Genomic DNA, 70,527 nt, shown 5'->3' on the forward strand with positions numbered 1-70,527 from the left:
TGTCTTCTCCGAAGATGACAGAGGAACCAAGGGACTGGGGTTGACGAGGGGGAGGGAGTGGTGGCGGCGGTCAGCAGAGTCTATGCTGAGGCTGCTCTTTACCTGAGTGAGCAGGGCTGAGTCCCCCGACCTCTCTGAGCCTTTGGAAGTGATAACTATTATCAGTAGTGATAGTAACATTCAGGAGGAATAATAAACCCTGAGGATAGCAAATCCCTCCCCTTGGACCTGGTTGGGGATGCAGTTGGGGCTCTTTTAACTCAGCTGCTACCCTTCTCAACCACCAAAGAATGTCTGGGGATTGGCTACAAAATGGCGGCTGTGTTGCCATGGGGCAGTGGGGCAGGTGCGTAGGCTTTGTTGCAAGCTGGATTCACGGCGAGGGGCCCCGAATAGCCAAAGCAATCTCGGAAGAGAAAACCGAAGCTGGAGGCATCACAATCCTGGACTTCAAGCTGTATTACAAAGCTGTAATCATCAAAACCGTATGGTACTGGCCCCAAAACAGACACTCAGATCAATGGAACAAAATAGAGAACCCAGAAATGGACCCGCAAACGTACGGCCAACTAACCTTTGACAAAGCAGGAAAGAATAGCCAATGGAATAAAGACAGTCTCTTCAGCAAGTGGCGCTGGGAAAACTGGACAGCGCCGTGCAGAACAATGAACCTGGACCTGGACCACTTTCTTACACCAGACACAAAAGGTGAGGGAAATGACAGACAGCTGTTTCTTAGGGCCTGGCCATACACAAGCGAAGTCCAAGTGGATCTTGTGTGTGCCTGTTTGCGAAACACGGCCTGATCCCCTCCCAGGTGCCAGGAGCGCGCCAGGCTCTCAAGGTAGAAGACAAATGACCCCCAGCGGCAGCATTTCGCAGAAAGAGCAGGCCAGCCCTGCGCTTACCTACAGGAGCCCGTGGCTATGATGGGAGTGAGAGCATTCCTCTCCAGCTGGCCTCATGGGGCTGGTGTAGGAAGTAGGGCACGGAGGCCTCTTGAGAACACGGTCACCTTTGGGGACAGACTACATCTCTCCTCCCGGAGGTCATACCCGGTGCCCCCACCCAAAGTGAGAGGTACAGAGGAGCCAGGCAAAGCTCCCCAAGGATTACAGACTGTGGCTCATCACCCACCTGCCCCCTTTGGCCACGGAGGCCTGATCGGTGGGCTGCGGGTACACGATGAACCCATCCCAACCCATCCCTCCCTCCAGCCTCCCTGCATCCGTCTTGGGTTCCCATCATCCGCGACCTCCATTCATGTCAGGAGAACATACAATTCATAGACCAACAAACGCAGGGCCACCCCGCACCTTTGTTACTCCATCCGTCTTAGCCTTTGGCAGCTTCAAAGGGCGGGGAGCATCTGGAGCCGGGGGCTGGACCGGCACCTCCACGGCGACCCCCGTCTTCCCTTGGCCGGACAGCCGTAGGGCTGAGAGAAGAGGTTAATAGGCTGGCATCTTAGCACAGTCTATGCAGGTTGGCCCAGAATACAGAAGCGACAGGCCCGAGGCCACACAGTGAAAGTGGGAGGGGACCAGGGCTCAGACCTCCCAGTGGCCTGAGAAAATGGCTGCCCAAGACCACGTTCATATTGAGGCTGACCCGCGTGGAGAACCTGACCCAGACTCCGCGGCCTCTGGCTCTCTGCTGGGTCTGGACAGGGGGAAGCAGGGGTGGGAGACCAGAGGCAGAAGAAAGGGGGTGCTGTTCACCGCTCATGCTCACTCCCTGCTGGGTGGCCTCTGGCCAACGCCACGGGCAGCCCTCTCTTGAGTTGCTCCCCACCCTGTGCCCTCAGACCTGGCAGTCCTCACAGCTCCCCTCCTTTGCTAGCCCCGCCCACCCCTCGGAGCCCCATCCTTCATTCTGCTGTCTTCACTGAAACCCCCTGCATATGCCATCCAGTTCCACATAGCCCTCGATCTCTGCCAAAGTGTAGTCCACCTCCACCTCCGGCCTCGGGAGAAGGTTCTAGAATCTGATTGGGAAAGGAGTGCAGAGGAAGGTCACACACACACACACACAGACACACACACACACACACACACACACACACACACACACCGCCGGCCCATAGGGTCAGGGGAGCTTCCTGGGCAGGGGGCTTCTTGAGCTGAGCCTCACAGGCACGAGAGCTGGGAAGGAAAACAGATATTACACCAGGCAGAGGGTGGACAGTGTAGACTCCTGGAGTCTGGGAGAGCTGGGCCTGAGGGGGTGACCAAGAATGGTGACGGGGGGTGAGAAGGGGTCCCAAGGATGACTTCATTAGACTTCCCAGACCTGTGTAGGGCACGTTCTAGCAGCCCTGTAGGTAGGAAGGGTGTGCCTGCAAGTGGAAAATGATGCTGAACTTGGCCTTTTGAGGAACCAGAAGATGCACGGCCGCGCTGCCTGGCGCGAGCCTCCGCTCCCTCTCCCTTAACAGTCCCGCCTGACGATCCCGTGGGTGATAATCCCGCCCGACCCCGTCTTGGACACATTGTGAGTGGGAAAGCGCTTTGCAAACGATAAAGTGCTGGACCCAAGGGAACAATGATGGCCATTATTTAGGCAAAAGTAACAAATGAGTTTGTCGGCCTGACCGGAAATGAAGGCCCCCTCAGCACCCCGAGCTTCCTCCATGCTGCGGACTCCCCTGATCGAATAACCAAATCTCCAGCTGCTCCCCAGACAGACGGACGCCTGCTGATGTCTCCAACAGCCCCGGTGTCCCCGGGCAGCTGCACCGTTGTTGCAGAGCAGAGGCGCAAGGTGCCGAAAATCTATTTTCAGGCTCTCTGATTAGGTGATGACAGCTCTGGTTTTAGCCGATTAAATACCATTTTCACTCACATAGATCAGGCCCAGAAATGGGGGTATTTGCTTCAGGAGGACTTCCCCTTGGGCTTCTTCTCCATCACCGTTATGTTCTAACCACGGCCTGTGCACGCGCTCGGTCTCCGTATGCGCTGGACGCTGGGGTCCAGGGTCAAGCCCTGACCCCGGACAGTCACAGTCCAGCGGGGGAGACAGAGACCTGTGACGGTCCCTCTGCGGATCCTGAGCTCATCCTCATCAGCGACGGAGACTCGACACTCGACTCCCAGGTTCCTGACCTCAGGGAGCTCCCGTGCTCGTGTGTGAAAACCAACAAGCAAAACCCGATCGTTAACACAAGGCGCCAAGAGCCCAGAAGCGGAGTTGGACAAACCCACTCAAGCCGTGTGCACACACGCTCCGGCCAATCGCCCGTGCCCCTCAGGGGCGCTCGAGGAAAAACAGGGCCCTTGAGATCATGACCCTCCCCAAGCAGGCCTCGACTTTCCCATCTGTAAAATAGGCTAATGATAACAGTCGTTGCTTTATAGAGCTGTGACAAGAAGAAATGAGCTAATGCACGGATATGCTTTGCACGGGGCTCGGCACACGGGAGCTGCTTGGTAAAAGTTCCTTGTTAGTGCTGTTGTTAATTCCTTCGCCAAAGCTGCTGCCCTGGGCAAGGTCTCCGGAAGAAGCTGGCTTGATGAGAGAGAGAGAGAGGGCCAAAGAGGAGTGCTGAATGGCTCCCCGTGTCTGACAGCCCAGCACTGAGGTCAAGAGCACAGGCCGGGAGCAATTTAGGTTCCTTTCCAATTCCACTTCGTCCTGGCCTCTGAGCCTTAGTTTTCTCTCCTGTAAAATGGGACAAGGGTCCCTGTCTCTAATCTCCGTCTCCATCTACACACGGCTTCTCCTCTTCTCTCTCCTCCTCTTCTGTCTCTTGAAAGGGCACTTGCCTCTGGGTTTAGGGCTCCCCCGGATAAGCCAGGATAACCCCGTCTCGAGGCTCTTAACGTAATTATATCTACAAAGAACCTTTTTCCAGAGATCTGTCCGAAGGACTCGGACACATCTTTTGGGGGTCCACCATTCAACCCACTCAGCGGAGAGGGCAGACTCAGAATCACCTGTCCACAGGCCTCACACGGAGCCTGGTGACCTTGAGAGGTCACAAGCACTTACGGGGTGAAGTTGGCAGCATTGTGTATGGAAAAGAGGAAGAAGCTGATGCTTCGCTCTGACCTGGTGGATGACCTTGGGGGGGTAGGGCACTGTCTGTGTGGGCCTCAGGCTTCCCTTTATAAAACTGGGAAGTTTTATAAAACTGGGAAACTTGGGTACTATTACCTCTGGGTGACATCCTAAAATCTAGGCCTGGATGTGCTTCCCCTGGATGTGGCTTCCTCCAGGCGTCAGTGGCCAGGCACTCAGGGAGCCCTGCTCTTCTCCTAGCCAGACCCCAGATTTCTTCGGGAAATAGCAGGAAAGATGGCCCCGGACTAGAACGTGGAGAGAGACAGAAGAATGAGTGTAGAACCTCAGGAAAGCTGCTGAGCATTTATCTCATGTTCCCAAAGCATGAGTCCCATTTTACAGCTGTACAAACGGAGGCCCAGAGGGACCAGTCCCTAACCAGAAGCCACCCAGCTAGTGTCCGCCTGCCTCTCAGCCAGTGCTTTGGGAGGAAAAAAACAAAACAAAACAAAAAAAATCTGGCTCTGTCTCCGGGACGCTGGTGTAAAGCAGGCATCTGGGGGTTTCTGATGCGTGTCTTCAGTGCCGGGCACCGGGCTAGTGTTTTATTTTGCTGGATCGCCTTTTAACCTCACGGAGCCCTGAGAAGTCTGCCTATTGTGCTGGGCCACATTTTACCAATGAGCGACGGCAGCTTGCAGCTTCTGGGACTTGTAGAAGCCACAGGGCAGCTGCCGTACCAAGAAGCCATTCCCGAAGCCATTCCTGAAACACGGGGGCCCAATGGATGAGGAAGGAGAAGGTACAGGGGTAGGAGGATGCATCAGAGGGGAGGCACCAGGGGGCAGGTGGGTGCCATTAAAGCAGACCCCTGTGCCAGGCTAGTGCGGGCCAGGGATGCACGGGGCTGGGGGGTGGTGGGGGCGGGGGGGGGTGCAGGTGATACACCATCCCAGCCAGCAAAGTCGAAGAGTAGAGTGAACGATGCTCTGATGTCTACCCCACGTGCTTTGATGCAACACCATGGAAACTGACCAGCAGTGACCTTCTGAATACGGTTATAATCGTGACAGAATCATTCAGCTCTGCCATATAATATGATCCGCTTTATCTAAATTAGCCCGCCAGCTAATGCACACCCTCCCCCACCCAACCCGCTCTTGGGGGGTACCTTCCAAAAGGCGGGTCTCCAAGACGCTCTATCAGTAGGCCTCTGGCAATGGGCACATCACTGCACACCGTGGTAGCCTGCACTGGGCACTGGGCATTGGACACCGGACACGGGCATCGGGTCTCCTGGGTGGGCTCTGAAGGCAGTGTGGCCAGACGGGGCTGCTAGCATAATTAAACGATCCCAGGACACTGCGGTGGCCCTAACGCCTGGGTAGTTACGGAAGCAAACCAAAACTTAAGCCACGGTCAGGGCACTTGAATCCAAGAAAATGGAACGTAGGGGGCGCCTGGGTGGCTCAGTCGGTTGAGCGTCCGACTTCAGCTCAGGTCATGATCTCACGGTTTGTGGGTTCGAGCCCCGCGTCAGGCTCTGTGCCGACAGCTCAGAGCCTGGAGCCCGCTTCGGATTCTGTGTCTCCCTCTCTGTCTGCTCCTCCCCTGCACATGCTCTGTCTGTCTGTCTGTCTGTCTCTCAAAAATAAATAAACATTAAAAAAAAAAAAAAGACAACGGACCTTAGAAACAATCAATCACAAACAGTGGAGGCTTTCCCACACAAGGCAACTGCTTATGCTGTGACCCAGCACATAATTGCTTTGCTTTGCTTTGCTTCACCGTCTTCTCTATGGAAACCTTGCCCCAGCTCCAGTGCCATTTGAAACATCTTTCAGGGTACCTGCCCGGTTCAAATCGACGTATGCTCAAATAAAGTCTTGACGATGTTAACGTGCCTCAGTTTCCATGCAACAGCGCTCGGAATCAATATTCATGTAGGCCAGCGGCGCTCAGCTTGGACGCTATCACCATTTTGGCCTGAGTCATTCTTTGTGGCGGGGACGGTCCTGCGCATCGTGGGATGTTCAGCAGCCCCCCTGGCCCCTACCCACCGGGAGCACGCGGCACCCCATCCCCCAGTTGTGACAACCCAAAACGTCCCCGGATGTTGCGGTCCTGAGTGCAAAATCGCCCTTGATGGAGAACCACAGGTATATGCAAATGCTCTCTCCCTGTCCTCCAGAAAATCACTTTTATCTGGGGAGGATTTTAGGTGCATGCACCCCACGTAGAAGATTTTAGAGCTGGAGGCCTACAGTAGCTTCCTGGGGCTGCCTGCACAAAGCACCACGAATGATGGGACAGAAACGCGTTGTCTCACAGTTGCAGAAACCGGAAGTCTGAACTAAAGGTGTCAGCGGGGCCCGGCGTCCCCTGAGCCTCCAGCAGGGGGTCCTTCCTGGCCTCTCCCAGCTTCTGGTGGTGGCCGGCACTCTTTGGCTTCTGGACAGATCACTCCAATCTCCACGCGGCCTTCTCCCCTGTGCGTGTCTCTGGGTCTTGTCTTCTCTCGAGGACACCGGTCATACAGGATTGGGGCCCATCCACTCCAGTATGACCTCATCGGCACTCATTACCTCTATAGCAACCCCAGTTCCAAACAGAGTGGCATTCTGAGGTCCCAGGAGGGATAGGAACTGGGGGAGGTGGGGACACTATATAACTCACCACAAGGCCTTGAAGAGAGAGTGGAGTCCGCTCTTATCTTTGCAGTGGGGGAAACTGAGGCCAGAAAAATTTGGTTACTTCTTCTAGATCCCAGCATCAGACAGAGGGCAGACCTAGGATCAGTGACAGCCTTCCGGACACCACACACTGCATCCAAGGACATACGGGAACAGTGGGGACCAGAGATCTGTCCGCAGGAGACCGCAGCTAGCCCACTGCCCAGGCCCCTGGTCCCAGCCACACATCTGCACATCCCAACATGAGGGGAGTCTCCTAGGACGGCCCTTCAACCTCCTCTCCGGCTCTGCCCCCGCAAGGAATCCCTCACTTCTCCCCATTGCCAGTCAGACCCAGTCACCAAAGGAGACAAGCCTTGTTGGTTAATTTTTTCCCCCTTCAAAAAAATAAATAAATTCATAAATGGTCTTTGGCAAGCTGTTTACTACCCAGCTTTAATGGCCTGTTTATTACCTTGAGCCTGTGTCTGTTAACACCCCCCCCCTCGTCATTTTCCCTCATTAACTGTCAATTTGGAGGCCAGATTTGGCATAAACCATGCCTGGACCTAAATGGCTGTGGACAGTTGATTTTATGACCGTGCCTTGTCTTGGAAACGTGGGGCCTGTCATCAGAGGAGGGTTGACGTGGACAGGTCCAGCCGCAGACAGCCGGGATGTGGGGCTGCCGGCTGGGAGGTGAGGCAGGTGGGGATTTGGGGGCTCGATTCACAGGGGCGTGCGGGCCCTTCTCGTGGTGGCCGAGGGACGGAACCATATTTGGAAACGAGTTTCACTTCAGAGAGGGACCGCAAAGGATCTCTGACCTGGAAAAGCTGCGCTCCTACGAATGCAGGAAAGAAAAGACCTCTTTGGGAAACCCCCCTTGTCAACTTCCACCCTGTGCCCTCCTTGCTGGGAGCAGAAGATACGGAATGGAACGAGAGCTGCCTCTATCCCCAAAGAGCTCCTGTTCAAGGACAGAGACGGATGCATCCACAGGTCACGACAGGCCACGGGGATGCTCGGCCTGGGCGGCCTGGGGGGAGCCCCTCAAGGCTGGTCGGAACGGCTCTGCCCGAGGGCTGGCGTGAGCCCGGGAGGACCGGATGTTCATCACCGACAAAGAGACACAGAGGTTCAAGAGTGTCGGGATGGGTGAGGGGGGTGGGGTGGTCACAGCCCTTCGCCGGCTTTCCAGCACCTCCTGATGGCACTCCCTGGGTTCCAGCCACGCCATCGGTAGTGGGTTCAACGGGACCCCCAGAATTCAGGCCTACCTGGAATCTCAGGATGCGACCTTAGTCAGAAATAGTGTCTTTCCAGAGGTAATCAGGGAGGTTAAGTTCATATTCAGGTATACCCTGAATCCATTAACTGATGTCCTTAGAAGAGGAGAGGACACACAGACACAGGAGGAACGTCATGTGACCACGGAGGCAGAGGTAGGAGTGAGGGAGCTACAAGCCCAGAGCCCCAGAGCGGGCCCTGCTGGTACTTTGTTGTTTTTTTTTTTCTTAACGTTTTTTATTTATTTTTGAGACAGAGAGAGACAGAGCATGAACGGGGGAGGGTCAGAGAGAGAGAGGGAGACACAGAATCTGAAACAGGCTCCAGGCTCTGAACTGTCAGCACAGAGCCCGACACGGGGCTCGAACTCACGGACCGCGAGATCATGACCGGAGCCGAAGTCGGACGCTTAACCCACTGAGCCACCCAGGTGCCCCTCCTGCTGCTACTTTGAACTGAACTGAACTGAATGTGTGTCCGTTGGAAGCCACCAGTTTGTGGCCCTTGGTTACGGCAGCCCTGAGAGACCAACACCCCACCCCTCTCCTCTTAGAAAGCTCCAGCCCCATAGGACCCCGTCCCTCAGTGCCCTTCTAAACCTCTGTATTGTCCAGAGGCCTGGCCAAGGAGCTCTGGGTTAAGAGGGCAAGCTGAGCACACACTTCTGATTTCACTCCCTTAAAAAAGAAATCCCACTAACTTACCGTAAAGGGATTTTTAAAGAAAATACCGCCACAAGGTTAGGAGAGAAGGAGGAGAAAACCGTGGAAGTTTGGGTCTCACTGCTTCTGTCCCCATCCCGGGGCTTCCGGGGCGGTTTGTTGAGGGTGTCATCCCTTAAGATCCCCACGGTCGAGATCCTGGCGTGGGGAGCCTGACTTGCTTCATACTTGCTCTTGACCATGAACTTGCTTCCTGCTCTCCCAGGCAGGGTCTGGGGCCAGCAGAGACACCCATTTTACCCCTGGAAGGTTCTGCCTTGACCCGTTCCTGAGCTTGCGAGCCCAAAAGGGCAGCCACTTCCTGACCTGGCGACCTGGTCACGTGGTGGGGCCCCTCCAGATGCCCTGCGGGGGTGCCCTCACCTGACTTTCCTTCCAGGGAGCTCGCAGGGAAGCTGAACCAGCACCCAGCCTGCAGCTGGCCCTTCTCCATGCAGCCAGCTTCGCACGGCTTTTCTTTTTTTTTTTTTTTTTTAACGTTTATTTATTTTTGAGACAGAGAGAGGCAGAGCATGAACGGGGGAGGGGCAGAGAGACAGGGAGACACAGAATCCGAAACAGGCTCCAGGCTCTGAGCCATCAGCACAGAGCCCGTCGCGGGGCTCAAACTCACGAACCACGAGATCATGACCTGAGCCGAAGTCGGACACTTAACCGACTGAGCCACCCAGGCGCCAATCGCACGGCTTTTCTAAACAAACGACATTCTGGGGTGATACCTACACAGGTGATAAAAGTCAGCTACATATTGGATAGAGAATCTCCTGGTTGGGGGGGGGCACAAGGGAGAACCGCACATAGGACCTCAAGAGCGGCCTTCCTCGGCTCCCCGGGCCACACCAGCCACCGGGTTCCGTTTTCTGGGAGGGGCTGGTGCTGCCGGTAGGGGACCCCGCTGTCGACCAAGGCTCTGAGTTACCGGTAAATGCTCAATTTCTCGAACTGCGGGTGCATTTTCTTAACTGTTCTTTCAACTAGGTGTATACATCTTATGCTGAAGTTCGTATGCTAGGTCTCCTTTTTTTTTTTTTGAAAATCTGTTGAAATGTCACCTTCTCCTAGAAGCTCTCCTTACCCTTCTCAGACCACGCAAGTCACACCTTCTTCCATGTTCCACAGGCACGTCCCCCGGGGGTTACAAACTCCGACACCTACAGGCCAGTGACATTCCCCCAGTGAGGCTGTCAGGAAGGACCCACACACACCAGCTATAAAGAGGTGACAGTCACCTACGGGAATGTGTGTCCAGGGGTACCAGATCTAGCTTTTCAGGACAAGCTAGAATATTCAGCTTTTTGTGTCAAATCTGTTGCCCCTCCCCCCCAATACCCACGGGCTGTAAGGCGTCCGTGTGTTGCCGAAGCTCTAACCCACACCGTGGTTGATGTGAGCACCGTCACACGGTCTCCAGGCACCCGTGGGGTCCTCAACGAGGGGGCTCCTCTGTGATCTGGACAATCCTGATATCAGCCACTGTAAGAGCCAGACATGTAGCCACGTACTCTGAGCCGGGCTTTACTCAACAGTAACTCATGCGATCCTCACCAGCTGTGTGCCAGACATTGTACTAAGCTCTTCGGGTACTTTTATCTGAATCCTTGCAAAAAAGCTCGGCAGCCGGTGCTGACTCCATTCTACACATGAGAACAGCTGAGTCTCAGAGCAATCATTGCTTGAGCTTCCAAAGCTGGTAGGCTACGGTAAGGCTTGGGGCCGGGAGTGTTAGCCGAGGGACGTGTTCCCTGACCGCTGTACCCAGTGACACTCAAGCACTGGGCCAAGCTGACTCGCAGGTCTACAGGAAATACACAATCCCTGCTTCAACAAGCCTGTGACCTTGGGCGAGATACACAGCCTCTCTCTAGCTCTAGTTTTCATGTCCGTAAAACGGGCTTAATGACAGTGCCCGGGTCCTTGGGAGGGAGGGAAGATTGAACCAGAGAAAGTAGACAGTGTATTTAGCACAGTCCCTGGGCACAGTGCGGGTCAAACTGCAGTAAGTTTCATTATTATGACTATTTCTTTCATTGATGTTGATTTTTGTCACGATCCCCAAATGGTCCCTTCCGTCTGCAGCAGCTATCAGGGCTGGGTGTGTTGGGATGCATTCACTCGCGTGCCCACTTGAGGTTTGGAAATCAACACCCATAGGAAAGCTGTTGGTTACATGTTGATGGGGAGGAAAAAAAGGGGGAAACTGGGGAGACAGGGAGAAGCAAAGAGGGAGGAAGGAGGAAGGAACTGAAACCCCAGGAGGAGACGTGTCACTGCGCTCCCTGAGGCGGAAGGGACAGCCATGGAACATGGCTGGGTGCCCACCACGGTCCGAGTTTCAGGCTGCCCGCGGGACACCAGCCACATCTCGTCACAATCGGGGCGGGTGGGGGGTGGGGGGAGGTGTTGTCAACTACTTTTCCAGGAGAGGAACCTTACCCTTAGGAATCCCATCTTGTCCCAGGCATTAGCACCCTTGTGTCTGGCCATCTCTCTTGGCCCGCTGGGGCTGCGTGTAAAAGCTTCAGGCCCGGGCTCATCTGCCACTCACTGCTTCTCATCCTGTGTCCTTGAGGGTTTGCCTGTCACAGTAAGACCAGGCCACACCACCAAAAGGGACCCCACCCACCTTTGATAACATTGCCCTTTGTTTTTAAACTCCTTTGCCCCTATGCTAATCCCATTAATTTAAGTGTTCTAGAAGGCAAGAAGGAAAGGAGAATTTTTATTTTCTTATTTACCAAACAGCTTGCTTATCTCATGTAATCCACTCAGCAACAGGCTGTCTCCACCTGACTCTCCCCCTCAGCCCTATTAACCTGCAGCCTCTTGCGAATTTGAACTCTCTGCCTTCCCCCCACTCCAAAGCACCCCTCCAAACTTCAGGGACCCATTTCTTCAAGTAAGCGCACTCTTGGGTGAAGGGTATATACTTAGCTTTCTCCTAGCACACCACAAAGCCGAAGAAGTAGCCCTGTTTATATCTCCGGGGCATGGGAGGATCCTTTTTTAATATCACGATTGTTTATAGAAGGTTGTTTGTTTTTTTTTCTCATTGGATTTTAGGAATTGTTTATGTATCCTGGGTAGTAATCCTTTGTCCGTTCGAGAGTTACTGTGTCTTCTGCCCAATTGTGGTTTGTTGGTCGAAGAGGGGTTTGAACAGCAGTTCCTAAATCACTGAAATCCTATTTACCAATCTTGTCTACGACTAGGCTTTTTGAGTCTTGTTTAGAAAATACTTCCTTTCTTAGAGGCCATAGGAATATCCTCCTATGGTTTTTTTCCGAGACGTTTTAAAGCTATGCTTTTCTTATTTACCTATTCAATTTACCTGGATCTAGTTTTTGTACGTGAAGGCTCAGGAGAGGACCCGTGGGTTTTTCCCCTGTGGATACACACGGTTCTAGCATCTTCTATAGGCCAGTTCATCTCTCTGGTGGCCAGATGCCGCTGCAGTCATAGATCAGGTTCCCAAACGTGCTTGGGTTTGTTTGCGAGCTTTTTATTCTATGCTTCACTGGTCAGTTTCTCTGCCAATAACACTGCCATAATCGGCATAGCTGTACAATAAATCTCAACATCTTCTGGGCAACTCGCCCCACTTCATGCTTCTTTAGGAATGTCTTGGCTATTCTTGGGCCTTTGTTCTTCCATATAAATTTTAGAATCAGCTTGTTCGGGTCCTTGAAAAATCCATTTGGGGATTTTGATTGGCATCGTATAAAGTCTATGGCTCGATGTGGGGATATTTGAGACCTGCAACAATACTGTCTTCCTAGCCATGAACTGAAAATACCTCTCCATTTATTTATGGCCTTTTTAATGATTGTCTCTAACACTGTATACTTTTTCTCTAGAAAAGTCTTCCACATCTAAAAAAAATAATTAACCTTAGATGCTCTGTCCCTGTTCTGTTGCCGTTACTATTATAAAGGAGTCAGTTCTGAAATTATGTTTTCATTGTTTGTTGTTGCCTGTCGCTGGTGGATGGAAATGCAATTCATTTTTTCATTATTGACTTTATATCTAGCTATTTCGCTAAACTCTTACTAATCTTAATTTGTAGATTCTTTCGTATTTCCTATGTAAATAATCCTATCGTTTGTGAATAATGACAGGTTTGGTTTTTTTTCTTTTTTCCCAATCATTACATCTTTTTCTTGCCTTGTTGCACTGGCGAGGGCCTCTGATGTCATAGTGGTGACAGAATGCATTCCTGTCTTCTCTCTAATTTCTAGGGAAAAGATTCTAATTTACTACCAAATGATTCTGGTAGATACCTTCACTTTGTCAAGGAAGGTCTTTTCCATTTTTATGCTGGTAAATTTTTAACTGATTGATTACAAATGGGCAACAGGTTTTCTAAATTCTTATTTCTACGCACATTGGGACAGTTTGTTTATATCTGCTAAACTAGCGAACACTTACCAACTTTTTTCCAATATTAAATCACCTTTTCATCATTGGGATTAAACCCAACTTAGTTCTCATGCATTATCTTTTTGATACATTGCCAAATTCCGTTGGTAATATTTTAGATGAGACTTCTACATTCATATTAATAAATGAGATTGTCTTTCTCACACCGTCCTTGACTAGTAGGTTTTGATAACAAGGTTATATTACCATCATAGAATGAGTTAGGCACTTTTTATTAGTCTCTGGAAAATTTTCTGTATGATCAGGATGAGCTGGGAAGTTTAGTTGAACTCCTTTGTTTAAAAAAAAAAAAAAATCTAAGGGCACCTGGTGGTTTAGTCAGTTAAGTGTCCAACTTCGGCTCAGGTCATGATCTCACGGTTCATGGGTTCGAGCCCCGTGTGGGCTCTGTGCTGACAGCTCAGAGCCTGGAGCCTGCTTCAGATTCTGTGTCTCTCCCATGCTCATGCTCTGTCTTTCTCTGTCTCTCAATAATAAATAAATGTTAAAAATTAAAAAAAAAAAGGAAAAAAAATCTAGGACCTGTAATTATCTTTTCCTATAGGAAGATAATTAAGCTCTTACTCATTTTATAAGTGGTTTTAAGAAATTTTGGGCTTTTGGGGCGCCTGGGTGGCGCAGTCGGTTGGGCGTCCGACTTCAGCCAGGTCACGATCTCGCGGTCCGTGAGTTCGAGCCCCGCGTCAGGCTCTGGGCTGATGGCTCAGAGCCTGGAGCCTGTTTCCGATTCTGTGTCTCCCTCTCTCTCTATCCCTCCCCCGTTCATGCTCTGTCTCTCTCTGTCCCAAAAATAAATAAACGTTGAAAAAAAAAAAGAAAGAAAAAAAAAAAGAAGAAATTTTGGGCTTTTTCATTCTCTTCAAATCAATTTTGGAGTTATTTTTCTATGAACGTCACTATTTTGTTTGACTTCTAAGAATTTATTTGAATTCTAAGAATTCAAATTTTTGGCCTAAGGATGAAAAAAAAAATGTTTTTAGTGTCTATTTATTTTTGAAAGAGAGAGAGAGAGAGTGAGAGAGAGAGCAAGAGAGAGAGGCAAAAAGAGAGGGAGACGCAGAGTCCGAAGCAGGCCCCAGGCTCTGAGCTGTCAGCACAGAGCCCGACGCGGGGCTCAAACTCACGGACCGCGAGATCGTGACCGGAGCCAAGATCAAGAGTCAACGGCTTAACCAACTGAGTCACCCAGGCACGCCAGGCATAAAGATTTTTATAATATTCTACTAAATTTTTGTTGTGGCTATGGTTTTGATCCATTTACTTTCTTTATACTATTATATGCATAAATTTTGTTTTTTTTTTTCAATCAGTCTACCAGATGCAGGCTGCTTCATTAATCTTTTCAAAAAACCAGTAGTCTTGTTGATCTGCTCTATTGTATCTTTTTTGTATCTATTTCATTAATTTCTGTTTGTATCTTCACGGTCTCCTCCTTTCTGCTGTCTTTGGGGGTATTCTGTTTTCCTTTTTAATGCATACATTTTCAGCTTCTCTTGGTTCTAATATAATATTTAAGGTTATGGATCTCCACTTAAGACCGCTTTCCCTGCATACTGACATGTAATAGTTTGGGTATCAATCAAGTCTAATTATTTCAAATGCAAATTATTATTCTTTTATTCATGAGTTGTTGTGAAGCGGGCTTTTAAATTTCCAGACATGGAAAGATTACTAAAATTTCTCTTTGCACTATCTGTAGCTACTTCGTAAATTCCACTGTGATCAGAAACTGTCATATCTGTGTGACATTCATTGTCTTAAATAGATGACAAATGTTCCGTGGTTTAAGAGTCTACACATTTCAACCCTGTTTTCCGACCATGATGCAATTAAATTAGAAATTAAAACCAGTGCTAAGAAATCGTAAAACACAGATGAAAATTTCCATCTGTACTTGAGAAGAACGACCATTTTTTAATTGTTGGAGGAGTTATATGCCCACGAAGTCACGGCCGACGATCCGACAACTGTAATTCAAATCTTCCATCATCTCGGGGCGCCTGGGGGGCTCCGTTGGTTTAAGCTCAGGTCATGAGCTCGCGGTTTGTGGGTTCAAGCCCTGTACTGGGCTCTCTGCTGTCAGCACAGAGCCTGCTTTGGATCCTCTGTGCCCCTCCCTCTCTGCCCCCTCTCCACTGGCACTCTCTCTCAAAAATAAATAAACATTAAAAAAAAAAAAAACTTCTGTCTTTTCTAATATTTTTTTGTGTGTTTATCGGTAACTAGTAAAGATGCGTTGAAATCCTTGACAATTATGGTAGATGTGTCCATTTCTCCCCGTAATTGTTTTCAGATTTTGTTTCACATTTTTGAGGCTTTATAAAATGGATGAAGTTTACAATGTCACATCTTCCTGGTGAATTGAACTTCTTATCCTTATCTACTGACCCTCTTTAACATTGCTGCTTTTTTTTTTTTTTTCTTAACAATAATTTAGCTTCTCATGGGTAGTGCTGTTAAAGCTCTTTGAAATCAGGACAACACTGCCTTCCAATTATTACCCAATGTACTTGCTTACTATTTACCATTCCTTGCTTTGGCCTCTGCTCCCTGATATTTATTTATTTATTTGCTTGATTAGTTGCTTGTTTATGTATCTTTCGTGGCCCTTCAGAGTTCCCTTATTTCCAATAAGCTCATCAATACATCAAAATGTGTGTTTGCTATAATGTTGCCAGGCTCTAATTGACATAAGAGTCCCTCAGAATGCCTAGAGTGCCAGAATGCCAAATTGGCACACTTTTCAGTCTTTACTATATACATACTATATATATTTTATGTAAGCTTCATGCCCAGGTCGGAGCCCAACATAGGGCTTGAACACATGACCTTGAGATCAAGACCTGAGCTGAGATCAAGAGTCAGATGTTTAACCAACTGAGCCATCCAGTTGCCCCTACTATATTTCCAGAAAGTAGAAGTTATGGGCCTGGGGCGCCTGGGTGGCTCAGTCACACCCAACTCTTGACTTCGGCTCAGGTCGTGATCTCACCCTCCGTGAGTTGGAGCCCCGCGTCGGGAGCCAGCCTGCTTGGGATTCTCTCTCTCCCCTTCTCTCTACCTTTCCCCCACTCGTGCTCATCTCTCGCTCAAAAATAAATACATAAACATTTTTTAAAAAAGAAGAACTTATGGGCACAAAAAGAGAAGACAAGGGACGTGGGCACCAAGGAGTACCGACCAGGGGATTCTGTGTGCCCACGTACACATATGTCTATTTTCCAAATACCTGTGGGTAAACAATGTGTGAAGGAAGTATGTATATTCCTTCATCTGTGCTTCTGAAATCATAGGTTTTTCAAGTTATGTCTTATTTCTTTTCTTTAATTCTTTTTTCAGTGTTTATTTATTTTTGTGAGACAGAGACAGAGCATGACCAGGGGGAGGAGCAGAGAGAGAGGGAGACACAGAATCTGAAGCAGGCTCCAGGCTCTGAGCTGTCAGCACAGAGCCCGACGCCAGGCTCGAACTCATGAGCCGTGAGATCATGACCCGAGCAGAATTTGGAGGCTCCACCGACTGAGCCACCCAGGCGCCCCAATTAGATCTTACTTCAGTCAATGAATATTTACTATATATAAAACAACTAGGGTGTGAGGACCATAAAGATGTTAGAGATCCTCACATTCATTAACTGTAAATAGTGCTCACCTCTCCATGTTGGGCTTGTGGGTGGTGAGTATTGTCTTCTATTGATTTTCTGTTTCTTGAACTTCTGCTGTGAGCATGTACTAGTTCCCTGATTATAGGGAAACAGTTATTTTACAAAGGGGTTTTCATACTTCAAAGAGTTGGAAACCACTAGTTTGGGGATTGAGAGCTTATAGAGCAAGAAAAACAAATTCGAAGGTGAATGGATGGGGCCAGGCCTGTGAGGACAATGAGAAAGTGGCCGAGGGGGCAGGGCGAGGGGCTAGGTTTCCAGTGACCTGATGGCCAAGGCCAGATGAAATGGGAGTGAACGCCTGTCAGCTCCACCCCATTTTTTGCTCTGTAAAACTGCAGGCCTGATGTTGCCAGATCTTTTGGCTAAGTGAAAATAGATATCTACATTTTGTTATTTGAAATCTTTACAGAGTTTCCAATGCTGGCAAACTCACTTTTTAAAAAATGTTTAAACATGGTGCAGTTCAAATCAACCATCTGTGCAGATTAGATATGGCTCCTGGGTGGCCCCTTGATATCCTGTGTTAGGACCTGGGTTCCTTATCTATTTCACCTCCACATGCACACTCTACAATCACTAAGATCAGGTCCAGCCCTGAAATATTTCTGAAACAGGAGACACCACCAATTTCCTCCTTCAGTTCAGATTATGGGCAGCCTCTCCATCTGCCCTAGTTTTAATCACATTGAAACCGTCACCAAGTGGGTGTATCCATCTACCCGTCCGTCTGTCCATCCGTCCATCTTGTCTGTCCATCCACCTATCCGTCCGTCCATCCATCCATCCATCCATCCGTCCATCCATCTTGTCTGTCCATCTATCCATCCATCCATCCATCCATCCATCCATCCATCCGTCCATCCATCCGTCCATCTTATCTGTCCATCCATCCATCTGTCCATCCATCCGTCCATCCATCTGTCCATCTTGTCTGTCCATCCATCCATCTGTCCGTCCATCCGTCCATCTTATCTGTCCATCCATCCATCCATCCATCCGTCCATCCATCTTGTCTGTCCATCCACCTATCCATCCATCCATCCATCCATCCGTCCATCCATCCATCTGTCCGTCCATCTTGTCTGTCCATCTATTCATCCATCCATCCATCCATCCATCCATCCATCCATCCATCTGTCCATCCATCCGTCCATCTTATCTGTCCATCCATCCATCTATCTGTCCATCCATCCATCTGTCCATCCATCCGTCCATCTGTCCATCCATCTTGTCTGTCCATCCATCTATCCGTCCATCCATCCATCCATCCGTCCATCCATCCATCTGTCCGTCCATCTTGTCTGTCCATCTATTCATCCATCCATCCATCCATCCATCCATCCATCCATCCATCTGTCCATCCATCCATCCATCTTATCTGTCCATCCATCCATCTATCTGTCCATCCATCCATCTGTCCATCCATCCGTCCATCTGTCCATCCATCTTGTCTGTCCATCCACCTATCCATCCATCCATCCATCCATCCGTCCATCCATCCATCTGTCCGTCCATCTTGTCTGTCCATCTATTCATCCATCCATCCATCCATCCATCCATCCATCCATCCATCTGTCCATCCATCCGTCCATCTTATCTGTCCATCCATCCATCTATCTGTCCATCCATCCATCTGTCCATCCATCCGTCCATCTGTCCATCCATCTTGTCTGTCCATCCATCCATCCATCTGTCCATCCATCTTGTCTGCCCATCCATCTATCCGTCCATCTTGTCTGTCCATCCATCCATCCATCTGTCCATCCATCTTGTCTGTCCAGCCATCCATCCGTCCATCCATGTATTTATTCTGACAACAGCTATCTTTTGGACATCTCCTAGATGGCAAGTAGTGCCCCAAATGGTGGAGAGAGAACAGGGAATACGACCAAGCCCTACCCTTAAGGAGCATGTAACACTCTAGGGGAGGAAATAGACGATTACAAACAAATGATCTGATGTCAGATGGGGGAGGTGTGCTATCTAAAAGCTGTGTGGAAGGAAGAGGTGAGGGGACAGCATTGCTTGAAAGGGTGGCCAGGAAAGACCTTCACACATGGTGTCTGAATAAGATCTGCTTGCTAAGAAAGAGGCAGCTGTGCAAACACGGAGAGCGAACTTAGCTTCCAGGCAACAGATGGGATAACAGCAGGTGCAAAGGCCCAGAGACAAGAACGGGATGATCTAGATTTGTTGGGGGAAGTCTGCTAATCCTCTCCTGCGAACCCACATCTCGCAGACTTCCTCCCTGACTCCACTGTCAAGCACTTTGTTCTGTGTTCTCTCCTAACTCAGGCTGGGGGCCAAGGCCATTCTCCACGGGTCCATCCCACAGGGCTGGTTTCCAGGGAGAAGACATCTTTCACCCCCAGCAGAGATCCTGGGCAGGTTCCTGGTCTTGACCCTCCTCTCTGATCTTCAGTGGTTATCTTCCCCTGAGAGAGGCCCCTCCTCCACCAAAGGGCCTCCTTCCTGCTCCTACAGAGCAGACCCATTAACTCCTTTCTAAAGCCATTTGATAAAAACCCCAGATCCTGTCACCACCTCTACCCGCTGTTCACAATGCACTCACCTTCCAGCTCCATCCCCTCCCCACCCTCTCAACCCTACCCTTGCAGCCCAGGCCCCCAAACTTCCCAGGCCCTTCTCTTGATATCTGACCTTCATAGGCGTGGTCTGTCCTCTTAGCAACAGCATCTCCCCCTTTAATTCTTAGCACCTTCCTGGTCGCTTGGTCCATAGCATGGCCTCACCATGGGCCTTGTCCCATTTCTCTGCCCCTCCCCACCGTCTTATTGGTCTTCCGCCGGCCCCTTCCTGCCTCCCACAAACACGAACTCCTTGGCTGGCTCAGCTTCAAGCTTCTCTACCCTGGTCCTGCCGTCTTTTGTAACTGCTACAATTCCAGGCCGCTCAGTGCACTAACACGTGTAGGGTGAACACCATTGAATAATTAAGTCCTTGGGTTGATCTGGGCACTCAGAATGGTCTGTCTTTGAGCTCGGAGTCATCACAACAGACAGGCAATCTCTTCTTTCCAGCATCTTCTTTATGCATTTATCATAAGCACAGGAGTTGCCAGCGTTGCTCCTAATCTATACTTGCTTGGGGCGGGGCTGTTCAGTATAAATAGAACCCTTGTATGGGGTGGTCACTCCCTGCCAAGTGTCCCACCTGGCACACAGCCACACCTCCTTGTTGTATAGATAGAATGACCGAATTAGCACCACGAGTGAATGAGTGAATGACCCTCCATAGGGCACTTCACACAGACCATTACAACAACCCAAGAGATAGATTCCCTGGTCAAATCCCATCTTACCGTCTAGGAAACATGAAGACTGAAGGTGATTAAATGATCTGCCTGACAGTCACAAATCTAATAAGCGGAAGCATTGGGATTTCAACCCGCCCCTGTCTTTGTTTCACGGTCTAATCCCTGTGCTGTTCCACGGGGTGGCCACCAGCCACAGGTGGCTCCTGAGGACTCGTCCAAATGCGGCTGGTCCAAATCTAGATGTGCGGTGATGATAAAACACATTCCAGACTTCTAAGCTGTAGTGTGAAAAAGAGAATGAAAACTATCTCATTGATGCTTTTTACATTAAAGATAGGCTGACATGAAGGCATTTTGGATATATCGGGTTAAATAAAATATGTTATCAAAATTAATCACACCTGTTTCTTTTTACCTTTTTAATGCAGCTACTAGACAAGTGGAAATCGCACTGTGGCTCACGTTACGTTTTTGTTGGACAACGCAGGTGAAATCGCTCAGCGGGTGAAAGCGCTCAGCTGCCTTGTTCTACCAATTCAAATGCAAACGCCTTCATCTTCAACATCCTGAATAATGCGCACCCAGGACTGTTGGCCCAAGGCTCCGTTCTTTGTCCCCCTCGGTTCCTCTCTCTTCCACCCACTGGAATGATTTAGTCTCAGTGTATCCCAAACCCCAGGGCTGCTGCCTTGCTTTTAGCTGAATATCGTGGACAATATTCACCTTGGAGATGTCTCCGACCTGGGGAGTTGGTCCTGAAGTCGGAACGTGGAGCTAAAATCGCTCTAGGCAAAATTATCCACAGAAAGCCCTCCAAATTAGCATGCGGTAGTGTGTCCCTGGTTTTGTGCACGCGGATATGTATGTACACATGTATGACAGACTCAGTGATATACAGTAGGTAACAGTACAGAGCAGAACATTGGTTTGCAAAATCTTCCCACCTATTGTTATTATTTTGATTAACCGCTTGTGAGTAAGTTGCAGATATTGGGACTTATTACTTTTTTGTTTGTTTTTGAGACAGAGAGAGAGAACGCATGCGTGCACGTGAACATGAGCAGGGGAGGGGCGGAGAGAGAGGGAGACAGAGGATCTGAAGCAGGCCCTGTGCCGACAGCAGAGAGCCCGATGCAGGGCTCGAACGCACGAACCGCGAGATCATGACCTGAGCCGAAGTCGGACACTTAACTTACTGAGCCACCCAGGCGCCCCGGGACCTTTCATTTTTGAATGTTTCAGTACATATTTCTTTTCTTTTTCATTTGACTCACTTTATTGCAATATTCACTTTATTGTGGTCATCTGAAACAAAACTCGTAATATCTCTAAGGTATGCCTGTACAGAAATTCTAAAAATCTGGAACGTTTCATGAATTTGCATGTCAGCCTTGTGCAGGGACCATGCTAACCTTCTCTGTATCGTTCCAATTTTAGTCTCTATGCTGCCGAAGTGAGCAATCAGTATATATTTTTTAAGAACTAGGGGAACCTGGGTGACTCGGTTGAGCGTCTGACTCTTGATTTCAGCTCCGGTCATGATCTCACAATTCTTGGAATAGGGCTCTACACTGAGCAAAGAGCCTGCTTGGGATTCTCTGTCTCTGTCTCTCTGTCTCTCTCTCAAAATAAATAAATATACTTAAAAAAAAAAAAAAGCCTGTTCTCTTATGTAATAGTTACCATTATGAAATCCAGGAAAGTTAACATTTTTATAATATCTGATATGCATTCCATATTCAAATTTCCCCAATAATGTCTTTCCGAGCAACTTTCCCTGAATCCAGGATGCAAACCAGTATTTCATGCTGCATTTACTGGTCATGTGTCCTCGGTCTCCTCAGTCTGGAACAATTCCTTAACCTTCCTTTATCTCGCGTGGTATTGGCATTTTTGAAGATTACGGGATAGCTGTTATGTAGAGTCCTCCCCTATCTGGATATGTCTGAATGATTCTTCATTATCAGAATCAAGTTGAAAATGTTTTACACGTATGCAGCATAAATGACCCTGTATCCTTCCCACTATATCCCACAGGGGCTGGTGGTGTTTGTCCGTCGTCCCATCCTGCTGAGGGTAACTGTGATCACTGACTGAGGCAGTCCTAGATTTTCTCCCTTTTATTTTAAAGAGATTCTTTAACATGTTTATTTTGAAAGAGAGAGAGCATGGGCAGGGGGAGGAGCAGAGAGAGAGGAGCCCAGAACCAGCCCAGAGAGCAGGAGCCTCGCACAGGGCCTGATCCCACGAACCATGAGATAATAACCTGAGACTTGAGATCACGACCTGAGATTTCATGACCTGAAATTAAGAGTTGGACGCTTAACGGACTGAGCCACCCAGGCACCCCATCTCCCTTTCAATTATTAAGAAATCTCTGGTCTCCTTTTGTAATTGATAAGTAATCCGTAGCACAAGACTCTGATCGTGTGTAAGTATCACATTTCCTAACAATTTCACCCAGAGGTTTTAGCATCCATCCGTGATTTGTGCCCTGAACTGAGTTTTATTAGGATAGCTGCAAATTATTTTTAAAGCTGTAAAAGAGGGGGGGGGGAGTGGGGGGAACACAGGTGAGCGGTTGCATTTTCTTAACATAAAGGCCTGGAAAATGCTACTCCATTGTATGGAGAATTTTTAATCCGCAAAGCATGGTTTGGGAGGAAGGGACAAGATTAACCAAGATGTGGTCTCTGCCACCGGAGCAGCTCACGATCAGATGGGGGACACAAAGCAGACAGAGCACTGAGGACACACACACACACACACACACACACACACACACACATGAAAGGAGGGACAGGAAGCCGTTAAGTGAGAGCTTCAGAAGAAACCCAGCAGCCTGGAGCCGCCTGCTGGAGCCTAAGGTTTGCCCAGCACATAGGTACCGAGTAGGGAAAGCGTCCCCCCCATCCCCAGTGTCATGGATTGATGGGTCCCTCCCAAATTCATCTGTTGAAATCCTAACCCAATACCTCAGAACATGACCTGATTTTGAGATAAGGTCTTTACAGGGGAAATCAAGTTAAAATGAGGTCGTCAGGGTGGGCCTTAATCCAGTATGACCTTCGTCCTTCTAAAAGGGAAAAATCTGGACCCAGACATACACACAGAGGGAAGATGCTGCGAAGGGAGAAGGTCACCGACAATCCAAGGAACACCGAGGCTTCCAGAAGCCTGGAGGGAGGAGGCCCGGAACAGATTCCTTCTCAGCATCTGTTCTGCCAACACCTCGATCTCGGATTTCCAGCCTCCAAACTGTGGGACAATACGTTTCTGTTGTTTAGGTCATTCCATGGGTGGCACTTTGTTACAGCGACACCCACCGTCGGCAACATGACCCCACGTTCATGGGCTGCAAGATGTTGAGGGAAGAGCCCGGGCTCGAGTCAGAGCCTTGGGGTCATGGCCAGGTTGTACCACATCACAGCTGCTTAAACTCAGGACAGTCTCTTTGTCTCCAGTCTCGGTTTCCTCATTTGTCAGTAGAGGGGAGTCAGAACGGCTGCAGGAGGGGTGCCTTGCGCTCCACTGGGGCCATCGTGGCTGGCCGCCATGGCCTCATCCAGTCTTTGCTGACTACGGGACTCCACCACGGGAGCCCCTTCCCTGACTCTCACTCTGCTGGGTATGGTGGCATTTTTACTCCCTTTCACCCTCAAGGTCAAGCTCATATGGGGCAGAACTAACACAAGCCAGTTACCCAAAATGCCCTGGTGCCGTGTCAGTGAAGGAGGAAGTTGGCTTATCTTTCTGAGATTTAACATGATCTATGGTGCACCAGGCATGACAGGCCTTGCCTGTCACTGTCATGGCCTAGACTGTGTCCCCCTGAACCCAGAACATTACAGAAGCCTTCCCGGTCTCCCCAGCCCTCTGTGGAAGTGATCACTCAATTTCTTTGCTCTATAATTGCTTCTCTCCGGGGCCCTGGTTGCCTTCCATGGGCCACTGTTCTAAGCAAAGGGAGGTGGTTAAGGAGGGGAGTGTGGAGGGTCTCACCCCGGAGCCACCCTGCCTGAGTCTCATTCCTGACTTTGCCCTGAACTGGTTGCGTGACCTTGGGCAGCTTCTCCAGCCTCCCTGAGCCTCAGACTTCCCTTGTGTAATAATAACATGGTTCTTGGCTGGTTGTGAGTATTGGCTAGGGCCTGGCATATAATCATCATTCAATAAATGTCAGCTATTTTTAAGGCTTTTATTTATTTTTGAGAGAGAGAGAGAGAGAGAGAGAATGCAATCAGTGGAAGGGCAGAGAGAGAGAGAGAGAGAGAGAGAGAGAGAGAGAGAGAGGAGACACAGAATCTGAAGCAGGCTGCAGGCTCCGAGCTGTCAGCACAGCGCCCGACACGGGGCTCGAACTCACGGACCGTGAGATCATGACCTGAGCCAAAGTCAGAAGCTTAACCTGCTGAGGTACCTAGGCACCCCTCAGCTATTTTTGTTAGCGTTGGGAGCCAGGATTTTGGTGTAGGAAAAAAGATGGAGATCTGAGTTTAAAAAGGTTAAGTATAACCTGAGTTAAGATTAGAAGCATCAGAACAAACTCATGGTATATTTTATCCTTTAAAAAAATGATCTGGATTTTTTTCTTCACTCTGTTAACTCTAGATCTACTGAAAAGACCCGGAACAATATCTAAAACAGTATAAATGAGCATCCCCAGCATCAGACTATGGTCTCTAAATACTGTTTCTCACTCAAAGAAACCAGGAATGGTTGATTCCAGGTCTCGGGCAGGAAATGAATGCGATCATTCTGGAACATCCTGTCAAACAAGAAAGCAGGGCAGCCATGAAAGACGACTGAGCTGTGTCAGCTTAGGACCCAGAAGCAAATTTGGGAAGGTTCCCACTCGCCAGAGACAGGAAAATGTGAGCACCAATAGGAAAATGAATTTCAGTATACTGAAACACATAAAATTAAATTAAATCCAGGGGCGCCTGGGGGACTCAGTCGGTTAAGCCTCTGACTTCAGCTCAGGTCATGATCTTGTGGTTCGTGGGTTCGAGCCCCGCGTCAGGCTCCGCGCTGACAGCTCAGAGCCTGGAGCCTGCTTCAGATCCTGTGTCCCATGATGTCCCCAGCCCCAAGGCCAGCAGTTAGCAACCTTACCGGGAATGTGGGACCTGCTACTTGGCAGAGGGCTGCCCACATTCCAAGGCACTAGCAACTTTGCCCTGGTTTCTAGAACATTCTTTCATTGCTGGAGGCAGCCCGGCTGGGCCTGCTTCCCAGCTCTGTGCAGCTGGCCTGGTTGTCGGTCTGTCCGCGTCATCAGCCCTAGAGGCGCAGGTGGGCACCCCAGCCCTGCCACAGCCCTCTTGGGAGAGGAAGAGAGCTAAAGCGATCTGGCCACACCCCACACCTGCCATCAGCTCCAATTCTTCCAAGCACTCCACACTGTCCCCAGTGCTGCAGAGGAGGAAGGGTGGGGCAGGGATCCCCAGACACAGCGGCCCCTGGGGCAGTCGGCAAAGTACTAACCACTCCCCTGGTGTCGGCAGAATGGGAAGCAGAATGGTCGAGAAGAAGGCAGCCAGGCAGCCAGGCAGCTATCCACCAGGTGCCTGGTTCAAATCCTGGTCTCACCCGCCCACCATATCTCTTAATTAACCCTACCTTAACACCTGCTAAGCACCATGCCAATGTCACGTGCACATCTGTACAGACATACCCACTTAGCACCTTCATTCTTACGTGATGAGATTTTTTCATTAAAACTTTTTTAAGGTTTATTTATTTTTGAGAGAGAGCAAGAGACAGCGTGAGCATGGGAGGGGCAGAGAGAGAGAGAGAGAGAGGGACAGAGGACCCCCCCATGCGGGGCTCAAACTCACGAACCGTGGGATCACGACCTGAGCCAAAGTCTGATGCTTAACCGACTGAGCCACCCAGGCACCCCTGTGTGATGAGACCCTCAGGCTCATGTAGCCATAGAGTAATTTCTATTATATATCATTTTCTCACGTGCCCACGAAGGAAAGCGCAAGCAACGTTAAGTTGTTTTCCTCTGACAAGAGTCCAACTTCTGTGAATTAGGTCCCTGTGTTTCCATAGAGCATCACCGTCTGGGCCACCATGCCTGTGAAAGCTATTCCTAACCAGCTCCTTTATTCCTCACAACCACCTAGGTGGACAGGATGACAAGTAGCCGCGTTTTATAGATGCAAACACTGAGATCAGGGAGATTCAAACCCCCCCGGAAGGAAGCTAACCCAGAAAGCCCTTGCTGAAAATTTCCTTTCTCTGCATCACCTCTTTGCCTCGCCAGGTGCTGAGGCGCAAAGAATACCGGCTTTGGGGGGAGATTTGGGTTGGTCTAAGACTTCTGCTCCTTTCTTACAATCTGTATGATCGATCGCTTCATCTTCCAGGATCCCATTCCCTCACGCGCAAATGAGGATAATAACGCAAGTGCAAAAGCCTTTAAAGTAAATTAAAGATAAGGAAATACTATCAAGATTGTCTTTATCTCAGCTCTTGAAGAGGACCGAGGTTAATTTTCGGAGTCACTTTGAGTAGCCATACAACGCCTTGAGTCTTTAAAAAAATTTTTTTTTCAATGTTTATTTATTTTGGGGACAGAGAGAGAGAGACCATGAACGGGCGAGGGGCAGAGAGAGAGGAAGACACAGAATCGGAAACAGGCTCCAGGCTCTGAGCCTTCAGCCCAGAGCCCGACGCGGGGCTCGAACTCACGGACCGCGACATCGTGACCTGGCTGAAGTCGGACGCTTAACCGACTGCGCCACCCAGGCGCCCCAAACGCCTTGAGTCTTAAAGGTGTTCGGGGTCTTGGAAAATGCTAAATCCAAACATCCAGAAATCCTCCCCAGGCTACCATTTGGTGAGCAGGCTCTGTGAGGGCACAGGTATCTTGCCTTCTTTCCTGTCCAGGCCAGAATGCTCCCATTGGCTGGACCCCTTCTAGGCACCTAGTACTTATCATCCATCCAACAACCCGAGAGCGGTCCTCACAATCTCACACGGATGATCCTTGAGGCTCTGAAACCCCAGGAACCCGCCCTGGCACCCTAGTGACCTGGCCATGGGTTGGTGAAACCAGGATTTGGGCTCAGGTCTGAGTACAGTGGATGGTCCAAAATCTCATGACATCAAAGTTACATGCCCTGATTGTCAGCACAAGATCAAGCAGGCTCATCAGAAAAAGCCTGAGCAGGATCTGTGGCTATACAGACATCAAAATCAAACTCGGCACCTACATTTGAGTTACGAGTTTACGCGACTCCGTGTAACTCAGACATTTGTGTTCCGTCTGCTGCAACACACTGAGCTGTGACAATAATGTCCCGTCCTGTTCACTGCACCAAGAGCTAAGATCACCTGCTTTATTCCTCCTTAGCCAGGGCTTTTTACTGCTGGAAATCTCTTTGAGCGTAAGGGACTTACCATGAGGTCAGGGACTTTTGCAAATTCGTCTTCTCTGCCCCAGCATGTAGCCCAGTGCCCAGCACGCAGAAATTCCTTACAAACTATTTTCAGCTCAGTTTCACAAACATCCACTGAGCACCTACCTCGCACCAGGCACTGTTAGGTGCCAAGGGACAAAGATGATTATAATTTTAAAGGCTCACTGGTCTCTCCAGAATTAAGGGGAACTTAAGGCAAAGTTGGGATCCTTGTTGCAGAATGAGAAGAAGTGACTTACGCATCTGATCGGTAAGTTTGGGGACTAGAATCCAATCTTAAGACTTTAAACCTATAATGTGTCCACGTAGGAGTCCCGTCCTCTTCACACCCCCAGCCATTGTCCAGGAACCCAGGGGAGTGAGTCATTAGCGAGGGGGACTCCTTTCCAAGGATGTTGTTTGCCTGTGATGAGGTGTTAGTTGAGGAAATGGGGATGGGGGTGGGGTGTAGTCGCTTATCTCATTATTTGTTTGACCTTGGTCCCCTTTCCCTGGAACACTGCCCATGCAGAGGGGGAAAGGAGTTTCAGATTTTGGAGATACTGGGTTTCGATGCACGTTGAATTTTAACGTCACAAGTAAAACACGAATGCTGTGTCTTTGTTCAAAAGTAAAACATTAGCAGTAAGGCTCAAGTCCTCTTTAAGTATCTACTCCAATCCTAGCCCTTCCTACAAGAGGTGACTGGTCCTGTTAATTCACTGGTGGACCTTCTAGATCTCTTTTGTGCGTTTATATATTTCTCAAACACCATACGGCACTCACTGTGTTCCATGCATTGTTCTGCCTTCCAAACGTTAACCCCTATGAACCCATAGTCAATGTTGCTGTTGTGTATGTGCACCCACACACACACACACACACACACACACACACACACACACAGAGTCATAATATTTCAGATAACTTAACTTTGCCATTCAACAAGACATCTTAGAGATCTTTCCATATTAGTACATACGAGATGGCCTTCTTCTCCTCAATGGCCGTGTGGTTATTTATTATGGGTGTGTGCTGCTTTATCTAATGAGTACCCTACCGGTAAACATTTAGGTTGTTCCAAATGAATTTCATTATCCCTCGTGAATATCCTTCCGCAGACCTTGTGTATAGCATGAGCGGAGGGGCTTGCTCGGGTGGATTTACTCAGGGGGTCTTAAATCTTAACCTTCAGTAGGTTAGCCTATGAATAATATAGGCCACGCCCAAAGAGGTTTGGGGCAGGGTGGCAGGGAGGAGGAGGGGAGGGGAAGAGCCTGGGGTCACAAGTGAACTCTGACCGAAAAACTGCCCCTTCCGCACTGGCTTCCTTGGGAGGCAAAGATACCTCGGGAGGTGTGTGCACAGCTTTTCCGGAGGACCCCACCCTCCCAGCGAAGGACCCCACCCTCCCAGCGAGCGGTCCCTCAGCTTCTCAGACTCCTCACAGCTGGAAGCCCCCTTGATTTTTCCCACAGTGGAGTTGGAGTCAAGCTGGTTGTTTTTTTTTAAATTTTTTTTTTCAACGTTTTTATTTATTTATGGGACAGACAGAGACAGAGCATGAACGGGGGAGGAGCAGAGACAGAGGGAGACACAGAATCGGAAACAGGCTCCAGGCTCCGAGCCATCAGCCCAGAGCCCGACGCGGGGCTCGAACTCACGGACCGCGAGATCGTGACCTGGCTGAAGTCGGACGCTTAACCGACTGCGCCACCCAGGCGCCCCAAGCTGGTTGTTTGAAGAAGCAGGCGCTGGGCTGCACCAGGACGGGTCTGGTGGAAGGAGCCCCAGGCTACCAGGAGGCCCAGCGAGGAATGATGGCACCCCGACCTCCCCGCTCTGAGACCTGGGGCGAAGTCCTTAGACTCCTCTGACCCCTCGTGGCTCCCCGTTGCTTTAATCTGAGAATCGAGGGAGGTAGTGAATTGCAATTGTTTCTTAAAAAAAAAAAATTTTTTTTTAATGTTTATTTTTGAGACCCACAGAGACAGAGCATGAGCAGGGGAGGGGCAGAGAGAGACACACAGAATCCGAAGCAGGCTCCAGGCTCTGAGCTGTCAGCACAGAGCCCGACGCGGGGCTCGAACCCACGAACTACGAGATCATGACCTGAGCCGCAGCCGGACGCTCAACCGACGGAGCCACCCAGGCGCCCCCGGAGAATTGCAATTCGTAAGCGACACACCATTTTCCTTGGGAATTTCGCCGGGAAAGGATTTGAGGCTTTTTGTTGTGCAGAGAACCAAGCCCAGGCCTCTGTCTACACCACTGCAGATATTTAGGCTCTCCTGTCCCTTGATCTATTTGTGTGCAAGAGCTGGGGGCCCTAATGGTAAACGCCCCTTGAGGTGGCAAGGACTTTCCGCCCTACAAATGACAAATGACTGCAGCTGCTCCACGGGCACACACGCTGGCTCGCTCACCCTGAGAACAGGATCATTCGTACCCACCCCCATCTTACAGACTCGAAGACTGAGACTCCGAGAGGTCACAGGGCTCTCTCCGGCTCACACAGCTCGTGGGCATCAGAGCTGGAAGGCAGCCTGACAACGAAGATGGGACTTTCAGCCACCACAGGGGTTGGGGCAGGGGGGGAAGGGACTCTGGAGTCGGGAGCTCTGGAATGGAATCAGACAGGGACCGTTGAGCGTGTTGCCAGTGTTCAACATTTGCTCTTTTGCAGGAGAGTCTCTCCTTGACTCGCTTTGTCACCGTGGAGGGGCAGGGAGTAGTGACTGCAGACTGAAAACAGGACCCCCAAAGGTGGCGAGGGCCCACCCCCAATTCCTGTCCCCGCTTAGGGTCTCAAAAGCAGTTTTTTCAACTACCCGAGACCCATCTACCCATCCCGGAGGGCCAGCTTCGTCCGGACAGCTCTGCTCCCACATCGCCACGCGGCCCTGAACTGGATCCTGATCCCTTTGGCTGCACCACTGGCAAGTGGGGACGCATCTCCCCTGAACACGGTCAGAACGCAAGCTAACGGTGACCAGCGGCCGACGTCTGAGCTAAGAGGGGATTTGCAGCTGGTTTCCTGATCGCTCCCCCATTTCGGAGATGGGAAAAGGAAGGCTCCAGGGGAGACACAACCGGGGAAGTCCTGGAGAGTCTTCCTGCTTTCTTCATTTAGGACCCACCCCGATGACAGTGGGACGCCCCACCCAGATGTGTCAGACCTCAGGTTCAAAGGTGACCATCGGCCTACCTTGGCACACAGGTGTGGCTGGAAAGCCCAAGGCTACCTGCACACCAGCGCACTCCTGTGCACACGCCAGCCGCATGATGACCCCAGGCGGTGTCTGGGAGAACTAACTGCCTGGGGTTAACAGATGGACAGCCCTTCTCCCTCACCCTCTCTTTTATCTACTTCAGGAGAGCACCCACTGTGGCTAATTAACACTCCCCTGCTAACGATCTTTCGCCTGGAATTTGGGGAGGAAGTAGAAGCCAGGAGGGGGGGAGGGGAAGGGTGAAAATGTATTCTCTCCTTAAACAAGTGATTTAGCACACTCACGGGGCCAAGTGCCGGTTCCGCCCATATGGTCCCAGCTCAGATATTTCCAACCCTAAGAGGACTCGTTCTGCAGCACACGAAGGCCCGACGGTCACCTCCGGGGTCTTCAGGGTGGCAGAGGCCACGTCCGCACAACCAGACAGGGAAGCCAGTGTGGCCGCGCGGAGCCACCAGGGGAAGGCCACGTAGGAGGGGGCGAAGAAAGCCAGCGAAGGCACCAAGACTGAGCGGCACAGGGCAGGGGCCTTCCGCGTGTGGCCAGAGTCCTGACAAACTAGGGTGGGGACAGAAGGGAGGAAAGGTAACCTGGGGCCAGGGAACAAAAGGTGTTGTTCAGCCAGCTGATGAGCGGGGCATTTCCTTGTTTTATAGAGCCCGGCGCAGGGCTCAAACTCGTGAACCAGGAGATCATGACCTGAGCTGAAGCCGGACGCCTAGCCTACTGAGCCCCCCCCCCCCCCCCCCCCCCCGGGCTTCCCTTTTCGCTCCATTTTCTAGAACAAACAAACTAGTCGTTTGCCCTAATTAGACCTAGTCATGGCCGGCCCTCAATACCAGTTTCTCCGGCCTTATGCCTCAAGATGGAGATGTTTGCTCCCAGTTAGAACATGCGCCCATAAAAAGGCAATTTGTTCCTAGGTCGGGAGACTAGGTCAGCCCCGACAGAGATCCAAGGAGCGAGATTTCACAGTGACTCCAGCTTTTGGAGCGAGAAATATTCAATAAAGAATTTCCCTGAAATATGGAGGGGTGTGCATTCGCCACACATATTCAATATCTACCTTTTCCTCAGAAACGCCAGAATTCCCCTGCCGCACAGAGAGCTTTGAAAGCAGCCCTCTCTGCCGCTGCGCTTTTACTGAAGGACTGGAATGGTGAACAAGTTATTTCAAAACTTATTGCAAGTTAAGCATTCACTTGATCACCTAGTTTAGCTTGGAAAGCTACTTTCTGAGGGGTTGGGGGGGAAGAAAAAAAAAAGAAAGAAAAAAAAGAACGGCCACAGCTGAAATCAGAATGTGGATAGCATTATCAAAAACTTATGTTCCCATCTCAGAGTCAACCGGAGACACTTTAAGATTCAAATAATTCCAGAATCCTAGAGTTTCAGAGAAAGCATTGTCATTAGCCGGGCATGAAAGTGTTTGTTGACGTCAGCATTCTACTTGCAAATATCGCGTGGACCTACCGGGCAGAGCTGAAAATGACTATATCTACAAACCTTATGAGAGCGGAATGAAATGTTCTTCGGGGACCTGTTAAAAAAACCTGCGAGGTATCATGTAGACAAGAGGGGTTCTTTTCAGTTCAACTGTCCTGTGTTTGGCTCATATACTCAATTCCCCAAGCTATCATTACTATGAACAGACTACTTTTTCCCATAATACATAAATTACAAACAACCCAATGACAGGGGAGACGGACTCTTGTGATTTTAAATCCAAGACCTTCTGGTCTGCAGAAAGAATTTTACTGCTAAGTGAAACCAAATCCACCTCGGGACCCAGCATCATTCAGTTTTTGTCCCTGGGTGCAGGCAGATACCCCCAAACAAGAAAATAAACACAACCTCCAGAAAGGAGGTGACCAAGGAGCTGGTATTGGGATTGATTGGCCCAGAAGTGATCAAGTGTGCAAAATGGAGGCGGGGAGGGGCTGAGGGAGGGTGTGTGTGTGTGTGTGTGTGTGTGTGTGTGTGTGTGTGTGTGTGTGTAGAGGGCAGTGTATTCCAAAACTCTCGATCTCCTGGCTTAAAAGCCCCAACACAAATCACACAAACTGAAAGTTGAGGTTGTTTCTGGGAATTCTCCTTTTTCCTTTCGGGGACAGAGAACTGATCTGAATTATCCAGGCACGCTGGGAAGGGCTCAGCCTGTTCCTCCCACGGCAAAGCCAGGTTCCAGTTGAGTGACAGCATCAGACCCTCTGGCTGGTGGGATTGAGCAGGTGACAGGACCTGTGACCTCTGGACCTCTGAAAGCGGCTTCCCTCCCGCCTGCCACTTCCCATGACTTCGTCCGACTCCTTAGGCTTTTCGGAAGCCTTGGTTTCGGCACACAACCGATGGGCAAGGGAGTCTAGCTGCTTCTTTCAAAGGCAGACAGGAGTGAATGGGCCCAAGTAAGTGACCTTTTAGGAGTTGAGAAAACTATTCAAAACCGTCACTGACAGTGATGCTGGGGCAAGTAGGAGCCTCCCTTGGTGACTGCTTTGAAGGACAAGACACATCTGGGAACATGTTTGTTAGTTTCCTCGTTCTGATGTTGAAAAAGAGCTAGTAACGTTACCTGCTATCCACCTCGCATCCAGATTTGAAGTTGACGTATTGTCCAATGACCATTTCATCAAGTCCTCTCTAAAAAGATGAATACACGTTACACATATCTCTGCTGATAACCAACCTTTCTGGACACGGAACACGGCCACCCAGGCATGGCTGTCTTTCCCCATAATTTTCAGTTTTATTTTCTGATAGTCTTTCCTTCAAAAACAAAACAAAACAAAAAACCCCAACCCACAACTTCCCAAATTATCTCTTGAGTATTAAGTCTTCCTTTTTTACCCCCAATACGTGTCTCGCCTAGCTAACTTTGATCACAGACACATTTTCGGGGTAAGTTCCTAAAAGTTAAGCAGCTGAAAGCTACGGAAATATGTTATTAGCAAATCAATTGTTTTTCCAAGAACTTTACAACTACGGCTAACAGGAAAAATCTACCCTTATTCATTTCAAAATGGGCAAAAGGGTAAGATAGGAATGTAGAATGCTGAGGAAAAACAAAACAAAACAAAAGTCTGGTGCCTTCTTTAGGTTATGAAATATGTCCTTTCCTTTCCGGTCTGCTGACCACAGTAAGATGTGTTGGAATGCGTAAGAAATGTAAATAAAACACCTCCTCCTGTCTTTCCCGGCCAGTCTTCTTTCTTAATCACATTTTGTCTCCCGGACAGTCTCTCTATAAAGAAGATCTCACTCTGCTTGGTGGCTCAACTGTGCACCAACTGGTCTCTGTTGCTTCCTGTCTCCCCTCACTGCTTCCAGAACTTCACAGAGGGGCGAGGTCTCTCGGGAAAGTCTGCGTAGGACAAAGCTGACGTATAGGATAAATAGGGTAGGACCAGGAGAACACAGGGCTTGAACGGGAGGTGGCCGCCACGGCAAGTGTGTGGCCCCGTCTAGCACCCGGGGTAACTGGTAAGCTACAGCTGGCTCTGTAACCAGCCTTCCAATCCACATTCCAAGCTTGTTTACGGAGACGATGGATATATGAGCAACAAATGGGTTTATGCGGATGTATACGTGTTTCAGAAACACTGGCAGCCCAGAGGGGTCTCTGAACTGCGCCCCATGCAGACTTTGCCTTTTCCAGCCACAGCCTCCCGCTGAGAAAGACCCCCCCCCCACCATGCGTGACTCAGACGTGCCATTTTGTGTCCAGCCATCCCGTGCCCACGATTCTCCTCCCAGACTGATTTTTGCAACTTAATGGGTTCTGTGACACAGAGCCATCTCGCCGCTAACATCCTGAAGCGGTACCTAGATTTTTAACACCTATTTGCGTGTTGGACTGATTGACTCGGCTCTAAGATAAGCATTTAATGACAAGGCAGTCAGTCCCAGTCCTGCTTAAGTGTCCTCTCAGATGGGCTGGCTTAAAGAAAGATGACAGAAAATGTTCTTTAATAACTATGGTTTATCCATTTCTTTCAGATAGTAAGTGGCACATTCTCCCTTCATTTGCAGCTTTTAATCCCAAATGGACATCGCTTTTGAAATATCCTCTTTCTTTCTTTTTCTTTCTTTCCTTTTTTTTTCTCTCTCCCTGAGGCTGCCACTGGAAAGTTGAAATCTAGCAAGAATGTAATGGTAGATGCCAGCTTTCTGAATTACAGGGTGACTGCCTGAGCTGATCCTAAAAAGCGAGTGTCTTTTTTATACCGCATAAAAGGCTGAAATGTTTACATATCAAAAGGCTATAGGCCAATTTCTGTCAAAATTACACATGAAGTTAAGCAGTACAAGCAATTTATTTAAACACTAGTCATTGTAGAAAAATTCAAAACCATATGCTCTTTGAGCAGCTTTTCACAAATGCATTTGACCCATGACTTGGCTAGACATACAAGCTTCATAATTTACTCTAAATTTCAAATCCCCTTGACGTTTCAATAAAAGATCTTCATTAATGAGGTTTACATGAATGAAAACTTTAGAAGCTGATATCGGTGAGCGAGGGGCTTCGGGAACTGTCTGTGCACTCGCTCTCATTTTCAACTGACTGACTTTGCTAATCATTTCAAGAGAAAGTTCCACTGAGAACAAATTATCGGCATTTGCATTCTGCGAGTTGCCAGAGCAATGGTGCAGTCCCTTTGAAACAAACTTTGGTAAATAGCTCCGCTGAAAGAGGATTTCTCCAACCCTGAAAACCCAAGGCTATTTTTTTTTCGGATGCTTTGGGAAGACGTCATTTTTCGCCACCCTTTTCTCCCCCACCCCCACCCCCCTCCACACACCCCGAGTTATGCTGAATTTTCCTAACACCTTGATTATTTCGTCCCACGAGGCTCAGTGCGCCTGTTTGGAATGTTGCAAAACTTGAGGCAAAACTCAGCCTAGTAAGGGTCCCTATATCCCGGTTGAATGGGCGCGCTGCCCTTAGCAGGGACCGCGTCTACACCTGGAGCTGTACTCCACCCACCCAACCTCACGCGGAAAACCCCCTGGGGCTACCGGAGGTGTCCTCGGAGCGGCAGGGCCATGGACCGGGGTTTGAGCACTATTTTTGAGGCACTGGATTTTTTTTTTTTTTTAAAGCCCACCTACAAACAATACAGCCGATTTGCGCTGTGGAGACCGTCTGGGGTCTCAACACAGCGCACCCGCTGCAGCCGGGTCTGTGCATTGTTCCTAATTTCTCTGACCCAGCTAATTCGCCCTCCTCCGAGGGGGCTCCCTACCTTTGTAAAGGACACGCCGGCTTTTTGCCCATGCCACGAAAAATCTTCTTGAGGGCATCCGATTATGAGCTGTGCTCGGTGACCGGGAGAGAGGCTGAAAGAATTAAGAAAAGAAAGTTCCTGAAACCGTAAGAAGTTGGGACCGCATATGCATTTTTTTTTTTTTTTTTTACAGCCATGGGTGCACGTGTGTGAGTGTGTGGAAGGGCAGTGGGCGACAGTTTTCTCCCTAATGAAAATATCTTGGGGGCGGGAAGAGATACCCAGACGCACACTCCAAATCTGGGCACTCGGTTTTAAATCAGAGAAGCAATTTAGTCTAGGCTCTATGAATCAATTTAGCGATGACTGCGGAGCAAAAGCGCCTTTAGAGATGCCGACCCGCACATATACCTTACGCGTTCGGAATCCGCTGATCTATTCTTTAATATATTAAAAATGAGGGTTATTACCGGGGCGACGGACTCCTCAACAAACACATTTTCATAGACTTCTGGCATGGTGATTGCTTCGCGTGAAATCGTGTTTGGGTGATAATAAGTAAAATCAGCGGCGTGTTTATTGCACGTCCCACCTAAGCGCTTGCTGGCCGCCTCTGGCCGCTCCCGGTCCTCCCATGCTGAGCGGTGCGTGCGGGCGGACAAACAATCGCTTAGCAACACGAGGCAGGCAATTTGCGTGCGTTGCATTTGTTATTCGAATTGCGCCCGGCGAGGCTAGGCGATGATTGTTTGTTTGGCGCCTTGCGGACACTTGTGGGTTTGGGCCCCGCAGAGGACGCTCAGCGCGGACATCGCACCGCTGACTGCCTTCCTGGGCTCCTGCCTCCCCGCGGACACGGTGCAGCCTGCAGATCGAGGGGCAACGGGGATGGGGAGACCCCGCCTCGCAGGGGGTGAGCTCCCTGGGAGACTGAATGACTGGAGTAGAGCTCCGCCTGGGTCCCTGTGACCTCTTCCCGGAAAGTCCCTTCTGCAAGAGCACAGAGCTTTCTCACTCCCTTTTCCTGATCTTGGACCCAGCTGATAGAGACCCTGACCCGGGTGGGGGTGGGGATAGGCTGCATCTTGGCCTCAATGAAAAGTACTAGAAAAATGCCCCCCAAGCTACCCCAGGCGACAGTCACCTAGCCTCGAGAATTCTCACAGTTTTAAGGGACCCAATGATTGTTGGCGTCGGTTCCATCCACTAAAAAATACCACGACCTAGAGAGGTATTTGCAAGGTGATTGATTTGCAAGGTGGCAACGTTGGGTCTAGAACTCTGACGCTCAGACTCGAGATACAGTGCTCTTCCTTCCAGGGGTCTGAGGGTACCATGAGAGGATTGCAGAAAAGCAAGAGGCGAAGTCTAGGGGGTTGCTAAATCTCATTATTAAAGAGAACAATGTACGGAGTGGAAGGAGGCAGTATGCTTGGGGGCGGGGGGGGGGGGGGGGCAGGCTGCCTTATTTAAAAACTAGAAAGCACTCTTAAATTTGTGGCTGAAGTCTCCGCGCCTTGCGGTTCCGAACACCTCTGCAGAAACAGACGAGGACTCCGACCCGAAACGCTTCTGCCTCCGCCCAGCTCAGCAAAGGTCTTAAAAAATACACGCACGCACGCACGCACGCACGCACTGCCCAGGGCGCCCAACGCCGAACACAAACGCAGCCGGAGTCGCCGAAGGAGTTGCGGCCCCTAGTTGTCTTTCATCAATCGCCCTGCAGAATTCAACCCCAGGAAAGGTTGGCGGAGAATATGTGCCCGGAAACTGGTGATTTTTAAGTCTCCCAGAGCAAATGCCTCCATCCCTGGTTAGTAGCAAAGGGAAAGGGCTGCACTTCTTACCCTAGACGTGACCTCTCTGAAGGAGAGGGTCACACTCCATCCCCTGGGAGCAGTTTTTATTGTAAAAAAAAAAAAAAAAAAAAAATCGATTGCCTCCCCAAACCGAGACCCATCTCGGTCTCGCCCTAGTCTCCCCCTACAACTTCTTAATCTGCTCAGCATTAGAAGCAAGGCTCCTGGGCCACGAGCGGGTGGGCCCGAGGGTGCAGAGTCCACGAAGGGAGGCCTAGGAGAAGCGCCGCCGCCTAGCTTCTCGCCGCCACGCCTGCGCGCGGCAGGGGTTGTGCGCCCCGGGCGGGACCAAACCCCCGCGCCTTCGCTCCTCTGACCCGGGAACACGAATTGACAAGTGCCCTTTCCCCTTTGCCCTACCGCCCGGGAGGAGGCAGCCCACAGACGTGGCCTGACCGAAGCAACATCAGACAAGCCGGCAGGGACCCTTGTTAATTAGCCAGAGAGCTACAGGGAGAAAATGGGCGTGAGTTAAAAGCGGCCCTCCTTCGGGAAACCCGAGTTGCCCCCCAACCCGGCCCTCGGCTGTCTCGTTTGGGCTCGGCACTACTCCTTTTCCTGAAGCGGCTGGGGGTGCCTGCGCGAAGGGCCGAGAAAGGTCAGTTCTGCGAGACTGGGGCTTACGCCGGGCCCGCAGGACCTCCGGGGCGACTTTCGTTCCGCGCGTATTGTCGCCTACCTTCTCGAAAGGCGGTCTGCCGCCTGCGCACGGTGGTGGGCTTGGATGCGCCTCCGGCAGCTCCGGCGGACCGGCCGTGCCGCGCGGAGGATCCCGCAAATCACCGCGGACGCCTGCCGCGAGCAGAGTCCGGCTTGGGCCAGGCCGCCGGGGCTCCGGGAGTCCAGCCTGGGCCTGTTGGGCGAAGGACAGCTAGGTGGCCTGTCCCAGTCGGGGAACCGGCGAGACGCACGGGGGGAAATTCGACTCAGTTGTTGGGGAATGGGGTGAGGAATCCCAAAAGCCCCGTTTTGGGATTGAAAACAAAAACAGTATGGGGGAGAAGACACCCCATTTCCAAAAGCGATTTTTACCAAAGAAAAGAAAAAAAGCAAACAAACATAAACCTACCGGCCCCCACACACAGGGAGCAGCGGGAAGCATCGCTTCTAGAATGCTGCTCTTGGTGGCGAATTTTAAATAGCGGCTGAATTTGGTGTCCGCTGTGTAAGGGCCTACGGGTTCTTATGGTAGATTTCAGAGCCAAAGTGACTGCAAAAAATACATATATGCATGTATTTTAAGAACCACAACGCACCTCTTTCGTCGTTTTTGCCTTTAGAAATTTTGGCCTTTGCAAAAACAAAAAGGTTGGGGTGGGGTTAACCAGTTCCACTCGGGAGAAAACCTCAAGATAAAAAAAAAACTGAGGTGAAATTAGGCGGTGAGTGCTTGGGGGCTAGGAGGAAAAGCGGAATTTTTAATCTTGCTTGAAAGAGGACGCAGCCCCTCGCATTTTCTAAAACAAAACAAATTCCGGCGTGGCGAGAAAAAGTAGCCTCAAAGTAAAACTGGCCACAATGAATTTGAGTTTCTCGCAGAGGAAATCGCACCCAATAATAGGACCCAATCTGAGAAAAAAAAAAAGGGTGGGGGCGGAGAGGTCGGGCTCAAGGAGTTGTTAACTGCGCCGCACAATGGAATTAATGAGATTAACCGGAGTAATTAGGACGCCCGCCCAGCTCGGCCAGCCCGCGGCGGGGCCGCTGAATGGGAAAGATTAGGTTAATTTCATTAATTTGCAATCCACAATCCCTTTTCTGGCCCCCGCAACCCCCTCCCCTTGGCACCTCTCCCCCCTCCCCCTCCCCTAAAGCCCCCCCCCCCACCCAAAGGAACCGAAAGGGCCAAATCTGGTTCTGTTTGTCATCTGCATATTACCAGGAACTAAATCCAGGATGACGTCGACTCAGTATAAAACCAACAAGAGGTTCAGCTGGTCTAAACTCCGTCCTACCCGCGGGTTGGGTTCAGCGAACGCTGCCGAGAGGGGAGGGCGGGAGGAGGGAGAGCGGACGCAGGGGGCGGGGAGGGGCGCGGGGCTGCGCGCTCGCCCGCGCTCTCTTTCGGTTTGGTCGGCCGCTGGAGGAGAGTGGACCCCCCCCCCCCACTTTGAGGCTTTTTCCCCGGCGCCTCCCTGCCGCCCCCCGGTCCCGGCGCGGGGCTCGGGGATGCCCGCCAGCATGTTCAGCATCGACAACATCCTGGCCGCCCGGCCGCGCTGCAAAGACTCGGTGCTGCCAGTGGCGCCCAGCGCCGCGGCTCCCGTCGTCTTCCCGGCCCTGCACGGGGACTCGCTCTACGGCGCCGGCGGCGGCGCCTCCTCGGACTATGGCGCCTTCTATCCGCGCCCGGTGGCCCCCGGCGGCGCAGGCCTCCCGGCCGCGGTCGGCGGCTCCCGCCTCGGCTACAACAACTACTTCTACGGGCAGCTGCACGTGCAGGCGGCGCCCGTGGGCCCGGCCTGCTGCGGGGCCGTGCCGCCGCTGGGTGCCCAGCAGTGCTCCTGCGTCCCGACGCCCCCAGGTAGGGTCGCGCTCTCGCCGGCCTCCTCCGCCTGCCTCGGTCCTCAGTCCCTAGAGCGTGGGTGGGCGGCGGCGCTTGCTATTTTCACTTCGCGCAAACTTTTCTCCTTGCAAAAATAAACTTCCCCCACCCTCCCCCTCCACTTTTTTTTTTTTTTTTTTGGCCGATCGGGCACGGGGGATTGTACACTTGCTGCAAACTTTAGGCGAGAGTTAGCGGAAACTGTAACTTAGTGCCTGCATGGGGAGACTAGGCTTTTGGGATTCCCTAGCTGGCTTTGGGAGTGTGCGCGTGGACGCTCTAGCACGCTTCCCCCATTTCCCTGCATCTTCAGTTTCCGCGCACCCCCGCTTCCCAGCACCCCCTTGCAGAGGATTTTCCAGTCGGAGTGGGTCGCGGACAGGCGGGCTGGCGTGTGCGCCCCGTGGCAAGGAAGGCGGCTGACCGTGCGTCTTACTCTGTCGCAGGCTACGAGGGCCCCGGCTCGGTGCTAGTGTCCCCAGTGCCGCACCAGATGCTGCCCTACATGAACGTGGGCACCCTGTCGCGCACCGAGCTGCAACTCCTCAACCAGCTGCACTGCCGGCGGAAGCGGCGGCACCGCACCATCTTCACGGACGAGCAGCTCGAAGCGCTGGAGAACCTCTTCCAGGAGACCAAGTACCCAGACGTGGGTACCCGCGAGCAGCTGGCCCGGAAGGTGCACCTCCGCGAGGAGAAAGTGGAGGTGGGCGCGCCTGCTGGCCCTCCAAGGCGAGATCGGGCCCCCGCCGGGTTTGCTCGGTTCTGCTCGGGTCTCCCTGAACTTGCGAAACATCCCGTGGAGGCCCGGAGGCTGCCGGAGGGCGCTTTAGGCCCAGGAAGTTGAATGGAAATGCGGAAGCGGGAGCGAGTCTCCTGTCCTTTTGTTGGCGTGCGCGCGGGGTCCCCGGGTTCCGAGCCCACGCCGGCGTCACGCGCGGCCACGGAGGGCCCCGGGGGTGCCCCGGCGGTGGGGGAGCGCGCCTTTGATCTTAACTGTCGTTTTGTCCTCCGTTGCGCAACAGGTCTGGTTTAAAAATCGCCGTGCCAAATGGAGGCGGCAGAAGCGGTCCTCGTCGGAGGAGTCGGAAAACGCCGAGAAGTGGAACAAGACGTCGTCAAAGGCGTCGCCCGAGAAGAGGGAAGAGGAAGGTAAAAGCGATTTGGACTCGGACAGCTGACGGCCGCGGGCCGGCTGTGGCTCTTGACTAACTCGAAGGACTTGCACAGACAGACGATGCTACTTTCTTGCACACGCGCTGCCTTGCGGGAGGGGGCCGAGAAAGAGGAACGAGGAGCTGTAAATAGTGTACAGAGCCCGGAGGGTTGGCGCCTGGGGTCGGGGGTGCGCAGGGGCTCGAGCCCCGAAGTCCAAGGCCGCCAGCGCCTCGCTCCCCACCGTAGTATTTATAGTTAAGTTAACGGTGACGATACAATAAAGTGATGGCGATGTAGTCGGGCCACATTCTGTATTTCATACCCACCGCCCCCCACCCCCATCTGAGGCCCAGAAAAGAAATCTACGTAGTTTGTAGCTTCAAATGAAAAAATTGGGCAGCTCTGACCTGTCCGGGGAAAAAAAAAAGAAAAGAAAAGAAACCCTGGATATGAAGCAGTCGCAGGACGGGTGTCTTGGTTTAAAATCCGTTTCGTCTCTAGGAAGGGGTGGAGAGGGACTTTGCGGGGCTGCTGGGGGTGGTAGCATTGCCCATGAGAGGGGACAGCATGGGGTTCCTGCTCCCCCTCGCCCACGGGGAGAACCAGGACTCTTTTCCTCCTTGCCGCCTACGGAAGCCAGAGCGAGAAAGCAGGATCCGCCCTGGAGCTGGGGGATCCGGGAGCCTCTCCAGAGCCGGCTCATGGGTCCCTGTTCCCATGAAATCCCCAGGCCTGAGGGTGGAATTAGGTGGTGGGCGTGCCTCCTTCCCGACACTTTTCTCACTTTTCTGGATCTTTCATGGCCACTCCGCCGCTCTGAGCCGGCACGTCTCCCGCCCGGCGGCTCTCAGCTGCGGGTCCGCAGAGCCTAGTGGGGACCCCGGCCCCACGGTGCTTTAGCCCAGGCATTTGGGGTGGCCACAGGTACCTGCCCTGAGTTCTGGGGGCCACCCGGGTATAAGAGTGCCACGCCCGGGGCAGTGGCGGTGCTGACGCCTTTGGTCTTCTCCTGCCGCCGCCCAAGGTCTCCTATCTGCAGTAGCTGGGGTCGCCCCGGCTGGTGCGCTGGTCAGCAGCCTGTGAGGGATGGAGAGGCCCGGAAGCTTCCCCGTGTGGTGCCGGCTGAGCACTTGGGCCAGGGATGAAGACCAGAGCGTGCATGCTGTATGGTTCCCCAGCCCACCGGGCCGGGGTTAGGGTGGGTGGAGGCCAAGGGCCCGCAGAATTGGTTTTGAATGTTTCTACTTTACTGATTTTACAACAAATCCATTTTATAGATAAGGAAGCTAAGGCTCAGAGAGCTTCCCGGCTTGGCTGATGGGGGTGCTGCCCAGGGAGCAATGACCTTGTTCTTCCTTTTCGGCTGCCTGCCTCCGGTATTTAGTGCGAGGTCCCTCCAGGGGAAGGCTGTGCATCCTGGCTGTGGACTGGGCCCCGGCAGAATAGCCTTTCCCGAGAGGCGGTATTTTTCCTACAGCTTTTTTTTATGTTTAAAAGGTAAAAGTAATTCCTGGAACAGGTGAAAAGACACTTCGGAAATAGGAAGTGTCTCCCCCCCTTATCACCTTTTGAATAAGGAGTATCTCTAGATGGAAGTAGGAGACAGCCAGGTTTGCCTCAAGGGTCAAGATTGCCTTGGTGCATGTGTGCTCTTGAGCAAATTATGGAACCCCTTGCTGTTATGGGCTGTAAAATGGGTCCAACCATATTGTCTGCTCCCCAGGGCTAGTGTGGACATTAAAGGCATGGCCTCCTGTGTAATAATAGCTTGCCTGGGGGAAATGGTTCAACATGGCTACTTATTATTTTTTTTTAATACGTACTATTATGGTTTATATTGTATCGGACCCCGCACTTCAGGATTTTTTTTTTTTTTTTTTTTTACATTTTCTCATTTTACTTTTCAAGAATTCTGTGATGGGGGGTTTTCACCAGTTTACAGACGAGGAAGTTAAGGATCAGGAAAGTGAAATACTTTTAACAACATTTGGTTTTAGAAAGTAATCGTCTTTGCCCAAGTGAGTCTTAATACTATAATTGGACATGTTTCCACTAATGCTGGTTCTGGTGAGAGATAGTCAGAAGCCATCAATTTCAGATGAATCTTGCAATGGCTGTTCTAGATCTTCCTTAGACCTCAGGCTTCCATGGCCTGGCCTGCCCTGCACCCCTCCTCCTTCACTGCTGTCCCTAGGTCTTGTCCTCTGTCCCATAGGAGAGGGGTGAGCCTGCAGAGGGATCCAGGAAGAGCTCTGACTTCTACCCTTCCTTCAACGCTCCATTAGTCTAGAACATTCTAGACTAGTAGGACAGAAGTGGGTGGCATCATTCCAGCCTGAGCCATAAGACATCCTGGAACTCTATCAACCTCTATGTCTCTTTGTCCGTGACTCGCCCTGCCCTTGGACTCCCTATAAACAGGGTTCTTCCTTTTTTCTTTTCTTTTCTTTTCTTTTTTCTTTTCTTTTCTTTTCTTTTCTTTTCTTTTCTTTTCTTTTCTTTTCTTTTCTTTTTTCTTTCTTTCTTTCTTTCTTTCTTTCTTTCTTTCTTTCTAACGATCTGCATTTGTCTAGTCTGGAGTGGTGTGGTGCCCACGTCAAGTGACGGGAGAGAGGGATTGCAGGAGTAAGGGTCTCAAACATTCTTCCCCCAGAAACACCTGGGGCGAAGCCAGGACAAGTAGAGGGTGCAGGGGGTGCGTGGGCGGGGGAGGAAGACCCAGAAGGGGGCTCCCAGCTCCTGGGGAAGACGCCAGGTGGCAAAAGAGAAATCTTCCCCGTCTAGGGCTCCCACACTGGAGGATCCTGCAAAGTGCTTCAGCCTTGGCCCAGGTCGCGGGAAACAAGCATAGTAAACGTCTGGAGTGAAGAGGGAAATGTCAGGATGGTCTAATTATATATCGTCCACCCACCTTTTTCTGCATTCCCCGGCCAGCTGTGAGGCTCCGACTTTTGTCTTAACCTGGCTGCTGGAGTCAGGGAGGGCCCGATAGTGTCAAGGGAGAGAAGGCCCTGGGCCTTCAAGAGCCGCCCTTGGGCCTTGTAATTATCTTTGGCGGAAATTCGGATCCCAGTGTTGGAATGTGGTGTATATGCATGTTGAGAGGGGTAAGGCATAGGGCAAGTGACTGCGTGAGCGGCCTGTAGCCTGTACCACACCTTTGTCCCCAAATGAAGGTGTTCTCCCCCATTTGACAGTGGAGCAAACTGAGGCACAGAGTTAACACAAAGGGCCAAAATGAGAATGGTCATCTTTAAGGGACAAGGCTCTTAACAATTTCCGTAAATCAGGCTGCCGCGCAGAACTGGGTGTTCTTTTTGGTGGTGATACAACCGTGGGTAAAAGTTCACCAACAGCAAATGATGCAGGAGTGAATGCACTTGCCCCTGGGGCACATAGGAATTAACATGCCCTAAAGTGCCAGAAAGATTCTGGGAAAGAAGCATAATGACAATTAAAACCCCTCAGAGGGGTCTAGCGCTTTTCAGTGCAAAGGCCTTCCACAAACATCTCTGGCCCTCAGGGGGTGAGGACCCATTTGGCAGATGGGCAGTAGACGCCCAGAGAGACTAAATGCCTTGCCAGGGACACATAGTAAATGGCACAGCCAGCCCTGAAAACCCCAGACCTGAGCACACCCTCCCACACACCTCTTGGGATGGTCGCAAGGTATGAGGTTATGGTTTCCAGCTGCCAAGGTCACCTGGGCCAAGGAGGGCCCTGGCTGCAGGCAGCTGACAAGGAAAAGGGAGCGTGGGGGGTGGGGGAGGGGGTGCAGAAATGGGGTTCTCAAGTTATGGATATACCGCACGCAGGGTATGTTCTCACTGTTTTCGCAGTGAGCTGGGCATGGGTGGTGGGGGGAAAGGACTTGAAAACAATCGCTTCATAAACGCTTCTTGAATCAAGTTGCCTTTTGCTGACTTTTGAACTTTGAGCTCCTGTCTTAAGCCTTGGCGTGAAGGATGTCGTTTTAATGGGTATGTGTGAGATGCAGGCTGGTTGATTTCTTTCCCGTCTCTTTGTGTTGGGGGTGGTGGCGATTGGAGGCTGGGAGGTAGAGGTCGTGGGGCACTCTTTCTGAATTGTGTGGGGTTGTAAGTGATTCAAGGAAAATTTATTCACTCACCAGGACCCTCAGCCAGAGCTCCCCGGTCAGGTCCCTCAAATTCACTTTCCCTTGTTCATTGCACACTGCAAGTGCAAACCTCCACCTCAAGGGAGACACAGTCCCGGACTGGGGAGGGCAGGGTAACTTGAGCGCGCACTTGGGTGGGGCCATGTGTTCCCCAATTGGGAGTGACCCGGAAGAATTTCCTTCCTCACCGGCACCTGCACAATGGGCTTGAGTGGAGGATTAGAGATAATGTAAGAACCCAACAGAGTGTCTGACACATTTATTATTGAGTGCTTTGAAAAACACCCTCAGATTGGCTGGATAAGGCCCTGCATAAGTAGGTTGGAATTAGGAATTAAGGAATACACCTTGTTTTTAATTATTGCTGGTTTAGGAGTTTATGGGTGACCGCAGGACACAGACTGTAATGAAATTAAATGTGACTGCCATGGATTTAAGACAAGGAAGCATCTGATAAGGTATAATAGGTTGTATTCTCCCTAAGAGGTTTAGGACAAGGAGATTTAGAGTGAAGGCGAGAATCTGGCCTCGGTTTGGATCCGGTTTCCAAGTTTTATGAAAAGACCTTGAAGTTTTTCAAAAGTAAGATGAAAACAAAATGCAGCAGCCTGTGCAAAGCTCCTTGAAAGTTCTGAAGAAATAGAGCCAGCTGGGTCTTTTGATTGCAGAAGCTTCTCACTTGTTGGGGGGTGCGGGGGGACACGGTGTGTCCCCGAGGCCCATCCCCAGAGCCGTGTGACAACATACAAGACCAGACCTGTGGCTTAGTTTTAAATCCGGGTGGGGGTGGGGAGGGGTGAAGCGCCATTGTCCTTGCAATCCAAATGACCCACGAAATAAACAGGATGAATTATGGCATGTTGTGGTATTTTTAAGTGGGTCTGTAATTTTTGGATCCCAACAGCCCTCATTTGTTCTCAAGTGTCCAGCCCTTGGAAGCATCAGTGAAGAGAGATCTTAAGAATCCCTCTGGCAAACCCTCCGCTCTCCCTTTAAAGTTCATTCTGCTCATACCTTCTGTTTCCCTAATTCTGAGGTCCTCTGGAGTCGGCTGCCCAGGTCGTGCACCCGGGTCCAGCCGAGGGAGCTGCATTTTGCCGAGCATTTGTACTCCCCTCCTTAACCTGAGCTGATTTAGAGAAGCTATAATTAGTGAGATAATTTTAGCTGTGATGGACAGAGTTCAGAAATGTCCATGTCATTTCCTCCCTGACCTGCCAGTTGTGCAATACTGAGCCCAGGAACCGTTTCCATCCTGTTGTGTTATCGGGGAGGGAGCGCAGAAAATGCCAGCACAGGTTAAGGAGACAAACTCTCTTTGGTAACGGAGTTAAGGCTGAGCTCCTTCCCGGGCGTGAACATTCTTTCCTTCGGCTATTGCTGTGTTTCCAGTGCTCAGAACTAACACATGGTAACTTGTCTAAAAAACTCTCTGGGGGGGAGGCGAGGGGGAGAGACAAATCTCTTAAAAGTAAGGATTTTTGGGGGGAAAAAACCCTATGATGTCCAGCAGCCTGCAGCGAGGACTACAGCATGCCACAGGTGCACGTGGCGAAGAATTGATACGCGGGCAAGGGCATCCGGCCAGACAGGGTGAGCTTGTGTCTCGGGAGGGCCCCGCACCCGCCAGGTAGCGGCTCACGGCAGGACAGCCTTGGGGCCAGTGTGGTCTGAATCACACCCGCCAGTGTTTGACCAGCCAGCCTCACTGTGACTGTGTCTGCTTTCATCGTGTCCCAAACAAATTATTGACATCACCCGGCAAGGACAAGAGGCGCTTCTTTCCAGATGGAGTATGGTTAATCCTCCTTTGAAAATCCTCAAAGTGCTAACTATGGGACCAGAGAACTAAAACTGCCCTTCTCCAAGAAACAGGGAGGCCCAGAGCATTTGGAAAGCCCCCTCTGCGAGAAAGACTCAGAACTCTGTGAAGTCGGAATCCCAGCTGGCTGTTTCATCTGAAGATGTTCCGACTCAGGCCAGATGGCTGGGACATTAGGGGGTGCGCATGTTCAACGTTGTTTTGTATTTGAGGAATAAATATTTAAAATCTGAAACCAAGTGAATCACTTTCTACTGAAGTGGGCAGGGCCGAAAAGTCGTGTGTGCCCGTTGATGTCCCCTGCTGTCCTGAACATAACCCCAGCATGCGTGATTCCTGCCACACTCAGAACCTTCAAAGGAGGGTGCCCCCCCCCCCCCCCCCCGGGCTGGTGCAGGACGCCGGGAGCTTGGTGGCACTTCTTCCTCTACCTTAGGGTTGCTGTTTCTGTTTCATGCCTGCTTCTGCGCCCAGACTCCCGAGGTGCTTGGGTGAACTTGGAGAGACCCCCACCCCCGTCCCTTTGTCCCCCGCTGGATGAAACCCCTTGGTTTTGTTCCACTTTGGGCCCGTGCGGTAGCTGGTCTCTGATACAAAAGGGAGCAGATGAAAACTTAACCCTTTTCCTGACTGTTAATTAAAACTGAAAAGATCGTAGGTCTTTATGGTTTATTTTTGTCTTTATAGAAGACGTGTGTGTGTGTGTGTGTGTGTGTGTGTGTGTGTAGCGTTTCTTTCTTTCTTTTTTTTTCACAGAAGAGAGATTATTTTTTGCAATTCCCAGGGAGTGTTGTAAAAAAATGTATCTTATGTTAGTTTCGGGATTGACAGTTTCTTCATCATTTTCCAGGGCATGTCTTTATCTAATCCCTTCTAAGCCTTAGGAGTCAGGGGGGAGGTGGTTACTGTCATCTTGTTACATAATAGCAGCTACTTCGACAGCTTTTGCCCTGGGTCTGGCCTGCCTTGTTCTGCTTTTGTCATCTGTACTCAATTAATCCCATCCAGGCCCCTGCGAAGTTGGAATTATTGTCACCATAAAGCACAAGGTGAAATGACGTGTCTATTCAAGGAAGTTTGAATCTTAGACCCCAAGTGCAGTTCTCTGTCTACACTGCCAGACTTTCTTACTAAGGACCAGCCAGGAGGGCTGGGTTCGAATCTCTGCCTGGTCACCAGCAGGCAATGTCACCTTGAAGCTTCAGCCCCCTCCTTTCCAAAATGGGGGGATTATCATTTCCTGCGGCACATGAAAGACCCCTGCGGGTTTTGCAAATGCCGATGATGAATCACAGTCGATATATCAATGCGGTAGTCATTGTCCTAAGCATATAATCAAACAACATGTTTATGGAAGGCCTTCAGCAAAACAGTAGTGATGATGCCCCTCCCTTCAGGCCACAAATACTAAGAGGGTGCCCAGTCTCTGCTCAGTGCTGTTCTAGTTGCTGGAGAGCCAGCCTGTGTCCTCCTAGAGCGTGCTTGCTATGGGAAGAGATAGTCACCCACCAAATAGGTTGTAATTTCGGACAGTGCTAGGCAAGATGAAAACCGAGTCTGCTGAGGAGAAGGAAGGGTGCTAGGGGCTGGGGCAGGATTTGGGAGATTTTACAGCAGGGTCTGAGGTCTGTGTGGTGAGGGGATTAAACGCCATCTCAAGCAGTCCTCCAGAGCAGGGGTGGGAAGGCTGCAGCCCGAGGGCCAGTCTGGCCCCCTGCCTGTTTTGTCAATAAAGTTTTATTGGAACACAGCTGTGCCTGGTTCATTTGTGTATTGTCTGTGGTTGCTTTCCCTTGTAAAGGCAGAGTTGAGTAGTTGCAGTAGCAGCTATAGGGCCCGCAAAAATTGAAACTATCTGCCGTCGGGTCTTTCACAGAATAACTTTGGTGATCCCTGGTCTGAAGTTTCGAGTTTAAACCGAAGATGAAGACTTTGGCTAATAGGGGATGGGGTGAGAACTTGTACCTGTTTGCCTAATGCTTCATTTCCTTTCTCTGTGGTTTCAGCACAGTGTCAGGCCCCTGTGACGGGACTGGGGGCCAGAGGGTCCGCTAGAAGGCGGATCTCGTAGGACACAATATGGTGCCTGAGGCCTGGCATCAGGCCTGCTGCTTTCTCGGTGACGTGCAAGAAATAACTTTAGAACAATGGGAAACAGGATGTCAAGAAGTGTAAAGTCTGGTGGCATTGACTAGGAAACCCAAGAGGGAAGATCGCCGCAACCACAGAAGGCTTCCTGGAGGAAGTGTTCGTTGCAGGGGAGTTAGCATGTGGCCAGGCAGAGCCAAAGCACCAAGACAGGCAGGTATGGTGGCAGCAGGGAGACCAGAGAGGAGGCTGACCGGCCCTCCCATGCCAACATCTCCGTGTACGAGCTAGCTCCCTCCACTCCCTCAACGCTTGCCAAGCCCCTGCTGAGTGCCGGACAGGCCTTCCGGGTGAGTCGTGTCACAGACGTGAAGGGAGCGGTGTCTGTCCTCAGGCGTGGCACTCCGGCTGCTCCAATACCAAAGGACTGGTGCAGGGGTGGGGTGGGGGCCCACGGAATTCTGTGGTTGGGCAGGGGCAGGGTCCTAGAAGCTTCTGAGAGTGGATCATTGGAGCCACATCTTTGAGGCACATGGTGATGCATGGGGGGGGTGGGGAGAGCCTTCAGGAGGAGGGGCCAGCTGGGTGGGGAGGTAGGGGTGGAGGTGAACCGGCAGGGAAGGGTTTGGCAGGGCAGAGCCTGGAAGACATTGAAGGCAGCAGCTTGGTGGGTATCTAGTCGGGCGTGTGCAGTGCCCAGGTCACTGTTGTAAAATCAACCTGCAGAATAGGTTTCCCTGCCCTCCCAGATGTCGGAAGATAGCCAGAGAGATGGCCAGGGTCGTGCCAACAGGCGAATGATTCACGTCCACTGCCGGCCACGGGGGGCGGGGGGGGGGGGTGGGGTCGGCGTGTCTCCTCAGCCTCTGCCCGGCACCCTCTCCATCTTCTATCAGAGGAGAGAAAAACATCTCACTGGGAGCCTTCTGCAGAGAAGGGCTTTTTGTTTTGTTTTGTTTTGGAAGGGATTTTAAAATACAGTGATTTGTGGTGGGTAGTTGAGTTCATCAAAGTGATTTTTCCAGATGCTGTAATTTTTGGGCAGTGGACACGTCAAGGCTCCCCCATCTCCCCCCGCCTCCCCTACGCTCCAAGTCCCTCTCCAGCCTCAGGCACCAATCCCACCCCACGGGAACTGTCCCAGGCACACATGCAGCATCTTACAGAACCTTCTTCACAGCCATTAACTCTGTCTCTATAGCAACCATGGGATGTGGGCATGCGGGTCTGTTCTTCCCATTTTACGGAGGAGGAACAGGTTCAAAGACACCAAGCCGCTTTCCTAAGATCATACAGCCAGGAAGAGAAGAGCAGAAGAGCAGAAGTCTCCAGCTCTGGAACTTTCCATTTATATCTGGCCCTGTCTGCTCCTGCGATCACAGCTGCTCTTCCTGGGTGTGGCGGCATGTTGGTTTCAGCGGGAAGTGAGGCCCAAACTTGTGTCCTTCCTGGTAGCTAAATCCTCCAAATGCTGCTTCCTCCGGGCAGCCTTCTTGGATCACTCTTGGCTTTCTCACGCCTCAGAGACTTGGGCCTGATCTCTTGTGCATTCCAAGAGTTTATAAAGACCCTCGGATGTACTTAGACTTGCGGCTGTCATGATGTTCCCCACCCAAAATAAATCAAGCTTTGCGTTTGCCAGTGACCGTGAGATTCTAATGCTTCAGAGAACAGATTTGCCCCAAATCTATTGCTCCTACCCTCCCCCACCGCTGTACAGATGTCCATGGCATTGACGGAGAATCGCACCCTTTCCATATCAAGAGGGATCATCTTCCTCCCAAAACCTCTGGCAAAAGGTGAGCCCGGGGGGAGTTCTATTAACTCACTGGCACAGATTTATTTTTTAAGCTGCTCCAGCTCAGGGAATGGACCCAGGGCAGCTTTGATAACGGAGACAGTGAGTGTTGCGAGGCCTTTGCGGTCCGAGTGATCTTTGCTTGCGGCTTCTGCCTGGGCTAAGTGCCCTCACAAGTGGGAGGGGGTAGCCATAAGGCTGTGAGTGAGAACAGGGTGACGGGGATGGGGCCGCAGGGATCGGCGTGTCGGAGGGCTGGGGGGTGGAGAGCCATCTTGAGCAGACCAAGCTTTCTTCTGGCTAAGGCAGCCCGGGAACAGCTTAGCTACGGGACTCTGCCTGCCAGCCTGAGCTCCCCGGACCCAGGGGAAGGGCTCCGTCTGGGTGGGTGGGATCCTCACCCATCTCTGGGCACTGCAGCAGGGTGGGGGGTCCTTGGGGCTGCCTGTCTGAGCACAAGGCCAGAGGACAGGAAGGATTTTCCTCCGCTTGACGCGCTTCTCTTCCCGGGAGCTTTGTGGGCAAGTCCGGCCCGGAGAGCGGAGCTGGGCGCAGGGTGACAGAGGTCAGGAGAGCATCTTTGTCTGTGCTCCTGTGACCTGGGCCCTGGAAGCTCCAGCGCTAGGCTTCCTCCTTCCTCTCCGTCACTGCTCAGTATTACAAAGGCAGGCTTCGAAATCCGGCTGAGCACGGGGGTGGGGAGGAATGGGGTGGAGAGAGAACAGGATCAGCGGTCAGCGGTCGGGAGTTAGGCCTCTGCCACTTCCTGGTTCCGGGGAACGTGGCCTCAGTTTCCCCATCCGTTAGGGGTAGTCATCAGTCCTGCCTTATCCACCTGCCAGGGTTGTTGAGAGGGTCACGCGATTTGATGAAAGCACACGCTCTGTGTGATGGGTCCTGTGACCACGTGTTGAGCCAAGTCCCTGGTGGCAGACCCCGTGCAGAGCCTGGTGCGGGGTTTGAACTCCGTGAACTGTGAGATCACGACCTGAGCCGAGATCAAGAGGGGGGCGCTTAACCTATGGAACCACCCAGGCGCTCCGAGCATAAGGACTTTTAGATTGTACCCGGCAGTGTCCCTGTCAGCTCCGACACTCTTTACCTCTCTTCTTTGGCCTCTGTCACTCCATCTTGCCTCTTAGAATGATGGAGGAATCCGGTCTGGTCACTGGTCCGGCCAGAGACCTAAGGCCCCTGCCATGTGTTAGGGGCTCGCTTAGAACGCAGGCCACAGAGCTGACTGACTCGTAGAAGCATTTGTGGGACATTTAGTTTGTGCCCTTTGGGGAAAGCTTAGGGCCTCCACAGGTATTGGACCTCGTTTGTCTTTTCCTGTAGTGGGGCTACATTGTGTTCCCCAAAAGATACGTCCATGCCCTAAGCCCCGAAACTGGTGAATGTTGACCCTATTTGGAAAAAGGGTCTTTGTAGATGTAATTAAGTTAAAGATCTCAAGATGAAATCATCCTGGATTTAGGGTGGGCACTAAATCCGATGATTGGTATTCTTCTAAGAGAAGGAGAGAAAATCCACCAGGGAGAAGGCCCTGTGGAATGGTACTCTCACAAGCCAAGGAATACCCAGAGCCACCCGGAGCTGGAAGAGACAAGGAGGGGTTCTCCTCGAGAACCTTAGAGGTACCATGACCCTGCCAACACTTAAACTGTGGCCTTCTGGTCTCCAGAACTGTAAGATAAAAGAAGTTTCTGTTGTTTCAAGCTACCAAGTTTGGGGAATTTCTTGTAGCAGCCCTAGGAAACGAATACACCTGCTCGGCCCTGAAATGATGTTCTCTAAATCTGACGCATCCTACATTTGTTTATAATGACACTTAATTGGGGCGCCTGGGTGGCGCAGTTGGTTAAGCGTCCGACTTCAGCCAGGTCACGATCTCGCGGTCCGTGAGTTCGAGCCCCGCGTCGGGCTCTGGGCTGATGGCTCGGAGCCTGGAGCCTGCTTCCGATTCTGTGTCTCCCTCTCTCTCTGCCCCTCCCCCGTTCATGCTCTGTCTCTCTCTGTCCCAAAAATAAATAAACGTTGAAAAAAAAAATTTATAATGACACTTAATTAAGGTGACTGGGACTTTTTCTTTCCTACCCCACAGCTACTGTTTCCACATTGCATTGCATTTTAGGATCTGTGAAAAGGCAGCAAGGAAAAACCTGATGACTCTTTTGAACTTAGGAAATTTCCATTATTTTCCTTCTGGAAACATTATAGGGTGACATTTACAGGAACACCATCTAAAACTTTGCAGCTCCGAGAGTTGGGTGTGGGGCCTCCAGGAGAGGAGGAGAAGAGAGGCCAGTGACCAGGCAGGCTGGGTTGGTCCTGCCCCCAGACTTAACTCACTGTTTCCCCACCTTTGGGCATCTGTCCATGTGGTTCCCTCTGTCAGGGATGCCTCTTCTCCCCATGGTCCTGCACCTGAAATCCCATCGGTCTTCCAGAACTGCTCGGGGAACAGGAAGCAAGGAAGTGATCCCTGGCCTCTGGTTCAGAGGCTGTGAGTTCTAGTCCTGTGTTTGAGCTTGGAAAAGATTCCTGCCTCTCTGGGCTACAGTTTCCCCTTCTGTAAATTTAGTTGAGCTCAAAGGGCATTTACTAAGCACCTACTCTGTGTCAGGCAGGGTGTTAGATGTTGGGGATTAAAGAGGGTACAAACTATAAAAAAAAAAAAAAAGGCGGGGGTGGGGGAGCCCGGGTGGTTCAGTCGGTTAAACATCTGACTCTTGAGGTCAGCTCAGGTCATGATCTCACGGTTCATGCGTTTGAACACCACGTCGGGCTCTGAACTGTCAGCCGAGCCTGCTTGGGATTTTCTCTCCCTCCTTTTCTGCGCCTCCCCCATCAAAATAAAGAAACTTAAAAAAAAAAATGTACAGACTAGTAATATAGTTATTACTTCTAATTTTCGGAGCTGGGCGAGATCTGCAGAATGAATGAGGAAGTGAGTGAATAACTGAGTGTGTGCCTCTCACCATGGGTTTGTGGTTGTCCTTCCCGGGGTGGGGGGGGGTGCTATGTGGTGGGAGCGTCTGTGAGCACCTGCCTCTCCTTGCTCTTAACCGTGCTGCGGGCAGGATGGTCTGCAGTGTCAGCCCCAGACAGGCGGGGGGCGGCTACCAATGCTACCGAACTCGAACTCGGATTTTTGCTGAACGATTGGGCTCCTGCGATGTGACCAGGTGTTTGCGTGACGCTCTTGCCCAGACCCTTGAATGTTCACTGAGATGAAATCGTACTGCTGCAAACAGGTTTGAACCCCTAACGAAGTCCCTCTCCCTTGCCTGTGCCGGGGTTCCTGATTTCGACACCATCTGTAGTCACTGAGCCACGGGTTGGGGCTCACGAACTGTTTGTTGCCACCGCCTGGACATTGGATTCAAGGCCCCGCCGGCTTTAGACTTGGGCGGACTCCTTAACGCCTTCACGGGCCTCTGTCTGAAAATGCTGCTGGTGACAGCCACCCCACAGACAGCACCAGATGCAACCTGGGGACATTCACACACTGTGTATCCAGGCCTCACCGCACCCTCCCCCTAGAAGCAGGGACAATTCTTTGTTGTGTTTGATTGATGAGGAGCTGGGGGCTCAGGAGGGGAGATCTCCCAGCTAGGTACCGTCGGGGAGGCGGATGAATTGGATGTGAAACCAACATCTATCTGACCCCAGGGGCTGTGTTTCTCTCCCTCCCGTCATTTCTTACCTCTCTCGGTTCAGAGGAGACCCTCGAACACCCAACTTGGACACTGCTACCCTTCCTTTTATTCCAGAAGGGCCTGCATTTTCCCCATCCCGCAACTTCTCCGGCTCTCTTTCGGAAGGTTTCGGTCCTGGCCAGATGCACTGTTGTTCCCTTTTCAATAATCCAAAAGCCAGCTCCGCAGGGACGTCCCCTGGCAGGGCACATTCGCCTCCTGCTCTTACATTCAGCGCTTGGGGGAAAAGCCTTCCCCACACATAGCAACGGTCTCCAGGCTGAGCCGAGCTGAGGGCTTCCAAGTAGAGGGGTCATTTGGATACTGACCAGCATCTTCGCGGGATGGAGGTGACTGCCAGCCAGCCTCGAAGGGTGGGTGTGCTCTTTGCCGCAAAGCAGGGACGGGGCGGGGGCGACCTCAAGGACGTTCATTCTTTCCAGTGCGTGGGGCGCTCTCTCTCGTCACTGCCCCCTGGGAATCTGGACGCGTGTGCCTTTGTAAGAGCGGCCGGTTTTCGGAGCAAAGGTGAGGAGACCCGGCGTGCGGCAACCTCTTGCCCACACGCTTATCCCCAGAAGCATCTGTTGCCGGGATGATGGAAGGCGCTGTCGCTCGCTGTTGCTTTTGTTTGGATCCTCACCGGACATGAGCGAACTTCAATCATCTTGACCCCATTCAGCTGAATCGTGGAGGCTGCCTGGACGTTCACCGTCCTGAGGGGTTGGTCTGCATTTGGTCCAAATGACGTGACTGCCGACAGAAGGCAGCACAAGTGCTTTAGCAGGCAGGGCAGGATGGTGGGGGGGGGGGGGACGGGGAGGGAGTGACGAGCTGGCTCTGCTTCCCGAGGCCCCTCGAGCCCGGTGACACAGTGAGCCGTTTAATCTCTCAGAGATACGGCTGCCTCAAGCAGAAAACAGAGCCAATAACTCATACCCCTTTGTTCTCTCCAGGGCAGATTACGGCAATCTTGGAAGCACGAAAGCAACTTTTTTTCCTCCTGTCCCCGAGAGAGGAAGGGATGAGTGGACCCTTCAGATGAATTGGACGTGAAACGGCAGAAGATGCCGTTGATGGCAGTCCATATTTTTGCCTGCAGAATGTCGCATCTAAGTATTCTTTTTATAGGCCCGTGACGGAACATCTGGGAGGCCAGATACAGGCCATGTGACTGGGGTCCGGGTTCATGAGGCAGGTCGAAGCAAGGTGTTTTCCCATTGAATGTTTGTGATCGTGGGTGAGATAGAGCGGAGGACGTTCCAGGGAGGAAGGGAGGCTCCGGGAGGAATAGGGGGCGTGGCTAGGATCTCGCTGGAACTGGCTGTGTCTGTGAGGGGAGGGCCAGCTGAGCACAGAGTCCGGGACGGGGGCCTCTCAGGAGTGCCCAGAGCACCCGGAGACGGGGCCGGGGAGAGAGCCTGAGCCTCAGGTCAGGCGGGCAAGGGGAGGTGGAGGCCTGGGCCCAGGCCTTCAGGCAGACCCCGTCTGCTTTGGGAGTTGAGTGGGGGGGCATACTGGATGGCGCTGTGACAAGGTCAGTGGGCCCAGAGCCCCAGGCAGGGGGCACACCAGGTGCAGGATGGAACATTCTGGGCCTGAGGGGCACCGGGGCAGCACACAGAGGAGCCTGAACTGACCCTCGGGTCCCAGGTCCACAGGAGACCCCGTGTGAATGCAGAGTCCCCGTGGGAACGGCACTATTTTTAGCCAACACTGGGACAGAGGTTCATTTTGCAATGGGACCGTCTCTTGCCTTGACCTCCCCAGGGCTGTCCCTCTCCACCCCGCTCGGCCTGCTCTCAGGGCCCCACATCGGGCCTCACTTGGCTGGTCCCTTCCGGATTTTCTTCTTCCCCCTCTCTCCCTGGCTTTATTCTCTCTTTTCCTGTCTTGCCCTTTTCTCCTCCAACACTTTGCCCTTGGCCGGGAGCTGGGGGGGCAAAGATGAGCAGGGCAGAGCTCCCACCAGGGCGGGAGACAGACTCGAAACCGGAATTCTGTGCAGATAGTGAGCGATGCCGAGAGAAAGGGGTGTGCAGGGCACGGGGAGGCCCCGGGAGGGCCTGGGGCTTCCCTGCAGCCCCCGGGCCTGCCTCAGTCTTCACATCTGTGCAGTGAGCCTGCTGACACCAGCTGGTCCCTGGGGCCCCAGGACTAAACGAGGTAGCACCTGTAAATAGGGCCTTGGGCATCCAGTGCATATGCCCAGCCCGCACCGGCTGCTCTGTGTCACTGTCCTTATTCTTACTCTACCTGGGTAAGGAAAGACATGGGGTCAGGAAAGACCAGAATTAAAGGTTTAAAGAGTCATGCCCTACGGCCTTTTCCAAGGGGGCCACACAAAGGGTGTCCAGGTGGAGTTGACAGAGGCTGGGGGAGGGGGGAGAGGCCCTGGGGGGACAATAGAGGGACTGAATCCGAGGGGTGGAGGCAGCAGGGCCGGATTAGGGGGACTTTAGTGGGACAATGCTCATTAATAAGGACTGATCCTGGCTTTTCTTTCCCTCAGAATGACGCTCCCCGTGTCCTCACTGAGACAAAGATGTCACAGGATCAGGATAATGAGGTTGATGGTGCCATGAATTGGAGACAGCTCCGTTCACAGCTTAAGATGTGCACAGCTCTGTGGGGCACTTGGGGAGGGCCGCTAGGTTTTCAAGACCATGATTTTTTTTTTTTTTAATATTCATTTTGGAGACAGAGAGAGAGAGAGAGAGAGAGAGAGAGAGAGAGAATGAGTGGGGGAGGGGCAGAGAGAGAGAGAGAGAGAGAAGACCCAGAATCTGAAGCAGGCTCCAGGCTCCAAACTCTCGAGCCCCACGTGGGGCTCGAACCCACAGACTGCGAGATCACGACCTGAACTGAAGTCAGACGACCCACCGACTGAGCCGACCAGGTGCCCCTCCGTGTTTATTTCCTCCTCTTAGAATCATATAAATCATCCATGCCGGAATATAATTCCGAACTGCGCAGAAGTGCGTAACGAGGAGTGAAAATCTCCCCTTCCTCGTCGGTGCTTTTCCCCGAGGGGGATGACCTTTGTTCAACGTTTGGAAGTCCCAAGCATCTGTGTGTGTCCGTGTTCATGAACCGGTCCATCGTGGACGCCCCATGGACTTCTCTCTTTGTCAGTCACATACACCAACACCTGCTGTCCGTGGGTACCGGTGTGCCTTCGCGTACGGACACACATTTCCTTATTGCTGGTTAGGAGGCCACTTCTGAACTGTCACAGTTAACGCCTGGAGACCACTGTGCGTGGATCCTGTTGGCCCTGCCCCCACTGGGGGAGGTCCTGAGGGGCAGAATCTGGCTGTGGAATTGCTGGCCAGCCCCGCTTCCCCACATTACAGGGGTCAGTCGTGGATTCGTTCGAGGCTGAAGGGTTGGATTTCTTTGTTACTGTTTGATGGCCTTCGTGAACCGCCTGTCACACCTTCCCTATTTTTCTATGGGTCATTTGGCCCTTTTCTTACTGTCAGAGCTTTGAGTAAGTCAGGGCAGCTAGTCCTTGGTCCCTTATATATGCTACTAATATCTTCTCTCGAAGCCTCCATTCGCATTTTAACTTTGCCAGCGGCCTTTTGCTATAGAGGGCATTTCGTTATGGAGTAAAATTTGTGAATCTATTTCTTTTTTTTTTTTTCTAGAGTTTTTTTTCTTTTTTGAGAGAGAGAGTACAAGCAGGGGAGGGGCAGAGAGAGAGGGAGGGGGAATCCTAAGCAGGCTCTGCACTGGCCCTACCTCGTTTAGTCCTGGGCTCATGACCCGAGCTGACATCAAGGGTCAGACTCTTAACAGACTGAGCCACCCAGGTGCCCCAGTGAATCTGTTTTCTTCCCTTTCTTTCTTTCTTTCTTTCTTTCTTGTGTATTTATTTTTTTGAGAGAGGGAGGGAGAGAGAGAGAAAGAGAGACAGAGTGCAAGTGGAGGAGGGGCAGAGAGAGAGAGGGAGACCCAGAATCCGAAGCAGGCTCCAGGCTCTGAGCTGTCAGCACAGAGCCCGACGTGGGGCTTGAACTCACGAACCCTGAAATCATGACCTGAGCCAAAGTCGGATGCCTAACCGACTGAGCCACCCAGGCGCCCCGGTGAATCTATTTCTTAATAGTTTCTGGGTTATGTCTTGCTTGGAAAGGCATGTTCCACCCGAAACTACGATAATAGTTATTTGTAATTTCTTTGAGTACATTTATAGCTGCATTTATTACATTTAGGTCTTTAATCCATCTGGAATTTATTTTTATATCTAAGGTGAGGTAGGAATTTAATTTTATAGTTTCAAAGCGACAGCCAGTTGTTTCAATGCTATTTACTATATAATCTATCACCCCCACTATTTGTAATATAGCATCATTTCAATTTGTGGCATCATGTCGATCCTCTCTCTCTCTCTCTCTCTCTCTCTCTCTCTCTCTCCCCCTCAACCCCAGCCCTCCCTCTCTCTCCCTCTCTGTCATCTGTCTATATCTTTATGCCCCCTTGGTTGTGTTCCATTAATTCATTTGTTACCATGTTATGTAAGCATCCTCGTTGTATGGTCTTAATAGCTGATGGGGTAAGATCCTGTTCTCCATTAGTTTGGTTTTTTTCCCCCATAACTTTAGTGGCTAAATTCGTTTTACAATTTACACTTAAAATCCCAGAGAAATAAATATTTGTTGGTATTTTGATTGCCATCACACTTAACTTTATAGGTTAATTTGTAGAGAAGCTATGTCTTTATAACATTGAATATCACTTCCGGGAACATGGAGTTTCTCTGGTAGCTCTTACCGCATAACAACACCTCTTGGAACTCAGTGACTTGAAGCACCTGTATTTGTTACTGCTCACAAGTCTCTGAGTTGGCTGCAGACTGGCTGGCTTGGGCTGGCTTTGGCTGGGTGGCCCTGGCTGGGTGGCTTGGGCTGGATGGCCCTGCTTCAAGTCATAGATGCCTCTGGTTGGATCTAGCTCCTCACCGAAGTTGGGGGCTCAGGTCTGCTCCCCTGTTATTCCTTCTGGGCTCCAGCTCTGGGGCAGCGTCTCTCATGGCAATGACAGAGCTACGGAAAGGCCAGCAGAAGGCTCCGAAGACCTGGGCTCAGAATGGGCACATTGTCACTTCTGTTCACGTGCTGTTGGCCAAATCCGGTCACGTGGCTGAGCCTAGCACCAAGGAATGAAGGACCACTCTGCCCACAGTGAGGCCAAGGTAAGGAACGGACACAGAGAGCGATGAACTGGGGCCAGTGGTGCAAGCGACCTTAGGGTATACCTGTTATTTAATTTTTCTTTCTTGTTCCTTAGTAACGTTTTACGGGATTTCGCGTATACGATTCATAATGCTCATTGGATTTATTCTTATTGCTATTGGTAGTGGGACCTTTGTTCCGGTATGCGTCACAATAGTTGTCTTTTACTGGCATACAGATGAATAGTTTACTTATTGATTGTATTATATCCAACAACCTGACCAAACTCTCATCGGCTCAGCGTGATTTTCTGCTGGCTTTGGGGGTATCCCGAGTGGACAGTAATATCGTTGGAAATCTATCATAATTTTGCCTGTTCCTTTCCAATACTTATTTCTCTGATTTCTTTACTTTACCTCATTGTACTCAGTAGGTTCTCTAGTGAATAGAACAGTGTCGATGGCAGGCATCCTTGTTTTGTTCTTATAGAAGGATTGATCGGCTTCGCTGATAAATAGTATGTTCACTATTGGTCGTTCCATGAGAAATAATGTAAACGCTTGCAGAGTGAAGAGAAGCCTCCTTCTAGAAAATTAAAGAGATGCGTTTGGAAGTCAGACCTGCTTTAATAAATTACTAGTTTGAAAAAATAAATAAATAAAATAAATAAATAAATTACTAGTTTGTATTCTTCCGGCTGCCAGTGTAGGTGTCAGCTCAATCTACCTTTAATTAAAGAAAAAAACCAACAGCAGTTATATAAGGATGTAGAACAGAAACAGCTAAGCTTGATGAAGGGCTTAGGAGATTCTCTCTTCATCTCTCATCTGTGTTTCTTTCTGGGTCTTGTCTTTATTTTTCTATTCCTGCAGACCACCGTTCTCTGTTCCCCATATCATTGGGCAAACACAATGTTCCTCCTTTCTCTGTCCCCCATCACTCCTTCTATTTCCCCATGATCCATCCCACATTCTAGCAGAAGGAACTCTGATCAGCCCTACCTGAGTCGGATGCCCCCCAACCCCCTCAGAAAACATCGGTGGTCAGAGGACAAAGATGCCTCACTGTGCATGGCCCAGAGGGTCCCTGTCTGGATCTGGGGAGGTAGGGGGGTAGTTTGGGGCAGACACTCTCAAATGTCACTTGTGCGGGAAGTGCCCTCAACTCAACAGCAGGAATCCTGGTTTTAGAACTGAGACGCTTCAAGTCACGTCCTGACTCAGCCCTGGACTCTCTCCTTGACCTTGGAAACATTAAGAGCCCCCAGCCCTCAGGCTCCCCATCTTTGCCAGCTTTATTGAGGTATGACCAACAAATAATATTGTGTATATTTAATGTGTACACGTTTTGATATATGTAAATATTGTGAGATGATTACTGCAGTCAAGCTATTTGACACGCCCATCACTTCACATAGTTACCACCGTGTGTGTGTGTGTGTGTGTGTGTGTGTGTGTGTGTGTGTGTGATGTGTGTAAGGGGAACATGTATGATCTAGTCCCTCGGCAAACTTCAAGCACAGTAAAACCTTGGTTTGTAAGCATAATTCGTTCTGGAAACACATAGTAATCCAGAGCGCTTGATTATCAAAGCGAATTGCAAGAACCATTGCCCAGTTGTGACCAATCACATGAAGTTCGGCATCACATACTACTCGTATTTCAGGACGCTGCTCATTTTCCAAGTTAAAATTTATTAGCAGTGTTTGCTCGTCTTTTTAAATTTGTTTTAATGTTTGTTTATTTTTGAGACAGAGAGAGAGAGATAGAGCATGAGCGGGGAAGGGGCGGAGGGAGAGGGAGACCCAGAATCCGAAGCAGGCTCTGGGCTCCGAGCTGTCAGCACAGAGCCCGATGAGGGGCTCGAATTCATGAGCCCTGGGATCGTGACCTGAGCCCAAGTTGGACGCTCAACCGACTGAGCCACCCAGGCACCCCAGCAGTGTTTGCTCATCTTATAAAACATGTATCACCTTTTCTCTATCCCTTCCTTCATCCATGGACACTTAGGTTGCTTCCCTTCCTTGGCTATCACGAATTAGCCTTTTCTCCTATTTTTTACATTGGATCAACCATGTCTGTGCTTCTTCCTTGCAGGGCTATTGGCGGAAAGCAATACATAATTTAATGTGACAGAATTTTTTGTCCCATAGCTGCTTAATTGCATAATCGCTGTGATTATTTCTTCTGCGGTGTATTCCCCCTCCTCTCCCTCCTCCTTCTTCAAGTATAACTTGTTTCTTCATCATTATATAAAAAAATGTACATTCTCATTGTAGAAAAAAAAAGGGGGTGAGCCAAAAGGAGAAAATAAAACACCCTTATCTTGCTGTTAACTGGTCACGGCCTCGCTTTTTTTTCCTTTCTCTTTTTTTTCTCCCCCACGTTCACTTTTTATTTTTTTTTCAACGTTTTTTTTTTTTTTTTTTAATTTATTTTTGGGACAGAGAGAAACAGAGCATGAACGGGGGAGGGGCAGAGAGAGAGAGGGAGACACAGAATCGGAAACAGGCTCCGGGCTCCGAGCCATCAGCCCAGAGCCCGACGCGGGGCTCGAACTCACGGACCGCGAGATCGTGACCTGGCTGAAGTCGGACGCTTAACCGACTGCGCCACCCAGGCGCCCCATCACTTTTTAAACAATAATAGAATCATTTGAGGAAGTTCTCGGTCCCGAGTGTTTCCTCCTCTTGGGACGGAGTGGGGGTGGCATGTAGGGGCACAACCAGCAGGGACCCAGCATTCTGGAGAGCAAGCAGGAAGGTGAGAGCAAACCAGACTGCCGATCTCCCATTGCCCCTTCCTTTGTGGGTTTCCTTTCTCCCTGCTTCCCAGCCTCCTCGAGGGACCAAGGGACCGCTGCTGAGTGGGGGCGGGGGAGGGCTGCAGAACACCGCCGGGCGGGGTGGCACAGCCTTCCCGCTTCTCCGTGCATCTGCTCAGCCCTCCTCCCCGCTGTCTGGAAGGCAAAGCTGGACCTGCCTCCCTCCCACCTCAAGACTGCTATCTCTTTCTGACTTTTGTCACCTTCAAGAGCACTCACCATATTTAACTTGCTTGAATGTGTATATATTCAACATAGTGACATTCATTGGTGGGGGAGACCCTGCAGGAGACCGGACTTGGGGCACCGAAACCCCCCGCCGGCAGCGCTGAGGAACCTGACCTGTCAGAGGCTGTCGACACTGCCCTGATGGTTTGCCCTTTAGGCTGCTGCAGGAGCAGGGGTGTGACCCTGGGGGAGGGCCAGTTGTTGGTGGGGGGTTAGGAGGGTTGTGCTTTCCAAGAAGGTAGGTGGAGATTCATGCCACAAACCCAGAACGAGCATAATCTATCAGTTGGTTAAAAACCTGGGCTCCTAGGTTAACTATCTGTGGCTCTGAGATCTTGGGAAAGTCATGTACTCTCCAAACCTCAGGTTCTTCGTCTGTGAAATGGGGATGTGGAGGGACTGGTTGCGGGGAGTAAGCCCTGATTTGCGGTGCTTGTAAACACCCTGATCGTGGAAGAAACGCAGCCCCACACCGTGATAGATCTCTCCAGCACGCTGATACGTTGGATGTAAAGAGCCCCCGAAGCGTAGATGAGAGTAAAATGCAGTAAAATGATTAGGATGTGATGACTTTTGAGTATGTATGACCTTTCTTTAAAAATACCGTTTACTTGGGGCGCCCGGGTGGCTCAGTCGGTTACGCGTCCGACTTCGGCTCAGGTCACGATCTCGCAGTCCGTGGGTTCAAGCCCCGCGTCGGGCTCTGGGCTGACAGCTCGGAGCCCGGAGCCTGTTTCAGATTCTGTGTCTCCCTCTCTCTCTCTGACCCTCCCCCATTCAAGCTCTGTCTCTCCCTGTCTCACAAATAAATAAACGTTGAAAATAAATAAGTAAATAAAAATACAGTTTACTTAAATATAAATGCATATAATTTGATTTTTAACAACTGTGTTTAACAGACGGCTCACACAATTTCCGCAAATGTGACAGTTATGCCTGCCCTATAGCGGGGCTTCTCAGTCTTTGGTGTGTGTAGCTGGTCCTAGAAAACGGGCCCTAGGAAAAGGCCACTGAGGCTGGGCCTTCATAGGTTTACTGAATTCCCAGGTGATTTTGACACGCGCGAAGTGTGAATACCACCGGCTTCTAGTTAGTGCTAGGCTGTGAGGGCGCCCAATAAAGGTTAGGTTGAACGGCACCCAATTGCCACATCCTACCGTTGGGACCCGTGCTGTTGACAACTTCATGCGGTTCCACCTGATCACTCTTCCTTGCCCCTGTTCGGAACTAAGAAATTACGGGAGAAAGCAGACGGGAAATTCACACGCAGGCGAGACTGATACTGAGGCCGCGGCCCGGCGGCTTCCCACGACCAAACGCCGTGGGGGGGAGGCCCCCACGGCCGTCTGGACAAGCGCGGGACGGGGCAGGTGCCCAGGGGAGCAGAGCAGGTGGCCTGGTGGGGAACCGCCCGTCTGGTTGGCCGGTCCCCTTCCTGAACCAACCCGTCAGGTAAGCAGGACCGAGGTGATGTGCGGACAAGCTTCGACAACTGATTCGAGAGAGGAACAAACGCTGCTTGGAAATGCGCCCCCGCTTGAGACGCACAGACACCCAGTCCGGCCCCCCAGGGATTCCCAGGCCCGTTAAAGTTCCGTTGTAGACGGAAGGAGAGGGTCATCCTGGGGAGAGGAGCAGCTGGGATGAGGATAGCAGCTCCCGAGGGCGGGGGTCCTGCTGCTTTGGGGTCGCGGTGGTTATGAACAGCTGGTGGAGGGGACAGTTTGCATATTATAAAACTCACCCACCTGAAGCGCATGCCTCGCCGATTTGTATTTGCGGACCTGTGCGGCTAGCACCACAATCTACTTTTAGAACATTTCTGTCACCCCCAGAAGAATTCTCGTGCCCACCGACGGTCATCCCCATTCCCACCCAGCCTTAAGCAAACACTCATCTACTTTCCCTCTCTTCAGATTTGCCTTTTGGGGACATTTCATAGAAATGGAATCAAACGATACGCATTGTTTTAGCTCCCCCACCCGCTTCATTGAGGTATAATCGATGCGGAGCATGGGGTTGGGGGGGGTTACAGTGCACAGTGTGATGGTTTGATACGCGTCGGTGTTGCAACATGATGATCACCGTAGCATCAGCTGACACACCTCCATCCCGTCACCGAATTACCCTTCCTTTTTCTGCCGTGAGAACACTTAAGATCTAGTCTCTTAGCAACTCGCGAGTACGGGATACAGTGTTGTTAACTGCCTTCGTCGCGCTGTACTTTAGATGCCCAGAACCTACTTATCTTCTGAATGGAAGTTTGTACCCTTCGGCCAACATCTCTGCATTTCCCCCACCTCCCCAAGGACATGGTCTGCTTTGTTCGCTACGCTATCCTTAGCATTTCCAGTGTGGCTGGAATAAATGTGGATTTGCGTGTTTTGGTGGGAAAAGGGGGCTGGGATCTGGAGCTCAGGGGAGGGATTAGCCTCCCTGCTGGGCTGCTGGCCAACTGTGGAGTCTGGAGCCAGACACTTTGTATCTCTGGGGCTCAGTATTCCTGTGTGCAGAATGGGATTAGCAACAACTGCCTTGGAGGGCTGTTGTGCGACACGAGGCAGTAATGTCACTGAGAGCAGTGGCCCAGGGACTGGGTGGTCAGTACAGGCAATATGTTCTCTAAAAACACTTTAAGGGGCCCCTGGGTGGCTCAGACAGTTAAGCATCTGACTTTGGCTCAGGTCATGATCTCATGGTTTGTGAGTTCAAGCCCTGCATCGGGCTCTCTGCTATCAGCACAGAGCCTGCTTCGGATCCTCTGTGCCCCTCTCTCCGCCCCTCCCCTGCTCACTCTCTGTCTCTCAAAATAAAATAAACATTAAAAAAGAATAAATAAAAATAGGGGCGCCTGGGTGACTCAGTCGGTTAAGCGTCTGACTTCAGCTCAGGTCATGATCTCACTGTTCCTGGGTTCAAGCCCTGGGTCGGGCGCTGTGCCGACAGCTCAGAGCCTGGAGTCTGTTTCAGATTCTGTGTCTCCCTCTGTCTCTGCCCCTCCCCTGCTCATGCTCCGTCTCTCTCTCTCTCTCTCAAAAATAAACATTAAAAAATTTTTTTAAAAATTTAAAAATCAAAAAAATAAAAATAAAAACAAAAACACTTTAAATGTGCAGTGACCCTGTGCCCCAGGGTGTGTGTGTGTGTGTGTGTGTGTGTGTGTGTGTGTGTGTGTGTATGCACGTGTGTGTCTGTCTGTGTGCTTGTGTGTCTGTTTGTGTGTGTCGGGGGAGGGCAGAAGGAGTGGGAAAAGTCCAGAAGGTAAAAATCCCTCATGTTGGGGTTCTGGGGAAGCCGTATTTTAAACTCAACATCGCTAGGGTGACCTTTGAGTCCAGCTGCGTCTTTTGGGATTATACCCGAGATGTTTTTCATATTTTCGGGTTTCTTTTCCTTTCTGGTTTTCATCTTCGCTCCTAGACCACAGAAGTCCTGCCGCTGAGGCTGCCGATGGCTCAGGCCTGTGCACAGGGTCCTGGTTGTTCCAGTGCCCGGATCTCAGTGACAGCGTTTTCCCTCTGTTTACCCAGCAGTCACACCTGATTAATCTAAATCAATTTGCAAATGTCTTTATTTACGTGGAAAATCCTTTGGATAAACAAGGACTCCTGTGATATAGTACACACTGGAACAGAAATATCCCAGCTCCTTCTTTTGAAAAAAGTTTCCCGACGTGCAGGCGCTCAAGGCGACCCAGCCCGTGATGGGTCTGGCCAAGTGGCATCTGTGCATGGTTGGCCTGATGCGGACACAGAAAGAATCCTTCACAAGCTCCTCTGGAGCCTGCTGCCCCTACCTCAGATTGTCAAGGTCAAGATAAAGAGAATCAGGCTGGTGTGAGCCCCCCCCCCCCCCAATGGAGGTCAAACCTCTCGGGGATTATGGCCTGCATTAGTTCCCTGGAGCCACTGTCACCAAGTGCCACAAACTTGGGGCCTAAAGGCAGCAGAAAGGTATCCTCGCATAGTTCTAGAGGCTAGGAGTCTGACATGAAGGTTCTGGTGGGGCCGTGCCCTTTCAGGGGTTCTACGGGGGTGCCCTTCCTGGCCTGCCCCTACCTTCCAGTGGGGACTGGCATCGTTGGTGTTCTGTCCGTGTCTTGCGTCACTGTGGTCTCTGCTTCTGTTGTCACATAACTTTCTTTCCGCTGTGTGTCCCTCTTTGTGTCTTTCTTTTCCTTTCTTTCTTTCTTTCTTTTTCTTTCTTTCTTCCTTTTCTTCCTTTCTTTCTTCCTTCCTTCCTTTCTTTTTCTTTCTTTCTTTCTTTCTCTTTCTTTCTTTCTTTCTTTCTTTCTTTCTCTTTCTTTCTTTCTTTCTTTCTCATTCTTTCCTTTCTTTCTTTCTTTCTTTCTTTCTTTCTTTCTTTCTCTTTCTTTTTCTTTCTTTCTTCCTTTTCTTTCTTTCTTTCTTTCTTTCTTTCTTTCTTTCTTTCTCTCTCTCTTTCCTTCCTTCCTCCCTCCCTCCTTTCTTTCTTTCTTTCTTTCTTTCTTTCTTTCTTTCTTTCTTCTTTCTTTCTTTCTTTCTTTCTTTCTTTCTTTCTTCTTTCTTTCTTTCTTTCTTTCTTTCTTTCTTTCTTTCTTTCTTTCTTTCATGTTTATTTATTTCTGAGAGAGAGCACAAGCAGAGCAGGGGCAGAGAGAGAGGGAGACAGAATCCGAAGCAGGCTCTGCGCTGTCAGCACAAAGCCTGACACAAGGCTCCAACTTACGAACCGCGAGATCATGACCTGAGCCGAAGTCGGACGCTTAACCGACCGAGCCACCTGGGTGCCCTTTGTGTCTCTTTGCTTATAAGGAAACCAGTCCTATTGGATTAGGGGCCCATCTCATTCCAATGTCACTTCGTTTTCACTTATTACATCCACAAAGACCCTATTTCCAAATAGGGGGGCACAGGGCAACCCGTAACGTAAAGACGTTTGGGACAGGAGCGTCTGATTTCACATCCCAGCCCTACCTTCTGCTGGCTGGGGCGGGGGGCGGTGGGGTCAGATCGCTTTCTCCCTGAGACTTGATTCCCGTCTCTGTTCGATGCCTGTAAAAGACTCTGCCTGGCAGCCGAGTCCTGTGATCAAGGGAGGTGACGCGACCGCTTGGCATTGAGCTGGTCCTTCACGGTGTTGGTCCTGTCTCCTTTCCATGGGCCCAAATGGGAAGAAGGAAATATTTGTCTTCTAAGCTTCCAATTAGAAAAGTTTGCAGTATCTGGAAGAAACGGTGGCTGTGGCGAATGAAAGCCATGCTAGAATTTTCAGGACACGTCGGCATACGTAGTGGATGGTAAGGAGAGCCCGTCTTTTTTGTTTTTATTTATTTTTCATCTATTTTTATTATTTAGTGTTTTAACTTATTTTTGAGAGTGAGACCGTGAGCAGGGGAGGGATGTCGTGAGCCGATGTCAGTCACTCAACCAACTGAGCCACCCAGATGCCCCAGGAGAGTCTGCCTTTAAGTGGGACCCCAAGCTGCCAGCCATAAGGTCATCTGTGCTGGGGGTTGCACAAATGTCACAGGAGCCAGCTGGATTTGTGGGCTTTAGGAGTGGCTTCGTGTGTTGCAGAGGGAGGTGTTACTAAATAAAAGAGCATTTTTTTTTTTAACACAAGATGTGAGCTTGCCCCGTGCTTAAATCGGAAAGTCAGACTTAGTCTTGCCTCTGTGCCTCCTCTGACCTTGAATACATTCCATGGAGCCCTGAGGTCAGCTGAAAACTGTCGTGACTCTGTCTCCCCCCTAAACTGTGAGTCCTGAGAGTAGGGTGACTGTGCTATTTATTTCTCGACCCAGAATGTTCCAGTTATTTATTGCCGCCTCACCAACCACCCCGATGCTTAGTGGTTGAAAATAATATATTATTAACTCTCTTGGTTCTGGAGGGTCGACGAGGCTCCGCTGGGTGGTTTTGTCTGTCCCCCACACGGTCACGATGAGATGCTGGAACCACCTGAGGGTTGCTCATACGTCTGACGGGGACAGCTGACATACGCGGGCTGGGCAGCTGGGGCTCCTGGGGCTCCTGGGGCATTCTGATCTCTGTGAGGACTCTCTACACGGTTTCTCCCTCAGGGTGCCTTCAGGGTAGCTGGAGTCCCGTGGTGCTCAGGGCTCCAAAAGCGCATGCCCCGAAGAGAGAGCCAGGTAGACTCTGCCTTGCTTTTTATGAATAAGGCTCTGAAGTCAAAGTGCAGTCACTTCCGAGAGACTCACAAAGGCCAGCCCATATTCAAGGGGAAGGCAGGGAAACCCTTACCTTTGGATGGGAGGATCGTCAAAGAATTTACAGTGTAAAGACTTCCGTGGGATGGACAGGGGGCTGCTGGCTTATTTTTTATTTAAAAAAGAAAAGTCACGAGAATCCCACTCAAGCATTTGCAGATCCAGGCATTAAGCATAAGTTAATTAAACTATTATGAACGTCTGAAGATGCTGATCTGTGTTAGTGTGCTAGATCTTTTTTTTTTTCTTTAGGACAAAGTCAGCATGGGTTGGTTATTTCTGTCGTAACCTCTGAGGAGGTCAGCATCCACAGAAAGAGGTGGGTACTGCGGCTGGCACTCGAGGGGTCATCTTATCACCCAAAGAAAGGTCTGTTTCCGTGAAAAGCACTTGGAAGATTGACCCAACAGGAAATCGCTACAACTACAAGCGTAAACTGTCTTAACCTCGAGACTTTCCTTTTGCTCTGTCGCTAGAAAAGAGGATTCTTGCCCGTAGGAGGGCAGACCTCACCGAGAGCACACAGTAGGTGCTCAGTCCACGTTCGCCGAACTGACTTGCTGCCGAATGGCAAGTGGGTTCCAAGTGGATTCCCGGTGGAATCAGTGGGTTCCAACCCGTAGGTAAGTGGACACGGTTAAACAATGGCCATAGCAACCATAGTAACAGTTGGTCTTAGCACGTACAATCAAGGAGTAAAGTTTTGCTTTGCTGTAGGACTGTATGGAGGGTGACCGGTGCGTCAGTAAAGGTTCCACCAAGGAGGCGGGACGGCTCGGCGTGTCCTAACGGGTTTATTCTAGGCGTTAGACTTTATACGTTTCTGGGAACCAGTTACGCAGGCTATGTCAGTCTGTTGTCCTCGAGTCGGTTGTGGGTCTGAGGCCACAGCAGGGCTGCTGGTGGAAAGAGAAGACGAAGGTGTAGTGGGGAGGGGGGAGCAAAGTCAAACTGGAACCCGGGAGGATAAACGGGAATCCACCGGAAGGTCGCATCCCACTGGATCCCATGCTGGTCTTTCCACGACCTT

The 70,527-nt window shown here is 50.9% G+C and overlaps 1 protein-coding gene, 1 long non-coding RNA gene and 1 other non-coding gene across 3 annotated transcripts; 1 reads left to right on the forward strand and 2 right to left on the reverse strand.

Annotated features, from left to right (window-relative positions):
• Positions 1-21,424: 21,424 nt before the first annotated feature.
• LOC112856540 (U6 spliceosomal RNA) lies at positions 21,425-21,531 on the reverse strand. Its single transcript, XR_003223114.1, has one exon. It is a non-coding gene; the product is annotated as a U6 spliceosomal RNA (small nuclear RNA).
• Positions 21,532-33,437: 11,906 nt separating this feature from the next.
• Positions 33,438-39,585, reverse strand: LOC147579739 (uncharacterized). Its single transcript, XR_015251801.1, has 3 exons — positions 38,482-39,585; positions 35,962-36,055; positions 33,438-34,076 (listed from the first exon to the last, which is right to left on the reverse strand). It is a non-coding gene; the product is annotated as an uncharacterized LOC147579739 (long non-coding RNA).
• A 248-nt stretch (positions 39,586-39,833) lies between these two features.
• On the forward strand, positions 39,834-41,806 carry GSC (goosecoid homeobox). The gene is made up of 3 exons (XM_025919770.2): positions 39,834-40,326; positions 40,794-41,053; positions 41,373-41,806. Exons 1-3 carry the CDS (start codon positions 39,972-39,974, stop codon positions 41,526-41,528), a joined length of 771 nt encoding a protein of 256 aa, XP_025775555.2. The 5' UTR covers positions 39,834-39,971; the 3' UTR covers positions 41,529-41,806.
• Positions 41,807-70,527: the final 28,721 nt, after the last annotated feature.

The sequence above is a fragment of the Puma concolor genome, chromosome B3 (genome assembly GCF_028749965.1).
Source record: "Puma concolor isolate L17-30 chromosome B3, mPumCon1.1.hap2, whole genome shotgun sequence".
Classification (NCBI taxonomy): domain Eukaryota; kingdom Metazoa; phylum Chordata; class Mammalia; order Carnivora; family Felidae; genus Puma; species Puma concolor.

Bases quoted from the DNA above. Each gene is read 5' to 3' on its own strand.
- GSC (XM_025919770.2), top strand. From the start codon at position 39,972: ATGCCCGCCAGCATGTTCAGCATCGACAACATCCTGGCCGCCCGGCCG. The intron at 40,327-40,793 runs GTAGGGTCGCGC...ACTCTGTCGCAG, and splicing joins CTGCGTCCCGACGCCCCCAG to GCTACGAGGGCCCCGGCTCG. The intron at 41,054-41,372 runs GTGGGCGCGCCT...GTTGCGCAACAG, and splicing joins TCCGCGAGGAGAAAGTGGAG to GTCTGGTTTAAAAATCGCCG.